The sequence below is a fragment of the Antedon bifida genome, chromosome 4, assembly GCF_963402885.1.
Source record: "Antedon bifida chromosome 4, ecAntBifi1.1, whole genome shotgun sequence".
NCBI lineage: Eukaryota > Metazoa > Echinodermata > Crinoidea > Comatulida > Antedonidae > Antedon > Antedon bifida.
This window is the reverse complement of record NC_136229.1, coordinates 31,954,378-32,006,912: the sequence shown is the minus strand read 5'-3', so window position 1 is coordinate 32,006,912 and position 52,535 is coordinate 31,954,378. Positions and strand designations below refer to the sequence as shown.

General features: G+C 33.8%; 2 protein-coding genes across 4 annotated transcripts in view; both read left to right on the top strand.

Annotated features, from left to right (window-relative positions):
• LOC144840868 (sodium-independent sulfate anion transporter-like) overlaps window positions 1–11,882 on the top strand; it is a 19,414-nt gene extending 7,532 nt beyond the window's left edge. Inside the window, exons 6-16 of the mRNA XM_078696936.1 lie at window positions 124–220; window positions 882–1,033; window positions 1,212–1,284; window positions 1,546–1,596; window positions 1,940–2,000; window positions 2,219–2,415; window positions 2,955–3,220; window positions 5,927–6,094; window positions 6,522–6,653; window positions 7,276–7,372; window positions 9,632–11,882. Coding sequence (XP_078553062.1) covers window positions 124–220; window positions 882–1,033; window positions 1,212–1,284; window positions 1,546–1,596; window positions 1,940–2,000; window positions 2,219–2,415; window positions 2,955–3,220; window positions 5,927–6,094; window positions 6,522–6,653; window positions 7,276–7,372; window positions 9,632–9,639 — 1,302 coding nt within the window. The 3' untranslated portion in view covers window positions 9,640–11,882. The remainder of the gene's footprint in view (window positions 1–123; window positions 221–881; window positions 1,034–1,211; window positions 1,285–1,545; window positions 1,597–1,939; window positions 2,001–2,218; window positions 2,416–2,954; window positions 3,221–5,926; window positions 6,095–6,521; window positions 6,654–7,275; window positions 7,373–9,631) is intronic.
• Window positions 11,883–17,158: 5,276 nt separating this feature from the next.
• Window positions 17,159–50,872, top strand: LOC144840890 (uncharacterized). Of its 3 annotated transcripts, XM_078696971.1 has the most exons (3): window positions 17,159–17,420; window positions 24,604–24,755; window positions 49,359–50,872. In XM_078696971.1, the coding sequence occupies exons 2-3, from the start codon at window positions 24,678–24,680 to the stop codon at window positions 50,007–50,009; spliced, it is 729 nt and encodes a 242-aa protein (XP_078553097.1). In that variant the 5' UTR covers window positions 17,159–17,420; window positions 24,604–24,677; the 3' UTR covers window positions 50,010–50,872. The 3 variants fall into 3 exon arrangements, with proteins under 3 accessions (XP_078553097.1, XP_078553098.1, XP_078553099.1); XM_078696972.1 differs by lacking the exons at window positions 17,159–17,420; window positions 24,604–24,755 and adding an exon at window positions 28,826–29,099; XM_078696973.1 differs by lacking the exons at window positions 17,159–17,420; window positions 24,604–24,755 and adding an exon at window positions 38,767–38,876.
• The last annotated feature ends 1,663 nt before the right edge of the window (window positions 50,873–52,535 follow it).

Genomic DNA, 52,535 nt, shown 5'->3' with positions numbered 1-52,535 from the left:
GTTCTGTGAACAGAAGCAGTTGCGAGCATGACGTGATCTCTCCCTCACAACAAGACGACTATGAGGTGTTGCCAACAATTCTTTCACACTTATTTTCCAATGGCTTATATTTTATTTTTGCAGATTTTAAAAGATGCCTCAATGAAGTGGGAGGAAAGGGACCCTGATGCCCCAACAAGTTATATAGTTTTATACAAGTCTTTATGGCTACTTGGTACAGGTCAGTATAATTGGTATAAATTAACACAAAGCAATCTAAAGCTCGGTCTACACTATCACACTTTATGTGACAACAAAATATGATGTGCCCATATATGGACATATGGTCATATCACTACCATTTTTGGGCACATCACACTTTTTTTGTCAAACTAGTTTGATAGTGTAGACAGAGGTTGAATAACTCATTAACCATAACTTGCAAAACCTGATAATTCACATAACATGTGTTGCTTGTTATATTTGCTACAAGGAAAAGTTCTTTTTTAACTCATTGGGACATAGGGACCCTTTGGTTTCTGTATCAAAGTGATTCAACTGGTAGGTAGTTATTTCAATGCAACGACATGAGATGAAAGCTACCGGAACATGGAGTAACCCATATGATGCAAACAAGCCAGATCTGTACATTGGACTTCCAGTTTTAAGTCTTTATCCAAGAAGACTTGTTGTACCACCAGAATTATGATCGAAGAACCTGATGATATGTAATTTACATCACCCTGTTTTAACCTTTCCAACTCGACTATTGAATAAAATGACATTAACACATATAGCAAAGGAATGTTTTGAAATATTATTGATTGACATTGGCCCTGTTCTGTACTGCATCTTTTTGAAACTGAAAATTAGATGAATATTCTTTATGTATTGTTTTGTAGCAAGAAATGCTGTTGTTGTAATTGCATCATCCCTAGTAGCTGTGATATTAGAGTCAACAGGACATGAGAATGAACTTACACTGACAGGAGAAGTACCAGCAGGCCTACCAAGTCCTAGCCCACCAGACTTTACTCTTCCAGGCTTAATGGATGTAAGTATGGATGTAGGCATCATTATGAGTAAAAGAATGGAAGCATTACGTGGCGTGGAGGCTGGGAATTTAAAATGTCATGCCTAAGATAACATTGAGTACCAACAACCTACCTACCCAACAGCCTTGTTTTTATTATCTGTGTTTTGAACATTTCTTTTCTTTTATGTCTCAATAGATATTAGGTGTTGGAATTGCTATTGTTCCACTAATAGGATTCCTGGAAGCCATAGCCATAGGGAAGGGTTTCGGTAAGTGTACAAAGCTCTGTCTACACTATCAAACTTGATGTGACAAAAAATGTGTTCATATGGACATGATGATGTCATATCACTACCATATTTGGGTATATCACTACCATATTTGGGGACATCACAACTAGTTTGATAGTGTAGACACAGCTTTAAAAAAAGTTTTAACACAGAAATCACAGCCCTTGCAGGCATCTCGTCGTCATCGTCTATGTACAAATATATATTTTCTATAATACTTATTAAATATGTTATTTTCAGGTCGGCAAAATGGTTACAAAGTTGAGCCAAATCAAGAATTAATTGCATTAGGTGAGAAAAAAATATTTTCTATATCAATGTCCAGTAAATTAGTGATGTCTGTTGCAATCCAATTTGACATTTATTTCTGGTTAGTGTTGACTCCATTGAATTGTTCTTGTTTCAGGAAAGAAGTTCAAAGTAATTAATATGTGTATAATATTAAATTATTATATACTAATATTATACTATAATGTGTTTTAGTGGTCTAGTGGTACAATACTACAGTACTACCCTGTAATATGGAGATTGTGTGTTCAAATCATATTGCTTTATATGATTAACATCTGCTGTCCAAAACAAGAACACATTGCTTTTTGTTATTATTATTATTTTTGTACTTTTTCATTTTTAGGTAGTTGCAATGTTTTGGGTTCCTTCTTTTCATCTTATCCTGTAACTGGAAGTTTTTCTAGGTAAGAAAAAGTCGTTTTTATTTAATTTGTAAAAAAAGTTAGCAAATACAAATTTCAAGAATATAAAATAATTCGGTTTGTGAAAGTTTGTTTTCTTGTGGCATATATTAGCACATATCATATATACATTTCTATCATAGTATCATTTCAATTTCTGAAAATACCACCTTATTTAAACTTTAAAAAAAAATTCACTAGAATGTTCCTTACATTTACAGAACATCAATCAATAATCAGTCAGGCGTGAAAACGCAAGCAGGAAACTTAGTAACAGGTACTCTCGTTATAATGTCACTGCTCTTCATCACTCCTGCGTTCCAGTACATTCCAAAAGCAGCGTTAGCGGCCGTCATCATCAGCGCAGTCTTCAATATGATGAACTTTCGTATTTTTCTTCAATTATGGAAATTAAACAGTACGTTCTTTTGATAGTAATTTGTTGATTATAGAACTGATGATGTCAATATTAAAGTGTGATAGATCAAAAAGTATATATAATAGTATATATTCTATAGCCTGAGTGAAATCTTAGAGATATATTGTCTCCCTGAAAAAATACTTTTATTTTTTTGTTGAATATGCTATTTTAATGTCACATAATAGTTATGTACTTTGACCAAAAATTGGGAAAAAAAAAATTATTTACCTGCGGAAACTGTAATTTAAAGCCAAAAATAGTCAAATTCTCTCTCAGACAATGAATTTTTGGTTAAATTGTTTTTGCTGTCTTATAAGTGAAACCATATTTTTTTTTTCGTTTTTTTCCTATGGAATACTGGCCTATTTAAAGTCTGATTTTATAAATCTTTATTTTCATGATTTTGGGGGACAATACATCTTTAAGTAACTTTCCTAAATCAGATAATATCAGTATATACTACATTAAATTATGCCATATGATTTTTTTAATAGGCAGACATTGTTACAAACCATGCGCTTTTTTTTAAATTACAGAACTGGACTTGTTACCTCTGTCTGCCACATTCATCAGTTCTTTGTTCTTGGGTGTAGCATATGGTACATTGATCGGGATCGGTATTGATCTTCTAATAATGCTCTATCCGAGTGCGCGTCCACAGATAAAGGTAGAATTTCTGGGTAACTCTTTCACCCCGACTGCACGTTTAAACCCCACGGGTCGGCATAGAGGTTATGGAACGGTGGTGCCGGTTGGAGGTGATTCGGTTCCTGATGATGGGTTACTTTTTGGCAATAGGAAGGTATGGTTCTAATGCATGCTGTATAGTATTAACTTACTGCATGTTCTTTTTCATTTGATCTTTCTAGATTTGCATGTGATAGATTATGTTGTGCATGTGAGAGATTATGTTGTGCATGTGATTGATTATGATGTGCATGTGATAGATTATGCTGTGCATGTGATAATCTATGCTTTGCATGTGATAATCTATGCTGTGCATGTGATAATCTATGCTGTGCATCTGATAATCTATGTTGTGCATGTGATAATCTATGCTGTGCATGTTATCTATGTTGTGCATGTGATAGATTTATGTTATGCAGGCGATAGCTTATGTTGTGCATGTGATTATTTTTGTTGTGCATGTGATAATTTTTGTTGTGCATGTGATAAAACTGAAAGTGCATGTGATTAGCGTGTCTTGTTCAGTGATATACATGCACGTGTCCAGGTGTTTACCATGTGATATGTGTGTTTTATACAGTAGAAATCTGTCTAATTTGCATCCTACAGTCATTCTTGTCATGTAGTGACGTGGGTAGTGCATGCTTTTTATACGACTTTCTGGGCATAAACTTTATTTCTGTTCTTTAGTGTCAATTAAGTGTTGTAAACTTGATTCACTTGTATCCAGGTGAACTTTGTTTTGACACAAATTACCATTTTCTATTCCTATGATGCTGTTATATCCACATTTTGTGAATAATTAAGTGGGTTTACTGTCGGTGTATATCAACATGGATGCTTTTTAGTTTAGAGTTTACCATGTACACGACCAAATGCCCATTCCCACCAAATTTAAACTCTACTTTTTATTTTCTGAAACCTGTGTGGTATATCATACTTTTGATAAAGTACATCTGTACGCTGTATTGCTACAATCATGTATGTTTTATTTTATGAAAAAAAAGTTTGTTTATTTAATCATTTGAACTTTTTAATTGGAATGTGATATCTTAATGTTGTGATAAATAAAACACATACTTGATTTCCTGTCACAACATTTTAACAAGAGGTCATAGTATCATATCAATAATATAGATATATGCCAAGTTAAACACAAGTACCCCCTTTAAAATGATGAGAAGAGGGACACCAACTCTCCTGTTTAAACACCATCCACTTTCTTTTATTCATCCAAAAAATACAGATACAAGCATTTAAAAAACATTAATATAACATTGAAAGAATCGATAAAAAGGAAGGAGAAAAAATGCATCTACATGCCTATCGAGCTCAACTTCCAAAATAAAATGACATAAATATCAAACATAATTATGTGAGAATTAATTAATATCAAAATATGTATTATAATATGATAAACCAACCAGGAGCTTAGATAGAATCACATGTTATATTGTGATACAGACATTTACTTTATAAAAATTGTCCCAAATATTATAGGCTGCAGTTGTTTTTTAAAGCTGGTTGTGCGTTTGACTCTTACAGTAAATTGTTCTACTGTATTTTCTTGTGTGTAGCTAATTCAAAAGTTACTAGAATCACGTAATAATAATAATACATTTATATAGCGCCTTTTCTATAAAACTGTTCAAAGTGCTTTACAATACATAGCTAGCATAATAAAAATCACAATATTAACATATATTTAAATAATTTTTATACATTGCCTAGCATAAGAATTAAAACAATTTACATTCCAATATAATTATATCAATTCCACATTTACCCCTTTTTGCTTAACACACTGTATTAAGTAGCACAAGTTCAATCCTTAAGTATCCATACTTACCTGTACGCAAGTCAACAGATATTAATGATTCATTTGTAATGTCATTAGTTAGTTTTCTTACAATACAACTATTTTTCTTCCATAAATTCTGTATTCATTTAGTGCATTAATTGACAAGATATAGAAATGACTGTTATGTTTCTGTTTTAGGAGATGTGTGTTCGTGAAACAACATTTATTGAACATAAATCTGCATTAAAGTTTATCAATAAGTTTAGTTTTGCAATATATCAAGATATAATTATTATATTGTATTCAAGATTGTATTTATATATCAACAACAAAGAATGTCTGGCTTCTAAAGAAATTGAAAAATATAATGTATTCAAAGAATAACAGAATTAAATTTTTAGTATCATATTTTTCAACTTGATGATGTCCGAATTGAATGCACTAAAGCATAACTAATGAGCAGTTTTCTGAGAATTTGTTGAGGTTTTTCCACCTGCAGTAGTAATTATTATACAGTACTACAATGGTTGGATAATGTGTTTGGTATGAATATAATGATAATTAACTTTCAATCTGTAATGTATTTGTATTTAAAATAGTCATTATAGTATATTGTTTGAAATTGAAATATTCAATGGATCTTTTTCACAAGTTTGTTGTGGCTCTTAATTTACAATACCTGTTACAAACTTTAAATTAATCAAATTAAAAAAAATATAGATATCTTTCAAAGGGAGATGGCGTAATGATAAGGGATCGGAGAGGCATGGGTTCAAGCCTGACTGCCATATTGTGTCCTTGGGAAAGGTGCTTTATTCTTGTTGCCTCATCCTTCGGATGTGGTGTAAAGCTGTTGGTCCTGTGTGTATACAGTGCACGTAAAGAAATTTGTACATTATTTGAAAAATATTAGGAATATCCCATGTGTTGATCTTGGAGGCGCTGACACTGCACTGCTGGCTTCCGTTGGTCCGTAGAGGGCATAATCCTAATTTCATTTACATTTTCTTTACATTTCAGTTTGACTTGGGAACTATTACAGTAGTTCATCTATTACAAGGACTGTTTTATCCATCTTCTGAGTTTATTCAAGAAAAACTCACGAGTGAGGTTGTTATGAACCCTAAGGTTGAGGGCGCCATAATAGATTTTGATCGGATAACAAACTTGGACTATTCAATTATTGTAGTAAGTTTTTTTTTTTCGGTAAAACATTAATAATAATATTAATACAGTCAACTTTGCTAATACTGGACACCTTTGGACTGGTTTTCAAGAAACTCTGGTATTTAAAATGTGTTTTGTAATGGTAAAAATGAATTTGTGACATTTTGGACATCAAGAAAAGTCAGTGGTTTTGGGAGAGTTTCCGGTTTTCAAAGAGTACAGTATTGAGAGTGTTGACTAGTTCAGGCCAGAATTTGTACCGTACATATGATTATTTTACACCAAACATCAAGTTAGAGTATAACCAACTAGTATGTCTATAAAAGGGAGGAAGAAAACCTTGCAATGATAAAATTATGAGTAAAAGGATATCAAGGGATGCTTACTCTGTTCCCTTGATCTCTTTAGTACACTGATAGCATATAGTGTGTAATTTCTTCTTTTTTAGGCTTTAAAAGACTTTGTTGCAGCTTTTCAGAAAAGTCGTGGCAGCATTGACATCGCGTCCGTAAAGGGCGGCCCAAGTGATAATCTAGTTGCCCGTCAAGTGCCCGTTATAATTGTTTTTACTGGAATGAATGTAGGTATTTCTATTTTCACTCTAAATACATTTATATACAACCATAACTATAGAACCGAGTATAGTCCCAGTGGGCCTAGGTATAGCATTTGGAGAACATTTTGGGATTGTATTAACAATATAATAGGATTTGCCATCAAATCGTGTGTCTGAATTAGGGGGTGGGATTATACTTGAGCATTAACAATAGGATTTGCCATCAAATCTTGTGTCTTAATTAGGGGGTGGGATTATACTCGAGCATTAACAATAGGATTTGCCACCTAGTCTTGTGACTGAATTAGAGGGGTGGGATTATACTCGAGCATGTGACTAAACTCGGTCAAATTGATTAATTACTTTTAGTTTACTTTATATATTTTTATTTTTCGTTTGTACTGTTATTTTGCTCACTGTACCATGAAAATTATATAATAATATACAGAAAGAATAAATAAATAAATTTGCTAAGTAAGTATGCGCTCTACATACTGCAAATTAGTTACATCAGCATCTATGGCTAAATTCTGATAATGAAAACCAAACAAACATCCGGTCATCTCTGCTTGTAAATGTTAATGTCAAATGTAATGTACACAGACCATTGGGAATTGTGACACAGTTTGTGATTGCCTTTTTACAGGAGACGATTGAGAACCAGCTGAAACAGGCGGAGTTTGGTGACGCTGTGGCATTCTGTGCTGACATGAACACTGCCCTCAGTAGTTTGGCTTCTAGTTGTAAGTATTTGTTTTAGTTGACGGCTTCATTTGATTTCAAACTAATATAAAATTAAATCATCCTCTGGTAAATATGTTTTAAAGTGGCATTGTATCTTGGTGGTTAACAAGCTTGCTTACCAATCCCAGAGTGTTGGGTTCACGTCATTTGCAAGTTTATATTTCATGTTTGTGAAATGTACACGGACATAATTCAATTATGTTGTCGATTTTTTTTGGAGAAAGAACCTAGTGTTAGATACAGATACAAAATAAAATATATATTCAATTTTAAAAATGTTATGATAATGAACAACGAATATATTCTCAAAATAAAAAAAAAATATTTAAAATGCGCGTATGTACACATTCTTTAAAGAGAAGATGACAAATACTATTATTATATTTCCAGTTTATTTAACTTTGCTTTAGTGATCGTATGTTGTGGCAAAACACGAACATCGCGTTCACGTTCATTGGCCACATCATGGTCGTAGAAATGCGCATATACTCATTTTATACACCCCGAAACACGTCCCTGGCGCTGATAAATGATCAGGTCGAGTTTGGACATTAGGGCTAAGATGTACAAGTAGAGAATTAATACCAACCGGAATGGATAATAGTAATTGTTGGGAAGTGTTTTGGAGATATGAGCAAATATACTAGATATACAATGATAAGCTGTCTAGTATTAGTAGATAAAACATCGTATGTGTTTTAGATAAAGGTTAACATAGATAAAACATACCTTGTATTCATTCAGTTAAAAATCTATATTTTCTGATGGCCTTTCTTGATGTAATTTTAAAATGAATTTATTATCAAAAATACAAATATAAATCAATACGAAATATTATATATATTAGTATTTTGGTTGTTGAAATAATGAACCTCTGGCCCCACAGGGATCTGGTTGATTATATTTTGATGTAATAAATCCTATAAAGCAAACAGCAACTAATTTATGTTGATGATCAAAAACAAACTCGTACTCCTACACTATGCAATAAATAAATGAAGCGCATTATTGTTGATGGTTCCTAGAGGGCGCCGATATCAAATGTAAGCTATTGAAAGACAAATGAACATGTTTGCGCAAAGCATGTTATTTAATTTACTGTGTAGCGCTCATTAATATTGTATTTATTACAAATTACAGAAATATTGTATAGTGTATCTCGCATTCATTAAAATATCTCCAATTAAAGATGACCGAATATAATCACAAAGCTCAAACATAGTTTGTAGTGTATATGAGTTTAATCCTACACCCAAATTTAGCCTAAATTTGGACACAATCTTTTGGCAAATTCCATTTTTGTCAAACCAAAGCACCTTAGGACTATACTTGGTCATATGTTGTTTTAATTTAACATCTTATACCTGTTGTGACAGATGTAATAGATCGAAATGAAACAATGAAACAACAGACGTGGATTCTATGTACTGACTGCCGCCGCAGAGGCAGTAACCATTGGCTTTTATTCAGTCAATTCCTAATTAGCATACATAGTTACATGTGTGTGTGTCTAATCACTACAGCAGAAGAACTATGTTCTCGTACCTCGCATCTATTTTGTGATTCAGTCAATTCCTAATTAGCATACATAGTTACATGTGTGTGTGTCTAATCACTACAGCAGAAGAACTAAGTTCTCATACCTCATGCCTATTTTGTGATTCAGTCAATTCCTAATTAGCATACATAGTTACATGTGTGTGTATAATCACTACAGCAGAAAAACTATGTTCTCGTACCTCATGCCTATTTTGTGATTCAGTCAATTCCCAATTAGCATACATAGTTACATGTGTGTGTATAATCACTACAGCAGAAAAACTATGTTCTCGTACCTCATGCCTATTTTGTGATTCAGTCAATTCCTAATTAGTATACATAGTTACATGTGTGTGTGTCTAATCACTACAGCAGAAGAACTATGTTCTCGTACCTCATGCCTATTTTGTGATTCGCCTTCAACTTCAACAACTCATTACTCATTGTTGATAGAATCTCACTTTATATCTGTTAAATAATTTAATAAACATGATTTAGTTTTTATATAGAGCTCTGTTATATAGCTCAGATTTCAGTAAAAACCTAATTGGACAAATATTAAAAAACAAGATAGTTGTTGCATGGAAGTTGCATGTCTTTAAAGCTAAAGATTGGTGGGATGTAGCACTATTTCCCCACCCTCTCTCTCTCCCTCTCCCTCCACCGCCCCTTCCCCTGAACCAATATTAATCGTTTTGTTTTTTTAAATTTAATTTCAGATGACTAAAACATTAAGAGGAACTTTATTTGAACTTGATTCTGTATTGAGGAAAATCTGTTGATAATGTTGCTAATGATTAATGTAACCCGTCAGCAGTGATTTCATTGAATGGTTTATTTTATCAATAAGTGTAAAACATTTCCTCTTGTTCTATGCCCTATATAATGTGTTTATCTGCTGGCCAGGGTGTGTTCTGTATGCAACAACTTGACACAGATTGCGATGTGCGATGTTCTAGTGGTATCGGTGCCAAATGCTTGACTTTAAATCCCAGGGTGTTGGCTTCAACTCTTGCTTGCATTGTGATATGTCCTATGTTTTGATAAGGGCAAGGTGTGTTTTGTATGACAGAACTTCATTATCAAACTTTATGTGACAAAAAAATGTGATGTGCCCATATATGGTTATATGATGTCATATCAGTACCGTATTTGGGCATATCACTGTCATATTTGTGTACATCATACTTTTTTTTTTTCGAACTAGTTTGATAGTGTAGACAGAGCTTCACTGTATTTATCATTGGCATTGACCAGTGGTAAATGCTCTGGTTCAAATCCTGGGAAAATCGTTTCAAATCTTGCATGTTTTGTTCTGTTTAATCAAATCCCAGTGGAAGTCAACATCAACACCCTGGTCACCCAAAAAACCACCCCTCTGAATCATACATTGTATTGTTACATACAGTAGTATAGAATGTTAATGATTTGAGAACCTTTATTTACAATACAGTACTATCACCAAATGCCATGGCTATACAAGACCAAAAAAAAACATTTTATATACATTATTATTATTTTTTTATTAAAAGCTAGAATGAAATAATGATTTTTATAGTATACAAGTGTAAACAGAAAAATCAGAAATCTTAATGGTGAATTATTTATATATACGTTAGTAATACTCTGGTTTATTCACAAAGTCGTTAAATTAGTAAGAATAGTTATAGAGCTATTTATCTCTTTTGTAGAGATGACTTGTTTAATACTCTACAGTTAAGTGTGTGCTAAATAAATATATATGTTTTAATTGTAAAAGAGGAAAAAACTCTATTTTTAGACCCTACTTGCGAATCCGCTTAAAGATGAAGGCGTTTTGATTTGATCAGTCTGTTGTTGCTACGTGTATGTCCTACCCCTAGAACTACAGTAAACTCCTATTAAGACCAAACAAAAAAGAAGAAGAAAAAAGGGGGTGTTTCTTGAATAGGGGTTAGCCATAGTGTTAAAACAATATTTACATTTGACAGTGAAGTGTCCTCTTAATTGGCGATTGTCCCTAGAATAGCGGTGTCCATAGAATAGGGGTGTCCCTAGATTAGGGGTGTCCCTAGATTAGGGGTATTCCTAGAATAGGAGTGTCCATAGAATAGGAGTGTCCCTAGAATAGGGGTGTCCATAGAATAAGAGTGTCCATAGAATAGGAGTGTCCATAGAATAGGAGTGTCCATAGAATAGGGGTGTCCTTATAATAGGGATGTCCCTAGAATAGGGGTGTCCCTAGATTAGGGGTGTGCATAGAATAGAGGTATCCCATAGAAGGGGTATCTACTGGACTCCACACCGTACACGCCGAAGATTAAAAGATCGATAGGGCATACGGTAGGGCGTCTACGTAGCAGCTAACACACGAATCTTCGTCTTTGTCTTTACAGTGTGAAATGTATTTATCAATCAATCAATCAATTAATTAATCTATTAATCAATCAATCTATTAATTGATCTATTAATCAATCAATCTATTAATTGATCTATCAATCAATCAATCTATTAATCGATCAATCCATCAATCAATTGTTTCATGTGTATGGTACCATTCCAACGATCATTGCCTATGGCGTTAATTACTGGGCAGTTTAAGATCTTCTATCTTTTGCTCTTAAAATTTTAAACGAATACAAACAACCAGGTTATGTATATAAATAATTCAAATTGTAGGAAATGTTTTAATTTAAATTATTGATTTTAAAATGTGTAGCTATTTTACTTATTTGATGCTTTAATCTGGGCGAATAATAATAATATATACTTTTGGACTTTTATTCGTAGGATTGAGAAGCAATATTCATTTTATATGCATGAACAATGTTAAGGATTTATACAAAAACATAAAATAAAATATATTTTTTTAATTTAAAATTAATTAATACTATAAAGGGCTTTCCATTTTAAGTAAAATAAGCGAATGTATAATTGAGCAATAATTACTAGTTGTTGGAAGGAATATTTGAAAAATATAATTTATCAAGGGAGAAATAGTCATATTTTTGTTTCTGTACAGTTACTATTCTATTGTGTCTATATTATGATAAACTACCCCTAGTCAGTCCTAAAATATGTACGCGCGCGCGAGTCAGACAACATTATTGTGACGCCCTCGCACTCACGCTACTACTACTTCAGCCGATTTTGCACTAGGCGATTTTTTTTCTCGCGCGAATCGAAAGCGTCAGCTTCCAAATCCTTCTCTACGCATGCGTATAAGCTGACACGTTCGATTCGCGCGAACGATTTCGCCTAGTGGAAAATCGGATTTACAAGCCAAAATATCCATGCAATTCAGAAAAGCCTTTTTTAAGGGATTTCTTTAAATATAGTAATCCGGTGACGCCAGAAAATCGGACTAAATTGCTTATAATTACGGCATGAAATGAGTGGCCACGTATAAGTGTCACACACACGATTAACAGATTAGGACAGAGTACATAACTAAACGTTATTACTGAGTCTGTTTATGTTGTCATCTTACATTTTGTAATGAAGTTTGAAGTTTAAATTCACACGAATTGTAGATTACATTAAAGTACGATCCGAGTGAGAAGTTATTAGCTACCAAACATTAAACACCTAAACAAAAACGTTTTTCCAACAATGTTTACTACCGTAGAAACACATCTATTGTGTAGGCGACACTTTTTTGACGGTTTTATATCACTGTTTCGAAATCATCATCATTTCATCGTCGTAATATCCTTTTTCGTTATTTCCTTGGCGGGTGCGTTTACCCAGTACGTTGGTTTCTACACACCAAAGTTAGCCGGGTTAATGGATAGATAATGGATAAACATTATCATTATTAATACGCTACAATTGTCATTTTCATGATCATCATCACTATGCCTCCAGTTCAAGCTCTGTCTACACTATCAAACTTTATGTGACAAAAAATGTGATGTGCCCATATATGGAGATGATGATGTCATATCATTACCTTATTTAAACATATTACTACCATATTTGGGCACATCACACTTATCAAACGAGTTTGTTTTGATAGTGTAGACAGCGCTTTAGATTCTAAAGTTGTTTTCCCACTTGTTTCTCCCTTGACGCGCAGAGTCAAGTTCGTTAGCGCACCGCCAAATAATTTGACCAATCACGACGAGGTGGTTCATCCGAATTGTCACTTGTGATTGGTCAAATCACTTACATTGCGCCTACGTCATTGTGAAGGGAACCAAGCGTGAATATGAATATTTATGTTGCGTTAACGCACACATATAACTTCGATCATAATGTTTCACTTTCGTGAATTTGGAACACGACGTCACTAAAATGTACTACTATTTTCCAAACGCATTTCACGACCCAATTACGTTCTGAAGGTCACGTGGCTTACTCGGAACATTGGGTAAGGTCATCCTTATGACAGCTTGGCGTTATTTATTATTTTAATGTATTGGAAGGGGATGAAGGGGGTAAGCCTTTATAGTTCGTTCACCTTATTTAGATTGCCGTTATTGGTACACGCGGCTTTGACATTTATCGTTTGAAAAATAAAAAAATTTAAAATGAACTATGTTATACATAAACCTCTATAAAGCAGTGACTGTTTTCATTGTATGTCCAAACAAATCATGTTACAAAAACCAGATTTAATTTTCCATTAGGCCGCCATTTTGTTACATTTCGTGTTCTTTTAAAGTGTTAATTATAATAAGAAGTAAAATGGGATTTCCGAACGCATTTCATGACCTAATTGCTTTGATTTTAATTTAATGTGGTGTTTTTCTACATCGGTTAAGGTCATCCTATCCCGGAATGATACTCTGACGCCTCCTCGCAATTATTATTATATCATATTTTAATCGGTGTTAAGCTTCAGTATTTCATTGGTCGTACATTACTTTTCTCCAAATTTTATTTCTGGTATGTATCTGAAAAATATTTGACGTGGTAGGCATGGATTGGAAAGTACGGTTTAAAATAAATTATTCCTAAGATTGATATAAACATTATAGAACACATTGATGAGCCCAGATAATGGTAGTGACATAGTGTCCATATATGGGCACATCACATTATTTTGTCACATAAAGTTTGATAGTGTGGCTCTTCTATCGGAGTTGAATACAATTCGACTTTTAAACGCGTATGGTAACGTGGCACCGGCTGTATCTGGAAACTATCGGATCGGAGGTAAATCGGAGTTCACGGCACGAGTTATACAGCTTAACCGATAACACGAGCACCTATGTCGGATGTACAACTATGATAATTATGATTCCGATAGTCTTAAGATATATCTACACTATATATGGGCATGATGATGTCATATCACTACCATATTTGGGCATATCACTACCATATTTGGGCACATTACACTTTTTTTTGTCAAACTAGTTTGATAGTATAGACATAGCTTTAGAAGAAGCGCGAGTGAATATATTCAGGAGGAAAAAATGTCAGTGATTGCATCCCATGGAAAAATCGTGAAGTGACAACAAATCGTGATTTCCGGAGCTAGCCACCCATCTTTTTATAACATGGATACATGACTGTTTATCGTATTAATTCGATAAAACACCATAAATCAACATAGTGTCAGCATTTGTTTTAACCTTGACTTTGACAATTAACTTCGTCGAAGCGCCTCATCACTCATGTCAGAATCAAATTTATAACGTGTTTATTAACTCATAATAGAGCAGACTTAACAACACGATTAAACAGCAGGATAAATGTCATTTACCAAATTGACAGCTTGTATAAAGCGTGGTGTTTTAAACGCGCGATATTCTCATGTTTTGTATAGTGTCGTTTTGCCGTCGTGGTACGATCCCATAAAGTTCAAAGTTTTTTTATTAAATGGGGAGCGGACTAAACAGTGGCGTAACGAAGAGGCCTGAGGCCCCTGGTTTAGGAACTCTAATTGGCCCGGCCTCGGGCGTTTTTAGCATTTTTCATCATATTTCAATTCCTGTTTTTTTTTTCTCTGGGCACTGCTCAGTGGCCCCGATAAGCTCCGGGGCCCCTGGGTTTTAGCCAGTGAGCTCATAGCCGTTACGCCACTGGGACTAAACCCATGGTAGTGTGACACTCAAAAATCCCAAACATTTTATTTTAGCTAATTGCAGACATAGTTAAAACATTAAATGTATCTAAAGTATTTGTTAAATTAAATTATTTAAATATTTAAATTAGTAGGTTAGTGATACAATGTTATCTTCTCATCATTTTAAATTTGTTTAGGCCTATAGATTGGGTAACCACACAAAAAAAAGAAAAAAAAAGAAGCCGATTACAATGTTAGCAAACTGTAGACCTGTTATATAATAGATGCTAAAATAGGAACTTATAATGCTAATTAGTTTTATTTATTTTGAATACCGGTACATCAAACACACTCTCAAGGGAGCGGATGTTGATTATAGTCTGCTTTTATGTACAAAAGAGCGCACTAATGCGCGCCCAGACTTTGTAACATTCCGACTCTTAAATGTCAATTCTATTATTGACATACTTTTAAGTTATGAACTTATGCAGTTTCGCTTAGATTTTTTTCAAAACATTGTATTTTATTATTTATTGTATACGTGCTTGCTCGTGGACGGCCTCTCATGACCGTTCTCCATCTCATTGACGGTATCAACAATTAAATTACCCCCAGTTCATTAGAAGAATCGCTGTTCGAAGTAACCAAGTTCGAGCCAGGGGGTTTTGGGGTTAGAAAGAGCCCCCTTTTCTGGAAGTTCCCCTTTCTTGAAGTGCACAACGAGTGAAAGTGCTTGTAATAGGCCTTTAGCTAATGAAAAATGTTCGGCCATTCCTACCCCCAGAAAGGAAACTTCATCTAGTACAAGGCTAGGCCTAAAACAATCATTACCCCCACCCCTTAGCCTATCTTAGGCTAGCACTTTTTACGGATACAAGGCCCCTGTTATCCTTGCTCTGGGCTTGGTAACCGTTTAACAGAAATTATCCAATTTGTTTGTTTTCGATAAAATCTGTTTTTTGTCGAATGTCGCATCCAGGTATATTGTCAGGATGATTGGCATGTTGAAGTGTTTCACGTACTGTATACAATCACAGGGTCACGAACTTTATGCAGGCACTGCGTTACATTTCTTTGACCGTTGACCCACACATGACGTTTCTTGACCTCTGACCTCATCCCAGGTGTTCAAATTGTTACCACCTGGTGTAGAACAGGTATTGTCGGTCTTCGATTGTCATGGAGGTATACCTCCATGAATCTATCATAGTCATACAGATAAGTAGAACCATTACGTCATACATTGTTTGATGTTGTTATCCAACAAACGTTACTACTAGCTGTAACATAATGATATAAAGATGATAATATTTTTAAAGATTGGGAAAGTCAAAAGTTTAATTTTAACAATACCGAAAAAACCCCGAAAACATCTTTATCAAAGTTTTCATTTAATAGTCTGACTTATTATGCAAGGGGGTAAGGGGTCAAGGACAAGGTCACTTAATTTGCATACAATTGACGTTTTGTGTTTCAGACAAGAGGAAACGGGAATAATAGATTGAAGATGATGTATTACATACGGTGATTATTGTGACCCTTTCCAAAATCCATTTTCCGTACTCAAATACATTTATTTGAGGGTTGAATTTGCGACGATTATCGAGTAAACGTGTTGCTGTTGAGGTGGGTAAATACGCGTTGGTGTGGCACGCACACTGGGCCTACAGGTAACACTGCCTCGCGTGTGAACACGCTTGTAATATTCACTTGACAATCGAAGACCAGAAATAAAATAAAAAAAGAGACTTCACGCGAGTATTCAGCATGCGAGTATTATGCATGATATTCGCGAGTATTATGCGTGTTATAGGCCTGTAAATAATTCAATTTAACATTATTGTATAGTGACTTTAAAGTCATTAAGTTTCATCAAAATCATTCAAATAGTTTAAAAAAATATAATACATTTGAAAATTATGAGCGTATAGTAGTGCGGCGGTCAATATGGCACACCCATAGCGTATAGTCTAGTAGCGCGGTGGTCAACATGGCACTCCCATCGCGAATAGTAGCGCGGCGGTCAATCTGGCACTCCCATCGCGTATAGTAGCGCGGCGGTCAATATGTTACTCCCATCGCGAATAGAAGCGCGGCGGTCAATATGGCACTCCCATCGCGTATAGCAGCGCGGCGATCAATCTGGCACTCCCATCGCGTGAAACGTTTGGACGGCGGAAACTGTGATTATCCATCCTCCTCGCCGCCAGTCATTTTGAGTAGAATGATTTTGTTGGTTAAACGTTCTGCTAGATACAGTATACTCTTCACGCCGTGAACTTCACAACTTATCGTCTGCTAGCAATTAATGCTATAGGCATTTATGTATTCGATTGTTTAACTGTGAACAGTTGCTCGGTATCATTTCTGCTCCAGACTTTATTGAGCGGGAGGTGTTACACACAAGTTCTTGGTCAAGTTGCCTGCAATTTTTGGTTAACGCTCGATTGAAATATTTAAGGAACACCTTCATAGACTACCTTACTTCGCCCTTGGAAGCAGGAAGTACACCAGTAAGTACGGTATAATCTTGTATAATTATTTTACCGGTGAAAAACACGTGTGGGATATATTAAGATATTAATTTTTTATTATGTCTTTATAGACCTATGGTTAGTGTATCCATGGGGCTGTGATGTATCGTTGTACCACCACGCTTCAGACCTTACCCCCTCTCAATGTAGTTTTGTAGACACCAAGATCAGAACCCATAAAGTCAACTATACTTTTTTCACTTAGATACATAAATAAATGAGCATTTCCAAGGATTGCCAATGTTTAATTTCATCACATTCAAGACAGTAATAGCTGCCTACATCGATTGGTTTTTATAATTTTCCCAGACTTGTAGGCCTAGCTCCTTTCTTGTCAATTTTCCAACATTTCTAAATGTGAGGTTGTTTGTGAATTGTGAATTGTTTTAGGCATAGGCCTATATTTAAATTTGCCGCCAGTTTTCGTGTTCTAATGTTATAAATGAATTTTAAGATCTTATATTAGGCCTATAATTATTTACACTTTATTACGATATAGGATATTTGAATTTCTTATATTTTTATCTCCATGTGCTGCAGTGGGTAAGAGGGGAACACGTAGGCTCTCAGCGATACAGTTCCCATTTTGTTTCCCTGCCAACTTAGTCCGGAATTTATTTTGTATTGGCAATAGGCCTAAAGTATAGAATAAGATTAGATATTTTAGAATGGTTCTGTTTCGATTTTCTTTGGATTTTTTAATAAACGTTTTGTTGTTTATAAATAATATTTATTTTTAGCGTGTAGGCCTATATCAACTACATACGTAATCAGAACTATGTTTATATTGTTTTGAAATCGACAGCACTTTGCAAGTTCTAGTTTATATAGCAATAATATTCGGTGGTAGCCTACAATGCTGAATTGTATTCTGATAATACAACAGCAGTAGGAGTGGAAATAACTGACCAAAATACGGTGCGATTACCCTATGGCTCTCCCCCATATCCGTTTACACTGTAATCAATTAATCCATGATATCCTATTATAACGTTATCATAGAATATCCACACATCGACCGACGACACACCCTCGTGCTGCTAAGATCCAAAGATAGCAAATAACGTCTCTATGGGCCTATTGGTCGGTGCCAGTTTAAGGCAGAAACAAAAAGTAGTCCTATAGCTACTAAAGTAAAAATTAGGACTAAAAGAAAACAATATTATTTGGAAAATCATACAAAGTCATAACATTACATAAACTACTAAAATTACATTAAAATAGATTTATAGAAGATAAACCAAAATACCTTTTTATTTATTATGCAAGAAGAAGAACGGTGGTGATCTTTAAAGATCAGGTAAGACACCGAAAAAGCTGATTGGAACTAGAAACAAATTGGTTTAGAGAAATGGAGACTTAGAATGGAGTACTTATTCTTTACTCCATAGGTAGGCCTACTTATTCTTTACTCCATAGGTAGGCCTACTGGTTTTTACGAAAAGTTAAATTTAGTAGCCTAAACCTAAATCACTGCAAACTGTACAATCTAACAATAGATTAAAAAAAAAACATTCGAAGGCAAGGAAACCAAAAATGCAAACCGAAATGAATTAGATAGGCCTAAAATGCTATATTTTTTTTGTAATTTTTTGTTCTAGACTTTTCTATGTCTAATAAGTTAACTATGTTTAAATATATATATATATATATATATTATTTAGGCAGAAAGGAAGACATTTTATTTGATTCAGACAAAAACAAAATAAAATGTTGAAACAGAAAATGCTAAACTAAAACTAGGTGGAATTAAGGCGCATTGGCATTGCAGCACTCCTCTACAGTGCTTCCGTGTATTTTAACCCAAACAATAGTGGCTTATTCAGTTTGTTTCCTTTTAATACCTCACTGAAGTAAGGGAGTGGTTCAGATCTTATCTGACAGTAGGCAATTTATTCTTTGGTTTTCCTCACTGTCATCCTTTTTATGATTATGATTAGATTCTTTCAATTGATTTTTTAATTTCATAACATAATCTCTTTCCAGATATATGTCTAATCCATAACTCCTTTTTATTTGTTTTATTTTTTTCAAACGCATAATTGAGAATTTGCTATAAAGCGCTTTATCAAATATGACTAGACCTACACTTACATAAGTGAAATTTGATTTTCATGAAGTGCCGCTATGAGTACGCATTTGATGAGTCGAAAAGTCATTCCGAGCATGCACAGAAACATAGTATCTTTAGAAAAAAAATTACGTAAACGGCGTTTCATAAAATAGCTTAGCCCATTGTATATAAGGCATATATAGTAAAATGTTTGTAATTTACAATGTGACCCACAAACGTCACAGAAAAATGAACGTCATTTGTTTCATTTTTGGATGTATTAAATGTAATTTTCTAGACTCTTGGGAACAGTCGTAACCGCAGATTGGCGCCTCATAATTAGTGAGTACTGCGTACATCATTATTGTGCAGCACATTACGCCTTTGTACACAAAATGATCAACGGATAAAATGCCCTGTCAGAAGGGCAAAGGTATCAAGTATCTGCTTTATGATACAACAACTACATTAGATCGAAACAGCTCTAAAAAGTTGTTTTTATCGTTTATATTTGATATGAAATCGTCATACAGTATAGAACGCAAAAACAACTTGATGGGACATCATTAAGATTTCAAACGATGGCTAACCATTGACCTCCATATAATGTTTAATTATAACATACACATTAATTTGATTTGCGCATGCGTAATAAAAGGTTTTTATTTTATTGATTATATTATATAAACATTCTTGTAAATGATTGTAATAGGAAACGTTCTTCATTCTACCTACAGCACGCCCTCAATTTGACTATTGACTATGATTTGACAAAAGGTAGCAACAAAGTAGATCTGCGAACAAGTAGCTCATTTCTAGGAAACTCATTGAACAGATGAATGTTATATGCATTTGTGAGTTTCCAGGCAGCAAAACAGGTCATATAGTTGACCTTTCACCTGTGACTTGCTCTTGACTGACAACATGGATTGACAACTGTCATGGATGTCTAAATGTACTACAAAATGCACCACTAAATTAAACTTTCTTGGTTTTTCACAAGGCACATCCAATGCTTTAATATGGTCACCTGGTATCGTTAACTTATCTGTTGAGAGTTTAATTGAGATAACATTTTATTTAGTTATGGGTGTATTTTGGTGTTTTTCCCCGAAAACCAGCTACATTTATTCTCTATTATAGTCTTTGAAAAACACAATAAATCTAAAAATGGCAAAACACAAACAGAAAAATCAAAAAGACAGAAATCTAAATTCGATAGAAAACTTTAGTTTGGCAAAAAAAAGTTTGCCATTGTGGAACTTCAGCAAACTGGAGAAACCTAGTTTTTAGAATTTAGGCTGTGTACTTTGACAAAAGTAATTTGCCGAGGAATTGCAATAAGATTGGGTGAACTCAGTGAATAAATAATTGTGTTTGTGGTCATGTGATCATGCAAATGACATGAGAGCTTCCAGTAACTTGTAGTGTCAAACTACACATCATCTTTCTAAAAGTTCCTTAACTTCCCACGAATGCAGAAAGTGGATACACTACCTTCATAATAAGTGTCTTGCCCCATTGTTACGTCGCATCATTGTTACGTCGTACTTCTGTACGCAATGACTGAACAACAGTAATAATTAGAATGCTACCTACTTTGGAAGCGGTTGAGCGTAAATGAAAAGTTTTGTTATCCTATAAATTGATACGTCATCCCGAGGCAAGACTCGGATTGTTGTTCCATTTCGTTGTCATTACTTCAGTTATATAATAGACTAGTCCAGATAGTCGTATTTCCACTCTAATAAGATGCTGTAGGCATTTCGTGTTAAAAGCGAAAAAATATGTGTATTAGAGTAATTTTGGGGTGCTGAATTCAAATCTGCTGTTTACCCGGCTCAATTTTTAGATCTTCACCCTTAAAATGTGAAAAACAAAATGGCCGCCATTTCAGACTTATTTTGGCTTATAACTTGACTTTTAAGTGACGTAGCAAGTTAAAAATGGTGTCTATACCCATGTTTGTGATACTGAGGATTCCAAATATATTGTTATTAAAGTTGTAAATATTCTATTTCAGCCGCCATGTTGAAATCTAAGATGGCTGCCATTTTAAACGTATTTTGGCTTATAACTTGACTTTTAAGTGACGTAGCAAGTTAAAAATGGTGTCTATACCTATGTTTGTGATAGTGAAGATTCCAAATATATTGTTATTAAAGTTGTAAATATTCTATTTCAGCCGCCATGTTCAAATCCAAGATGGCCGCCATTTTAAACGTATTTTGGCTTATAACTTGACTTTTAAGTGACGTAGCAAGTTAAAAATGGTTTCTATACCTATGTTTGTGATACTGAGGATTCCAAATATATTGTTATTAAAGTTGTAAATATTCTTTTTCGGCTGCCATGTTGAAATCCAAATTGTTAAATGACACTGTGTAGTAGAGCGTTTCTTTGATTGAATAATGTTGTTTGTATTATAACACAAGTTTATTTTGGATTTTCAGTAAATTACCAATGGTTTATTTATACTGTAACTAATCCCTCACTATTCAATCAAAATGTTATTATTAGGCCTATACTACTATATTGTTGAAAAATGGATTGCGTGGTATGAAAATGGATTGATAGTAAAACGTAATAAAGATACGTTCTTGTCTGGTTATTATGTATTCATGTTCTGATGAAGCAGAGGATTATTTTTGTAGCGTTCCATTTAAAATACATTTTACTACAAAGAAATATTTTGGTTGTGAAGGTCGTTTTAACAATTAGGCTAATATCAAAACATTCAAAAATGATAAAAAGAAACATAAGTGTGCCAAATGTGAGCACGTACCATTCAGCGGTTTCGGAGGAGATACGTAAAATTACTCGACAAATTTAGTAGCAGCAATATATATATATCCACCAGTATACAGTAGGCACAGCTATGTACAGATACATTCAGCCATACCCCACCGAGAGTCTGTCCAATCGAATTGGAACAATACAATGAAAGCCCCAGTGGTCTAATGGTTAGAACATCTGCATATCAAGCAGAAGGTTCCGGGTTCGAATCTCAGTTAGGGCTTTCTCTCATTCTCACAGGTTTCGTCATTTTTATTGTTTCTAATTAATTAAATTTCATTATATCACCGGGCGGATTAGAATTTATTCTGTGCCTGTGATGTTTATATACTGTATATATACAGTATATAAATCCAAAGGCAAATTACTGAAAAAATGACAATGCTGTGGGTATCATGTAGCTGGATCTCAATGGAGATACAAAAAAAACCCGAAAAACTAAATCAAAACGATAAAGTAAAACAGCCAGAAAAGTTAGCAGAGCTTTCGGGCAACACTAGCCCTTCATCTGTATATATATATATATATATAAACACAAGAGGCAAAGAACATTAATTCTAAACCACCCGGTGATATACTGAAATTTAATTAATTAATTTGAAACGATAAAGATGAGGAAATCTGTGAGAATGAGAAACCAACCGAGACTCGAACTCGGACCGTCTGCTTGATATGCAGTTGCCCTAACCATTAGACCACTGGGGCTTTCATGGTATTGTTCAAACTCGATTGGATAGCGACTCTTTAACATTCTCGGCGTGGTACGGCGGAACAGCACTAGTCCTCAGTTGTACGCACGCGCAACAGAGATCAAATTGATACGCCCTCATCTTTCAGTATTTTTATTCACGAGGCGGGATCTCCGAAGAGATACCTTTATATATATAAACACAAGAGGCAAAGAACATTAATTAATTAATTTATATATATATATAAATCAATGATGTTGCGTAGCACTGTGTGAGAGAATGTATCTGGTGGGTGAAAATCTGTGATAATACCATACATGGCTCTGTGGTCTAGTGGTATGATACTCGCCCTGTAAGCGAGAGGTTGCAGGTTCGAATCCCGCCAGAGACATTTTTTCATACAACTAAAAAATACGGAACTTTCGCCAATGAGCTATGCTCGACGCGATTATGAGATCATGTTCCGAATATGAGCACTGTTTCTATAATTTACAGTATGATTTATATATATATATATATATGTGTGTGTGTGTGTTTAAAATAGGCGTCATATTGGATTTCAACATGGCGGCTGTTTACAACTTTAATAACAATATATTTGGAATCCTCAGTCTCACAAACATAGACATCGTTTTTAACTTATAATAGTTATAAGCCAAAATACGTTTTAAATGGCGGCCATCTTGGATTTCAAACATGGCGGCTGAAATAGAATATTTACAACTTTAATAACAGTATATTTGGAATCTTCATATCACAAACATAGGTTTAGACACCATTTTTAACTTGCTACGTCACTTAGAAGTCAAGTTATAAGCCAAAATAAGTCTGAAATGGCGGCCATTTTGTTTTTCACATTTTAAGGGTGAAGATCTAAAAATTGAGCAGGGTAAACAGCAGATTTGAATTCAGCACCCCGAAATTACCCTAAAACACATGTTTTTTTGCTTTTAATACGAAATGCCTACAGCATTTCATTTTTCTCAAATCTGGACTAGTCTATAAATATGTATATGCAGAATAAAGAAATACTATAAATAACAAAGAATAAATCATACATGTTTAATCGGTCCTGTAATTCATGATCGATTTATAGAGCGCTGTATTTCGGTACTATTCCCAAAGTATCAGGAATATTTGGTAATCAAATGTATTTTACATGAATCTAGTAGTAACCTCTTACATGATACAGACATCACATGTTATATGATTGTTGATTGCTGTATACCAAATATTCCTCAGAAATAGATAATATGTGGAGATACAGCACTGGGAATCGATCGTATTATGTTTGTAATCTTAAAAAAGCTTCTTTAAGTTATTTTTTACAGCTGATTTTCACGATCCTTCAATTTACTGGGGCATATAATGCGTAGTGTTAGCCCACACGAGGAGTGTGCATGGCGTGTAATTTTATTAATTGTCTGGAAAATTGTTTCGCACAAATATAATAAAAAATTATGGTTCGCAGGTAACGTTGTCTAAATATAAGTATTTTGCCGGTGTTATATTATGTAGCGTTTCCTAATGTAAACAGAAATAGAGTATCTTGGTATCTAGACCTACCCCATTCATACACCCCCACATTTTCTCACATACCTAGCCTGTGTATTCTGTTTTGCAGGTTGGGATTGAGACGCACATGCGCAGGCAAGTCTTGTTAAAGTTGGGTGGTATCCATATAACTTCATTTTACTTATGATTGGTGCTGGTTATTATAGAGATATGATGGATAACAGACGTTTTGATATGATGAATTACCACACACTACAACAGGTAAGAGTATTTTTATGTAAACAATCACAGTACACCTGTATATTATAAATGTTTGTAACTATTTTATTTTTTTCACTGCTTGTCTTGAGCCCTCGGATCATGACAAGAAAGCCCTTTTGGTGGGCTTCATTTTTTTTTTTTTTGTCCGGTTATATTGGCTTATAACAAAACGTTATACTCATAATATCTCCAAGATGAGCTATATTTACATAATTGGTATAATAATTCGTGTTGTTTGGTTTGCATGCTTTGCCCACGGTCTCTGGAACACTTGTGACGTCATCTATACGCGATTTTCTCACCTTTTTTTTATGCGTGGCGTATTATCGCAAAATTGAAACCAGCAATTAAGAATTGTTGACGATGGTTCATATGAACTGCCGCTTAATTGGCTAACTTACTTACTTGCGTTACGCCCACGTTGTTGCGTTACGTCCAACAGTGGGAATCAAGCTAACGAATGGCTGTAGTTTGGTTGAGAGTACGTTGATGTTTGGTGATTATGGAAGAAATACAGAACACGACAACATAGAAACACATGCATAGATATGCCTAAACACATAGAATAAGAAAATGCATAGATTGTGTGACATAGCTACTCAGTTGAATGCTAACTATTCTTTGACATTTAGTTAGGAATGCTATCCAGACATATTATTTACAGTGAGGAACTACTGAAGATCAGATCATTTACTTATTCATCTATTTTCAGTATGAAATCATTTAACGAAAAAATGATATTCATGTCACGATAGGGGCGCTGTGTGTGTTGCATAATGTAAAACCTCGAAAAGAAGCCCCCTCTGCATTGATTTGCAAAAGTAATTTCGAAAATATGCTCATTTGTGAAAATCTAAGCGGCCCGTTTTTCCTCGCGTGTGTTTTCGAGTAAACGTGACTTGACCATTTATATTAGGCCAGTGTTCAGTGTAGAAGACTTTCATTTGACAGATTCTCTCCTAAGAGCATTCTTCTTGTCCCTGAATTAGTCTGAATTGTGTTTTGTTATTTTTCTGTTGTTAAATGAGCCGTGAGTTAATTGACTAACATCATCCATTTATACGTACGCAGAGTAATTATGCTAGGAGGTAAAATATGACTTAAATTTCGTTCACTCGAACGAAAATACTTTGTTCGAACACTTTCCAAAAATAGTTGAGCTCTAACTATCTCTTTGTTACGTTTAAGGCGTAGGAAGGCGTAGGTTTATGGGATAAAGATATGTGTTGTATTTGATTGGTTGAGTTTGTATCGTGGTTCGTCGTGTTGTTATTTTGTTCCATTCAACAGTTGAAGTATAATGGTACCAATCAACGGCTATTTTGTAAACATTTTGAGATTATGTGCTATGCGATAGAAATATATGGCCGAAACACATTCATTAGCATGCTATGGCGGTAATTTATAATAGGCTTGTAACTAAATATTTTGTTTATTATAAAAAGGCATGTGAATTGTATCAAGAAAATGATGTTTTAGTGGAGTATTGTATTTATAGGCCTACCTAGTAGTTTTCATTCATTTGTTTTCAGACATAAATAGATATTCACACAAACAATATTATAAAATCCCACTGATCAATCTTTAAACAGTTGAAAAACGAGAAGCAGACATTATTAATAATTAATCGTCTGCTAACCAATGCGCATGCGCAGATAGAAATTAGATAGTCTGTCCCGCGTTTAGCGCATATCACTTTCATCTGTCATCACTGATAGTGCCATTAAAATTGAGTTGATTTCAACGCTGTAATAATTCTATCAGCCTTTGCTATATCCACTGGGATTATCGGTTAATCAAACTGAATTATATGTTAACATAACGCCATCAAAAGTAAGAACATTTGAAAGATTTGAAATCCAGGATTCAGCGGGATACGAACATCCATTAGTTAATACAATAAATTAAAACCAATTTATGTCAACGATTTGTAAAGATTATACTTGATATGAAAACAAAACTCAGCCAGCCTCCTATTAAAACGTCAATTCTCCAGTTTGCCAACGGTTTGTGAAGATTGTACTACAATTGTGATAAACAAAGCTCAGCTAGCTTCCTAATATAACGTCAATTCTCCAGTTCGTCAACGGTTTGTTGAGATATACTTCGATAAACAAAGCTCAGCTAGAGTTCCATAATTAAATGAGAATTCAGTAATAAACAAGCTAAAATTTCTCTTTCGCAGGGAATACACTCGTTTTTTCTTCCAACTATGCAACGTACTGTATTAGTTTGGCATATTTTTCTCTTTTTAGAAAAAAGAATTTTTGTAATATTTTACATCTTCCTGGTCACACATTTCTTTTTTTTCTTTGTTTCATTTCTTACATAAATCTAATTTGTCCTTTGAAGAGATATTGTTGCAATTATCTCCAACACCAATGTACCATTTCCATTACCGTATCTTATACATTTGTACTCGTGACATGTTTTTCGCCCACTTCCGGAAGCTTTATCGGATTGAATATTGGTCGTGCGACGGACTAGCTCTAGTGTAATGTTAATTTAAGTGGATATTACAAAGCCAATGTTTACATTCCATTATGATTTAATTGTATTACAAAGCTTGATTCCACTAGGACGCAACAACGCAAGTCATTTGACCAATGACAGGATCTTCCGCCGAACGGTCGCTTATGATTGGTTAAGTCCATTCTCGTAGTATTTCTTGAAATCATAAATTACAGTAGCCCTGCTTAAATATAATTAATGCTTTCGTGTGAAACGCGAGTAATGTTTGCGTGACATGCGTGGACGAGATACAACACTAAAGATTATTTTGTACTAATCGACTTACAGCAACGAGACGTACGTTCCAATTATGACTTTCATCTATTAGACAGCGACCTCTATTATTGGAACACTCTCGTTCATTGTAAATTCGTTCTTCTTATCGGATTTATTTCGACAAGTGTCAACATAGATAATTATCTTTGTAGGGAATAAAGGTAGGCGTCGGCCCCCGCTCGCCTACGACGCCCGCTTCTTGTATCAAATTAGCGAAACAAGAATATATTATTGTGTAAGTTGACAAAGGCCGATTAAGTGGCAAACAACTTTACAACGTAATCAATTTTCACTTGCTTTTATTTTCATATACATATTCATTAGGGGTTTGTTTCACGCGCGCGTATTTCTATATACATTAGCATACTGTACTGGACAATGATAACTTTGAATGATTACTTTCTAAATCCTGGGTTCAATTCCTTTATTGTGCTATTGTGTGCCGGCCTATAATATCACGATGAGTGAGAAATTGAACATATTTAATAAAATATAATACAGTATTAAGTTCTTTAGGAACATGGTAATACATCATTGGTATTACATCAAGTAGACCTTTTACGATCTTTAATTTACGATTATGAGGAACATGGTAACTACATTGGTATGTTTTTAGGTGTTCACTCACTCAAAATAATCTTCAAGATTCGAACCTGCAACTTTTTGTTGTTAAGTTTCAAAAAGATGTTTTCTTGATTAGGAATGCTTGATGGGCTAAACAACAACCTCGTATCTTTCAATCTTATGCTGGAAAAATTTACCGAATGATGTATAAAAATAGTGATTTCACAAAAATTAAGAATCTGTTTTTCATCGAGTAATGTTGCCGGGTATATGTTTACATTACGTTATTATCTCTGTATGCATTATTTAGTATTTCAACAATGACAAGTTACCACGAATGTATATTTTAACGCCGCACTAAATTACAAAACGCCGCGACGTGTTATTAAGAATATACTCATCTTCAGATGCTCTTGAGCTAATTAAGAAGCTGAATTTTAAATTGCCGAGTATTTATAAGTTTGTTATTACCAGCCTAGCGCCAGAGATGCTATCGCCACGCTCGGCTGAGAAAAGCCACTCAACGACACAGTCAAGCGTGAATAAGTGCGCTTCATCATGGTAATATTATTGAGTTCGCTGTTCTATTCATAATCGTCTGCTCTATGAATAGAGAACGCGATGATTATCACAATTGCTCATTCTGATTGGCTGTTAGTGTCTCAGTCAGTAATCACGTGTCCTTCATAACAGGCGGTACTATGCAGTATTTAGATCTTTCTAATGAATCCGTCCAAAGTAGATTTTTTTTACAATATATTTTTTGTCTGGATTCGTAAAGTGATTACTTCCGCTGTCGGTCGGATCGTCTGCTTGTGTCAGTGCATCAATCCTCTTCTGAGGCGTTTTTATCGAGCAATCAAATTACAACGATTGAACACCGATTGCAATTATATGACGGAATAGGCGCACCGTTACGGTCTTAGCTTTTTAGCAGAATTACCTGCTTTTTGGCGAACACAGAGATAACAGTACGTTTATAACCAATCAGACGTAAGTAATATAATAAAATAATTTTAATCGTTTATAATTTTAAAAAATATTGATATATATTTTATAGTATTATTATATATTATTTTTTTTATCTTGTTTTTTATGATCATAATTTGTATTGAATATATATTGGATATCGAGTCAAATGAAAATATATATGTATGCAATTTATTTTGATATATAATACATTACTGACATATACATTATATATATTAATTAGCAATTAAAATATCAGAATCAGACGTTTTGAAAATACTTAATGCAAAATTCAATGAATAAATTTAGCAGCAAGTAATTCACTTATAAAGATTGTCTATTTTTATCGATGGGATACGAATCAAATCTTTTCAAGTCTAATAATTTCCTACACCCACGTGATTATGAAAGTGTAAGCAAACCTGTGGTTATATTGAGGATAATGTTTATTATACATTTTTGTAAACCGTCATTAAGACGTCATTATTAAAGTAAATGGGAATTTCTCCCATTTCCCCATAGGGGAGTGTGCCACCGGAGGTGCTGCCCGGTCGTGGGCGACCCATATTTATTTAAAAAAATTATTATGTAGGCCTAAATATTTTTCACTTTTTTTTTCGTCGTCGTCTGATATGTGTGTACTGTATAGATGGTATCCAATATGACAAGCACCCGCTCTTTGTTACTATTGTACATTGTAATTTTATATATATGATGACGTCAGAATATTTTCTGACATCAGAATCATCTTAACTTTAAATTAAACTATTCAATACTAAAGTGTCTCATTTACTTCATTTGCGAAATTATGCGTGCCAATACGCAGTGCGCGCTGTACTGATTACCTATGGGATAGCGCGTTCAGCGTGATTTTACGCACTTCCGTTGTTTTAAATTGAGTCACATTTACATTATGTATTTAGTTCATAAAAGGACAATGTCTACATGTTTGTATGTTATCTACCATATATTCCATTTTGTAAATTCAAAGTATCCATGCATAATATAATGAGACCTAATCAAATGTAAATTACTCCAAACACATTAACGTTGTGTTCTGGGGTTTAAAATGTATTTTTATGAGCTGACAAATTAGAATGAATGTTAAAGGGACGTACTGTTAGAACTTTTAACCTGTACTTTCTGCTGCCTTTAGAGTGTGTTTAGTTACATATTTATATTACTTTACTATCATTTAAAAATTAATTAATTGTGGTGATCATATGGTTACGATTTGACATTTTCTTATTATGCCTGCTGTCAAGTTCATGGCAATGGATTGCAGATCTGAATAATATAACAGGTTGGTTAGTTATTTATTATTAGGATCTGCTACATCTATGGAGATTCAGGAGTTTAAATTATTCTCCAATTCATGTAACATGTTTAGTACCGCAGGTCTCCTGCAAACTGTAACTAAGAATAATGTTTTATATCCTTTATATTCGTTCCTCTGACCTCCTCGAAATTTAATCGAAAAAGACACGTATTCCTAATTTATGTTTTTTTTTATGTTTTCTAAAATTCTAAAGGTATAACCTTATAATCTTCATAAAATACAATCCTCTAAAAATATTTGAATTTTGAAATTTCTGATTTATCATTAATTGATGCAAATTATTGTACTGTATTGTCGTCTGCTTTTTAATACCGCCTGCTTGAATTGTCATGTAAACGCGGTAAAAAAAAATTCATTATTTAATATCGCTTAACGAGATAAATTACAAACCGTCTTTTTTGTAGTAGAGTGATTAAACTAATTTTAATGGGAATTTGTTTTCCATTTGGCTACGATTCCCAGTAGACCCGATATGATATAAATCGCCTTTGTACTGTCATTTTTTTGGTATAATATAATTACAATATATTTTAAATGATTGTTTTTATTTAACATGTTTGTTGACACTTTTTATTGTAGAATGATATTAATACAAACTTGAAAATTTGAATATTCAAATATTGTATTGACATGATAACTCTTCACCACCTTCATCATCATCATCATCATCATCATCATCAGTTGTCATCATTATCAACTCCATTAGTGCTATCACTGATATCATCACCACCATCATCATCATCTTCAGTAGTCATCATTGTCATCATTATCATCATCATCATCATCATCATCATCAATATTCATCAATAGTCATCATCATCATCATCAATAGTCATCATCATCAATAGTCATCATCAATAACATCGTCACCAATATCATCGTCATCATCATCAATAGTCATCATCATTATCATCATCATCATCATCATTAGTCATCATCATTATCATCATCATCAATAGTCATCATTGTCATCATTATCATCGTTATTATTGCTATCACTATTATCAACATAATTATCATGAACATCACAGCTAGTGTATAATAAATAATGGCATACGGAAGCTAATAAACCATCTATATAGCTACTTAATTTGCAATAAACAATTAACATTCAGAACACTCTCATATTTAATAACTTCACCTTACGTCCACACATTATCTACCGTCTAACGTAAACACATTATCTTGAAAGCATTTTCATCTTATGTACACATAAAGACATAAAGAAACATCAATGTAAATATTTGCCATTACCAGTTAATGGAAAATATTTCCAAGTTAATTTAATAATAATACATCGTTAACAACACTGTAAATTAATGCTGGTAATGTTTATACATGTTAATAGCCAATTACATTGCAAAGTTTTGATTTTCATGAATAAATAAATATAACGTGTTTGGTCACTGTCGTCATTGACGTAATTGTCATTGCCTTATTATATGGTAAATAATACATAACATTCTTAATATGCTTCATACATCATCATATTATTATCAACATCATCATCGTCGTCATCAACATCATCATCATCATCGTCATAATATCATCAACATCATCATCATCATCTTCATTATCATCATCACCATCATCATCATCATTATTAGTATCATTATCATCATTATCATCATCTTCATCATCATCATCATCATTATTAGTATCAACATCATCATCATCATCATTATTAGTATCATCATCATCATCATCATTATTAGTATCATCATCTTCATATCATCATCATCATCATCATCATCATCATCATCATCATCTTCATTATCATCACCATCATTATCATTATCATCACCATCATCATCAACATCATCATCGTCATATCATCATCATTGGTATCATCATCACCATCATCATCGTCATGAACATCATCATAGTCATCATTAGTATTATCATCATTGGTATCATCATCATCATCAGCATTAATATCGTCATTATCATCATCATCGTCGTCATCAGCATATGTTTGTACTCACCGGTCCATCTATATTTTTCTTTACCATTTCATCAAATTACTTTTATCATCATCATTGTTTATCAGACATCCCATCCTTACAATTATTTATTTCCATACATTATGCATAACCTCGTTTTCAAATTATTATCATAATCAGCTGATTGTCGTCATGTTATCAATGTATTTACGTCATAAGGAGTAAAATTAACTCTGTGACGTCACACCAGCTAATCATTATCAATATTGTCAACATCATTATCATTATCAAGTGAAACCCCATCTGTCTTTAACTGTACGCGCTTCAAGCCTCTGGGAAATCAGACCATCGCCCAATTTCAATTAAATTTAAAAATAATTTATTTCTAAAAAATACGGTAACTTAAATCGTCCATTGTAAGGACATTAATTGTGGGGTCCAAGGAACATAATAGCAGAAATATGATAAGATTAAAAAACAGAGAAAAATAATTTTTGTTTTGAATATTAAATTATTAAAAATAAAATGCAAAATGTAGAAATGTAAGCATCCAAAATAATTAATGTGTTCGTGTGTCGGTAATTTATTGAAGTGCATGCAACTAGGAAGTCGTTTCAGTTGTAATAGTAATTGTAAACATCAGTTTATTATTAATATTATTGTAATCCTATCTGTAAATATACATTTTCAAACCATTAACAAAAATACATTAATTTGTAAATGTGTCTATACTATATGAGGCACTTAACTATGTCAAGTCGACTTTGATGTTTGTTTTATTGTAATACAAAATGTATGCCAATTTGGTTCCTTCTCTAAGATCCGCCAATCCGTGCCCAGGTTACAATATGAGACTTTCATAGATACACTCGAAATAAAATATTCTTACTCAACGATATTTAAAGATGTATTGTCCCCCAAAAAAATTTTGGTCAAAGTGGATAATTATTAGGTGACATTAAAATAGCATTTTCAACAAAAAATGTGTAAGAATTTTTTTTCAGGGGGACAGTACATCTTTAATGGAATGGGGTTGTGCTTTGAAAGACTTGATTATGACTACATGATTCGAACCGTTGACTTGATGAGAATCTTGCCACAGCACTTCATTATCTCCATACTCACCGTGTCGTAGGCCATCATAACTCCCATGTTCATTCTACGTGTATACCAGTACCTTTGAATGGTATGGGTACATATCTTCACTACGAATGATTAACTATCAAATGTTAATGGCTGATCAAATAGTACGGAGATTTTTGTCAGGTCAATCGAAAGCTCCCTAGGCCTATGATAAATTACAAATAATAATGTACACACATTTACCTTTGTGAGGTTTGCCTCCTACTAGATAGTAAACCTTTTAGTGACTTGTATACCATCAAATACTACTTTAGGACTTTGTGTCAAACACGGTGAATATGGAAGGGTACGTACGATTATTGGTCCAAGTCAACGGTTCAAATCATGTACTTATCATCTTGATAAAGTAAACTTTTTTTTATTTTTTTTTATTTACATTTACATTTTCTGTTTCGGTTTCATCCCTGTTTGACATCATTATGGGGAAACCCCGTTTGCATCTTAATAGGGTTAACTTACATTTTAAAGCATTTTGGTAAGACAAACATTTAATATTCGATCTAAAGGAATACACGTTTGTAGATCAAAACACTTACGTCAAATCTTTTTATTGTAACAATTAGGATTAATAACTTGACATAATTATCAACATTAATGTGTTATTGAAAAAAACGACTTAAATGATCAATCGCAATATGTGTTAATTGTTTAAATAATCTCTTTTCCTTATATAATTTTCAACAACAAATTAAGTGCTTAAATGACAATAGTATGTCTTTTTATGACTGAATAAAGGTCATTTAATTTGTGACTTCTGGTTTTTGTTGTGTTAATCTACCATGTGTTGTGAAGTTGTTATTATATATTAGAGATTAACCTAAATTGATGTTTTATGTTGTTTGGCTTAAGCGCTTAATGATGACCAAAATGCTGAAAACTTTCCAAAACGAGTCACGATAGTATTTGATACAGTACAGATTTCATTATTCTAAATTGATGTTTACTATTTCATAAATAAGTCAAGGAGGGTTAAGCACACCGTAGGTCATAGTGCTCAGTATAGGCCTTAAGTATAGTAATAACTGAATTCAGTTGAGGAAAAGCATAGTAGACTTTGTGAGATCAGATAAAAATAATCCTTATAAAAGAAATGGTGCTTATTCGGTTGAAACATGTTTGTAATTCTGGATGAGAGATATTCGAATCTTTCATTTTTTTTAATTGCTGGACCTAATTTATCTTTCTGTTTAATAAGTTCAACGCGCACTTCCCCCACCCACTAAAACTAAGCAAAAAGAGATCTTTCCTCCTGTGGTCTTTAGTTAGAGAAAGAGAAGTGATATAGCTTTATCATCTACTTCTAACACAATTGTTTATAAATACTGTTGAATCCGTTCATTTGGACCGGTCACCGGCACTTTCGACTAGCCGCTTTAGGTAATTTTTGTTGGTATTTAACAAAAACAAAATTATGCCATAGGCCCGTCGAATATACAAGCCTCGGAACAAGCAGACATTGACTCCTTCTTATGCATTTTGAGCCGAATTATGGAGAATAAGGTGCTACGAAAAGATACAGTAGGCTACGAAAACGTAGTCGCAGACACTCGTCCAAATTTGGACAAGTAAAAGTAGCCTAACTATGGAAATCTAACTGCCGGCACTCCTTTCCACTTTGGCCATTCAATGAATAGCCTAATTATGGATACCTAGCTGAAATCGGAAATCCTTCTTAACCTCACCCGTATAATATATGTTTTTAAATGCAGATTCCTCTTTAGCATTCTTTGAAAGAATTTAATAACTTCCTGGTTATTATATGTTTTTTTTACCGACCAGGTATTATTCATTAATCGCAAATTAATTTGTCCAAACGGCAACATTTAATTTAAGATGACACGACTATTAAATGTTAGTGCATAAGCAGCCTACAGGTAAAGATATACCCATGTTTAAAAATACTGTTTCAATCACGTGACGTCTAATATAGTCTGCTTAATGAGAAACATCCGTCTGCTGTCTGTGAGTTTCTATCGTTTAAAGTATGTATTCTATCATGGAGTAACATGAATAACATCATGTAGACACTTTTTGTAATGTTTTTGTTTTGAGTTCGTGTTGTGTCCGTTGGATATTGTGCTTCGCCAACAGAGCAAACAGAATTTCTATGTAAATGACAATAAATGATACTTGACTATAATAATACAAATAATGATAATAATATTCTTTACTCCGTGATTCTATACAAGCCTATAGGCCTATATAATAAGCATAATAGGCCTATTCAATATTACTATTTTTATCACACCTTTATCGTGTTTGTAATAACCTTGACAATAAAGTAAATCAATAGATGTATTATTGTGTATGCACTAAAATCTAATTAATGAAATAGTACGGGGCGCATGCGTACGGGGCGCCGAGCATTGTGTTAATCATGAATAATCAATATCTTTTCAGCTGATCGGTATGATTTTCCTGAGAACTAGACAGATAGAGAATGACCTTTACAGATCAGTGACCTTGGCTATTATTAGTACATTTGCCTACATTATAATGTTAATATTTTCAATCAATAATTATATTTATAGCATTAATATTGATGTTATTTTATTGATGTTAATTTTATTATTGTTGATGTATTGTTTCCAGGACTGTTGTTCAATTCAATTTCAAAATATTCAGTTGATTTCAAAAGAGAGTTTAATGTCACACCGTTAATGTTAAAACGTAATTTGAATTGTTAAAACCTGCAATACGAAAATTATAAAACGATTTAGTCGGTTTTTATTTTGGGAGATTTTAACATTTTTAAAATTAATAAAATAGTTATTATGATGATTTCATGTTATCATTTTAAGTTTTACGTCGAAGAAGATACAGTTTTACCTATATATAAATCTAATATTTTGGATGTTTAAAAATGGCTTGTACTGATCTTACTGATGTAATATTACTTTAATAATTCTAGTATGCATACTATGCAGGTACTTTTTTGTATGCCTATATTAACATACAGGTGGCCATGTATATCGCACATAATATCAGTAACCTGAAACTGGATGATTACCTTATACACACGCATTAAAATGAATTGATTTCCGGAAATGACGTTGCTGCGTTAAATTATTCCTTCATTTGTAATTAAGCATTATGCTGATTTACTTTTGTACTTCTATGGAACGTCACAAAGGTCATTTATCGGCCCGTCTTTTCATCATAGGAGAAATTTGTTCCCCATTCTAGGAAAGAGGTGAGACCACCAACGCAAGAACGTACGCAGCGGAATTACGTAAGCACAACGCACGTCAATTGACCAATTACAATGGACAGCTAGTTAGGATGATCTAATTATCATTTTTTTAGACTTATATGAATAAAATTTGATAAATAAATTATGCGAAGATCATATTAAATCTAAATTAATTTTTCATAACACCGGTTGCACTGCCCACGTAACGTCAATATGGCTTAGCTTAATTGTATCGATTTCATCGCATTAACTTTTCATTACCAATTTTATATGTGATATTTTAATATCGATTCTTCCCAGAATGAAAATGAACTGTGAAAAAAGAGATTTATTGTATTTTGTCATATATTACGTACAGTAGTTTAAAGATTATCATTTACGGGTGTTTTTACTAAATGTTCGTCCCACATAATTTGAAAGTATCTCCCACAATTCAATTTGACCTATTTAGCGTATTTTCGCCATTCTAAATACCACCTTAAAACATGCAGGATGATTTAATTCCTCAATCCCATGCATTATGAAATGCTTTGAATGTCAGTCAATTTCCGTAAAACATTCAGAAATATTGTACAGTACTAAAATTATCTGATATCTAATAAAAACCATTGATGTGAAACAGATAATAGCTTAAACATACAACAACCGATATACGCCTCCACTGATGTGTAACCTGACAATGCATTGATGATGAGAGTATGAGATGACGTTTTTAGAACGACAATTAAGCGCGTACTGCGTAAATACCATGCATAAGCCACAGGCCTATACTTGCTATTTTTAGCAGCAGAGAACCAGGAATAAAATGTAACGTAATTGCGATTTTTATAATATACAACTTGTTGAGAGATTTGTTCTCGTCATTTCATTCATTATTAAGTCAAGCACGTACACATTGTCCCCAACCGCGTGCACATTGTCCCCAACCGCGTGCACATTGTCCCCAACCGCGTGCACATTGTCCCCAACCGCGTGCACATTGTCCCCAACCGCGTGCACATTGTCCCCAACTGCGTGCACATTGTCCCCAACCGCGTGCACATTGTCCCCAACCGCGTGCACATTGTCCCCAACCACGTGCACATTGTCCCCAACCACGTGCACATTGTCCCCAACCACGTGCACATTGTCCCGAACCGCGTGCACATTGTCCCGAACCACGTGTACACTTACCCCAACTACGTGCGCGTTGACCCCCCACATATACATCGACTCCAACAACGTCTATATTTGTCAGCCACTACTTTTGTCAATTTCTTTAAGTATGTACTTTAGAATTTGTTGTCAACGGTTTACGAAGAGCAAAAATAAGTCGTTCTGTTATAAACAAAGAGAAATTAACTATCGTACAAATAGCGTAGTAATGTAATAACTTGTCCTCGTTTGTTTCACGGGATAAGAGTGTCCCAGAGAAGGGAGTGTGTATTTGCATCTTTATATTATTTGTATTGATAAGACTTTTACTATTAGGCCTAATCATTTGGCAGTTCCGTTTAATTTCACCGAGGCCTTATTATAGTATACAATTCAAATAATAGATTAACAATTATTAATATATCTGTCTTAAATATGATTAGAGAAAGTGTTTAAGTAGTGTATATAAGTTCCTTAAAAACTGATTGAGTTAAGTAAATGCCTCTTAACTAATAATGTCGGTAGCATATGGTTGTACTACCTGACCCATCGGAATCGTCTGGCTCGAGAAAATCCTTGAGAAAGTCCGGTTATTGTGCGTAAAGTGGACCAATTACTCCACGTGTAATTGTTAAAGGGTCGAAACTCCGTCATTTTAGACAAACTGTTATTCTGTTGTGACCACAAAGACGATAGTAACTAAACGGCTTCATTGTATGTTATAGACTAGCCTAGGCCCTCCTCAAGTGTAAACTACATTATGTCAGTAGGCACTTGAGTGGATTACGGCAGGCGACTGGTTCGGTTCAAAGGCGTGTCTTTCTTCAACACAGGTGTAACGCTATTTCGTATGCCAGCTATTGTCTAGTCAATTTAGTCATTTTTAATTGCTGTTCAGATGTGCTAGCATGTAACACACCACAATGAAGGATATTTTACTTTTATCTGTGATAGCCATTTGAATCGTATGTATGCCTAACCTCGGAACATCTCACCAAAAATATAAAGCATCATTTTGAGCAGATTTTCTAAAACTACTTTAATTTTCAGTAAGTAATCATTTTTACACGTCTTCTTTTATCACCTAGACTTAATATTAAATAGTGAATGTTTGCTAGCTTTTCCCAATATTTACGAAAAATTTGACCCTTTTGTCGTTTTTGTAATATTATGGATTTTAATTAAAATTAGTCGTAGCCTGACCGATTGTAAACATTGTTATTTGAATGAATGAATTAGCATTATAGATTAGCCAATTGTATTTTGTAAAACCGATGTTCTTTTCCGTAAAGCAGAAGATACTGCCAGTAGGCGTAACTTCTATCCTCTTCATCTCACCATGATGTAGGCGAAACTTTAGTTTCTCATAAATGTATATTTATACCAATCACTAAAATGTGACAGTTAGATTCCAATGGTAATTTACAACAAACACTGCGAGTTCAAATACAAATCGATAGATCTGGGGCAGATGCCTACTTTCACACCATTGACCACCGTTGTGGTCACTGAAGTTTAATCATGGTAACATTTTCTCTTAAAAAAAAATATTTGACAAATTACAGTATAATAATTAATTAAGAGAAGCAGATCAGCCAACACTGTCGATCTTAAAATAATAAATTGAAATCGGCAATAATATTTGTTTTAAAGTTAAATATTTATTGCCATGATAAAAATCATATCAAAACTGCTATGTTGTTTGTACTCTATTATTTGTTTATTTCATTTTGTGAGGTTTTAACAACCGGGGAAGGATCGAATACGAACACGAACACTCCTATATCGTCAGACCTTGGTAGAAGGATGGTACATACACCTACGCGCCTCCTGAAGGTGCAGACGACAATATAAGCAGAAAGAAAAACGATAAATCGAGGCGTGCAAATATTAATATTAAACCATTATACGACAAAGAATGCGATCATACGGACGGATCGATCACCCCTTATTTGTGTTTGCTATAAAACACGAAAACACTATGGGAAAAAGATTTATATATTAAGCTGATTCATTATTTGCTTTAGATCTTACCATAATTCGTAAATCATATTTGTTGACGATTTCAGTGATAGCTGTATTCATATTCGTTAGGTTTTGTAATTAAACATTGTACTATTTCCCACGGGTAAGCTCACCGTTTGTATACTGATAATACAAAGTGTGATATTTCAAATTTTGTAGACAACACTCGGGATAAGTACGTATTTATCTAAGCAATCTATTTTTAATATCTTTCGCCTTAGGAGTCACCTTGTACAACCCGTTTGGCCATGTATCCTCAATCACACAGGATTGAAATACCCGTAGGAAGTTGTACTAAAAATAAAGGCGGAATTGCGCATGAGTTTACGTATTTTCACTTTGTAAAAGACAGATACCACCAACCAGAGTGTGGTACGCAGCAGTCAGTACTTGTTTATCAATGAATAAGTGTTGACAAAATAAGGTTTAAATGCAATAGCATCGGATCCCCGATCAAATTCATTTCTATATAACAAAAAATCATTTTTTGCAATTCTCTTGTTTAAGCTTATCTTGTTTGCGTTCTTGAAACTTGGTTTCCACTAGAGACGCTGCAACACATAGACGTAGGCCTACGTAAGCGCAACATAAGTGATTTGACCAATCACAAAGCGATGGATCTATCGCTATGGTGACTCGCTTGCGTTGCGTTTACGTTCTTTCGTTGCGTCAGTCGGAACCACGCATACTTTTTCGGTGGGCTTGATAATGATAGTTAGGCCTACCATTTAGTTTTCACGACTCGCCTATTGAGTGGAAAATCATTGCCCACGATATTTTAAATCGCCTAGTGGCGCCTCGTGATATTTAGGCCTATGGTATTTGTTGTGCAATTTCCACTTCCAGAACACGTTAAACTTTTCTTTCTTCTGCTATAGGCCTACTTTATATATTTACCCTACTTTTACCACCTACTTCCATTATTTCTAAATCCTATTATTAACCAATAATACCGCCATAATGTTGACATGTATGACACGTCCTACAAATTCCCTTGTCAAAGAATAGTCTGGCAAAGAAAACGCGCGTGAAACATTGAAACAAAAATTATACGTAGTCTAAAATCTTTCGGACTAGATTTTACAATCGACTATTAAGTCTTTAATGTCCCATCGGTGTCAAGTGAAATGATGAAAATACATTAAGGAGATAATGCGGTTATATATAGACACACACGAGGTCATTAAATCAGGCACTCAACGTACTGTAATATTTCCGATTCGATGCAATCTTCGGAAGTAGTCGTCTGCCCAGAGTTAACCTCATTATGAATGACATTGCTTTGTATGAGCAATAACATCGAATCGGTAAATGATCGGTAAAACTCGGTAAAACTCGGAAACTCTGACCTGTCCAACTTTCACAACATGCATTATGAATGAAATTGCTTTGTATTAGGCGTCCTAACAATAACATAACAATCGAATCGATAATAAAGATCGGTAAAAATCGGAAACTTTCGTCTGTCCAGTGTTGTGACGTCACATTATGAATACAATTATAACATAACAATAACATATTTTGTTATTATTTTGAAATAATACACACACAATAATTTTACATTTTAAAATGATAATGATCTCGTAAACTACATTGTGTAACATTATAACAGATTTATATTTAATTAATGCTGCGTAGGCGTGCCATATCAATACAATTGATTATTATGTAAATTGATTGATTATATTTAAAAAATAACCTTTAAAGACATAATCATTACATGTTTTCAGCATATTAATATTTCCAGACTTTTCGGTCGATTTGTCAGTCAGTCGGCTAGTCGATCATTTCAGCAGGTTTATTATACTCGCAAGCATTTTCTCTCTGTAGAAAGAAAAAACGTTTGCTAGAAAATATTTAAATTGTCATTCATTTGTTTCGAACATTATTAGTGTTTTAACGTAAGTTAGTTTACATATGTCTCATTCCTGATTTGATATTAAGATAACAATATTAAATCATAGTCAAAGGGACAGCATTAGTATCTAACGATACGTATAATAATTAGCAGAGTAATAAGTCCCTATTCTATTTTTCACGTACCACATTCGATTACTTCTAATTCGATTAGACCTCCTAGTTATTATTGGTATCATTATTCTTATCATCTATTTTTATCATAAAGAACACGCGTGCTTTACAATAGATACCACGTGACAGCAGCGTATCTATTACGTGAATAAATAACAATATAGATACGAAGCTGATAAGCAGACGTACGAGGCTATCATGAAAATGCAATTAATATTCTAATTAAAATATCCAAGTACAGATCTCTACTAATTGGAGTCAGGTCCATTTGACCGTTCAAATCGTGTCGTAAAACGGTTTCTGTAATTTTGACCTGTGTTATTACAAGGAAGATTTTCATTACGCTATCAATATTAGTATAATGGTTCACTGGTTTAAGAAATAAAGTGATTTTCTACTTTCGATGGTCTTAAAGGGTAGCTCCGGGCTTCAAATGCATATTGTTCATTATAATATTATGAATTATTTCACGACGTTCGTTCTGCCTTAAAAAAAGTGGGGTAATTATAATGTTTTTGCAAAGGTTTGTATTTTATGATAAATGATGTTCAACCCGGAGCTACTCTTTAAGCAATGATCTCAAGTAAGAGGGTGGGCGTGAGTGTTCGTGATAATGTTATAATGTTTAAAATAGTTTACAATAATGGCACACAAATACAGATTACATACAGTACTTGTGCATTTGGGTAAACCTACACACAAGTTAGGGAATTATCCATAGAAACCAGATATGAAATTATGATTTAATAAATGATCTTTCACGTTTCCCCTGGAACAGCATTGATAGTAAAATTACTATAGGAAATATTCTCTAATCTTCGTAGAGCTTCTAGTTCTAGTTGGCTACATTTCTGTCAAGACTATTGTTTCTGCAGTTGTGCTTTTTCGTTGTGTAAGTTAAAGATTGGATTTGTATCTATGGAACGCCTCGAGACATGATGATCCGAGGAGGAAACTAGGCCAAGTTGAAGTAGCCGTCTACAATATCCGTCTGAACTTTTCAATGTCCCTTAGCTTTTGGATATTAAAAAGATCAAGCGACCAAACGACCCAATTCAGCCCAAAAATCTTCACTCTTACCCTAAGGCTCGTAGGTTCGACAACAGGACCCTAGTTCCCTCTTTATATCGTCTGATTTAGTGTTAGTTTGTTATTTTATTGTCTGCGTGTCGCCAGATTTTGGATCATTGCGCCGTAGCGCGCGGAGTGGCAGACGATGATGAACGGGTGGTCAGATTTTCGAGCTTACCAAATGTTTTATAGGAATACTGGACCGTCTTCTAACCACCACCACTACCAGTGTGGTCAGTTCGTCTCGAATTTGCTAGATTCGCAGGTAGGCTTTCCTTTATCAACCTTTGACTTCCTAAATTATTATTATTATTTGTGTATTTTCTTGTAACTTATATAAAGTACTGAACTATCTGTTCATCCTTCAACGTTATTCCCACTGTCTGGGTACATGGATTAGGGTTTTTTTTCATAGAAAGTGTTTGTTTTCCTGATCTCCAGTTTCACATCATGTGGGGATTTCCCTTCTTCTATTTACGTCTTTCTGCAGATCTATTTTTTGAGTTTGTAGATTCTTTTATCTGTCGTTCAGATTTCACATCATTAAATAAAAAAAAATGATTTAGATTACCTCTATTTCGACGAAATCGTGTTACTATGGTAGTTAAGAACAAACTATAACATCATTGGAGATATATTTAACGTTCTTAAAAAAAGAAAAGAAAACTATTAGGTAAAGATAAAGAAAACAATGGGAATTTTTTATTTTATTTTAAATTTATAGTAGGGCCTAAAATTTTTTCCAAGAAAATCAGACATTTATAATGACCGAGTACAATCCGAATACACGATATAATGATCATTTCTCGTACATTATCGGTGCATTCGTCAATGTATTCATTAAAGGCTTATTTCTTGTTAAGGCGAAGCGTTTTCTATTTCTCTGTATCTAGGTTTATTTGTGGATGATCGTTCCTCATCAATTCATCGTTAAGTTTACTATCTTCCTTGCTGAGTGGGTGTCGTCGCTAAATGACTTCGTGGGTTTATTTTTCTTTGCCTATTTTGTCTAAAGTGTATGGGCGTCTTTCTTTCATTATTTTTTTAGAAGCAAATATTATATTTATACTTTGATATGATATATGATATTATTAATCACACGTGATATATTTAGTAACGGTACTGTAACTAATTTTAACATCTCATCGTCTATAGTAATCTTTCTATAAATTCCTCTTCTAATACATTGAGAGTCTTGATTAAAGATGTTTTATCCTCCTGAAAAATAATTTTTAACATTTTTTTGTTGAATATGCCATTTTAATGTCACATAATAGTTATCCACTTTGACCAAAAATTGGATCTAAAAAAAAATTATTTACCTGAAAAAACTGTAATTTAAAGCAAATATTTGTCAAATTGGCTGCTAGCCAATAGATTTTTTTATGTTATTTTATAAGTTTTTTAAAACTTTATTAAAACTACAAAATAACCTATTAAAAGTCTGATTTAAATAATCTTCATTTGTCATGTTTTTGGGGGACAATACATCTTTAATAATCACACTGTTATTTATGATTTTTTTATTATTTTAGTTTAAACAAAAAATCATAGTTGCGAATTATTGATAAATAGCTAGAGCATTCGCGTTGAATTACAATAGAATGGAACTTGTACGATTTCGGATGACCATCCAGCCTATAATTCACCATTACGCAGAATAGTAAACTGATCAGACTAGTCGTTTGAACTGTAATGCCGCGAGATAAATATCGTCTGCTTTAAGTGGATATGTTACAGAATGACATTTTAACTATGCCTACATCTGTCATTGTCTTTGCAATCTAAACAAGTGCTCTGTTAAATTAATGCTGAGAGAATATTAAAAAGACAATTTTCTATTTATATAAAGCTATTTAAACAGTAGTATAAACGATATAAATGATTAGTTTCGCCCGTGACGACGTCACGTGACGTATATCAACAACAACTGACTCGCTGTGTTGCTTTGCGTGTTAATAATATTTCGCGTAATGAAGTAGTGCGCAGACCATGACGTAACGTCATTAGGTCATCCGTGCGTCATTTCATAATTCAGTTGTTTTTCTCCTTCTCTAACATACATTGTATCGTAAGTAAAATGCTAAAAATTAAAAAAACAAACCCTCCACAAAACTTAAAGACCCGGATCAGAACAAGTTCTTAAATTGATTCTAAATTGAGACCATAACATTTATAAAACAGCGTATTCATGATGGAAAAATGATCACCGCCTCTCCCGAGCGCAAATGTCATCATCTTTCTATTCCACCGTTGCGTATATAATTTAAAATGGCGCTCGACCTTAAATATTGTCTTATTATACTTCAAGTTAGTGATGTTTTGGAACATGAGCATTTCCGTTGCCAATTCAAAGGCCATTAATATCAATTTTCCTCCTATGCCCCGCCCACATATATTTCCCAATATAATTAGCATTGATCTTGAATAATACGAATGAAGTGTATATTATTTATAAAAAATTAGCACAATATATTCTTCAGTCATTGACACGCATCCGCTCGAAACCGGAGCTTACTTTCAACGTGGGTTGTTCTAAGAAGAATCTATTTTCATTACAAATCGAATACTCTCACTCTCTCGAATACAATTAAAGAGATGGGTGATTAAATGTAATATATGAGAGATGATATTTTACGTCATTTATGACGTCATCCATTTCCGTTCGATAGCGAAAAATTGTGTGTGTTTACCATGTTTACAGAAAGTGAATATTATGCTGTGTAGCACAGTACATGTGTTGTTTGCAGTCCGCCGATCCTTTTAAATCATGTTTAACGTTAGCTGGAATATTCTACGAGTTAATTTATCAAGTGCGTACACTTTACGTCATGGTTTACTTGTAATTTCCATTCACAAAGTTGATGATGACATGGGCTTCCGGTTGAACGCGTACTTAAGCTTGGTTCCCACTCTAGGACGCAGCGCAAGGACCTAAGAAACTCCCGTAAGCAATTTGACCAATCACAACGTGATGGGTTATTCAGACTGTCGCCTGTGATTGGTCAATTCACTTACAACCAAGCTTTACGCGCGCGCAGAAACAAAACCTGACAACGACGGTGCAATAAGCGTGACGGACATGAATGGCGTTAAGCTCTGGTTTCCACTAGCGACGCAACGCAAGGACGTACCGCAACGTAAGTGATTTGACCAATTATAACAGTGGCTTGTCATTGATCAACTCGCTTGCGTTGTGCGTACGCCTTTCGTTGCGTCTCTAGTGGGAAACACTCTTTACGCCACCTTTTGCGAATGCGAATTCTGAAATTAGAGTCGTCGAGAAAGAACACAGGATCTAATTTGCATAAAATGGTCTCTATAAGACGCTCGATTGCTTTATTCGTTCATGCTATTAATAACAATTAAAAACAAACCACAGTTTTAGACCACTCCTTCCTTCCACACCTTAATTCATTTCAACAAACAAACGTAGTAATACTATCATGCTCTCAACTATAAAGTTGAGTATAGCTGTAATCTTTCAAAACATCTGGTGTGATTGTTACATAATAAATAATTGGCCGCAACTATACTATATCAGACACAATGTCCGGCCTGGAAATCCCCACTTTGAAGGCGAGTTCAAGTGTCTATGTTGTGTTTATTAAATGGGTCACTACATCCTATTGCATATAAATATGGTCATCTTCAATAAATAGTAATTAAATTTGATTTTAAAAAAATGTATAAATCCAGAAACATTGAGAAGGCACTGTGTATAAGCATAACAGAATTAGCGCCCCCGCCAGCGCAGTCGTAACGGCTATGAGTTCTCACGGGCTAAGCCCGGGGGCCCCGGAGCTTATGGGGCCCTGAGCAGTGCCCAGAGGAAAACACAGGCATTAAAATATGCCGAAAAAGGCACTGCCTAGCATTATGTTATGACTTATACCCATTTATATCGTGTGTATTTAAATAATTGTAATTAATGTAATTTTTTTAGTTCACTATGTCGGTCGGTCTGTCGGTCTGTCGGTCCGGTATCACTATGCATAGCACGCGACTTAATGGCTGTTGGCCTTGTTATATTTCTTTTACCGATTTGTGAAATTAAATTATTATTACACATTGAAAAGAAATTCGAAAAGTGGATATAATATCGAAAAGAGAGAATTAAAATAATGTAGCGTACAGAGTATAATCAATCTGTCGCAATCTCTCATCGGTGAGTCTTTATAATGGCCTGACAGATTACAGTTTGACTACTGTGTTTTATTATGTTGTGTATATAGCCTATGTAATGTATATAAATTATAATAAGTATATCTATGAACCGAAACATAGATTTAATAGGGAATGATCACTTATTAACAATAGCCGGAAAAAGTGGAATTCACAAAATAATATAGAAATTAATATGATATGTGAACCGCATTTTAAAACTTTCTGTCGTCGCTATAATCTGTCAATTTGCCCCTGGGATTGGAGACTAGACGAACACGGCGACTGCGAGCAAGTCTATAACTTTGCATATAATTAGGCGAAGAGGGTATCGATAGGTGGAAACAGTAGACAGATAATATTAAATTATGTTATTCTCGTCTTCAACTTTATTTTGTATTATTATTTAAAAAACAGTATGATTAATAATTGACAAAAGGTGATAGTTGTTAGTTTAAATATATGGAAAATAGGTTATTAGTCGAAATTTGGCCATTTTTCGAAAAAATCCCTGTACTATTAGTAGCCTACAGGGATTTTTTCAAAAAATGTCGAGAATGGAACAACAGTACATGATTCCTCCCAAGGCAACACATTTGTTGTTACGCAATTATCAATTTATCATTATTATCTTCCTCCACTTCACCTGCTCCTTAACCATAATCAACATCATTATTTTTATCATGATTATTATCATTGTTCTTTAACCGTCCCGTATTATGTCTCATCTCATCCGCCATTGTCGTCATTATCATCCGCATCATACCATTAGCTTTCGACTATTGATTATTACTATCATTAATATCTTCATCATCTATCATTGCCATCATTGCTCTGTACTATCATCGTCATTATCATCACATTCCCAGCGTTAAACTTTTCTAATTATCTGATAAAGTAAAAAAAAAAACATTTTTGAACCCGATTAATTTTTATTTCATTTTAGCATGAACGGCCGCCGTGCCGGCAACATCGTCGGTCATAAAGCAAAATGTTTTCATCATCATCATCCTCATAATGCCAATATATTGGATGCGATAATGACAGCATTAATATATGAATATTGACATACAAATACAAACACTATCTAATCCTAGGGTTTACGTGTTTAATGACGCAATTTGTACGCCATACACACTGACATTTCTATTGAGACGGTTCAATTTCGTACGGTCTTCATACGTCATTTCATATAGCACAGCGCTGATGACGTATAACGTAGTCAAATTATGTCATATAAGTATCAGAATTAGGATAAAACCATTATCGGAATGTTACTAATTGATTAAAATTATATATTTAATGTTTATTATTTTTTGATTATTATAATTTTCATTTATGTAATCAATATATTTGACGTCATAATCACTAAATCAATGTAATTTCAATCAATCAATACGTTAAAATGTAACAAATTTCTAGTGTAAACAAGTCTAGTTAGTCTGCCGTGACTTTACATTAGCAATTAAACAAAATGCCAGTAACTAATGTATCGCTCACTTATTCTTAGTTCTCCTTAAACGGTTGCTAAGGAAGCGATCGCTTTCGGGCAAAATACCCATCAAACAGTGACGTCACACATAATGGTTGCGATTCGCACTTACGTCATTCTGTTTTTTCATCACTTGTTTTTTATTTTAAAATCAGAATATTTTGATAAATACATGCTTCAATCGACAGGATTTCAACTAACTAACTGTTTAAATCTATCTGTCTATAGTATTAGTTGACAACGTTCGGTTTATTCAAAGTAGCTCTGTGATATATTCATATATCGTTGGTCTATGTTCAGCGTGTGCTAAGGCTATTTTGATTGTGCGCGTAGTGTAATCTAATGGGATTCCCATGAGAGCTATTATTTTCTACAGTCGAATATCTGAAAACGTATTTAGATACAAGTGCTCGTCTTATAATTATCACTACTTTTATCTGCTCACTCATTTTCTCAACCTCGTCAATTACCGCTGATGTACACGTAGTCACGCGTATCGACTATTGACGACGGATGAGCGCAGAGTGATCTGCGCATTTCGTCATTAACGTTAAGCTTTTTGACACAGGTTGATGATGCGATAGTGGTTCACAAATTAACATCACTTTATTTTATCACTGAGGTCGTCGGCGATACGTCGCACACGTCATTTTAACTGCTTTCGTGTATAAAGCCGGTTCGGCTTTTGTATTTAGTAAACAACTTTACTTTTGGATTTAAACGAATTCGTTTGTTTTTTGCTCTTCAGATAAATCCTACTGCTCCCGTGGACCATAACCAACTTGACAGAGAAGTAAATATGTCTTGGAAACCGTTTAATTTTGTGGAGGAATCAACCTCTGAACAACCGCCAACAACCAATCAGTACTGGTACAGGAATAACAATAATAATAACAGCACATCTGTTGTGGAAACTACAAGAGGAGGAAAAAGAACTTTAGATAGAACGAATTCAGTGGATGGTTCTAACGACGGTGAAGGATCATCGTGTAGTTCAAACGCTGGTGACGAGGATCCAGAAAGTATGTCACCGAAGAAATCCAAAAAGCATTCCCGTCGACGAAAAACATATAACGCACGTGAAAGGAATACCAGACGACTTGAAAGTAATGAGCGGGAACGACAACGTATGCATTCTCTAAATGACGCGTTCCAATGCCTCCGTAACGTTATTCCGCACGTTCACTGTCAACGAAAGCTGTCGAAAATTGAAACTTTAACGCTGGCGAAGAACTATATCGATGCACTGACAAACACAGTCGTCCGCTTGAAGACGGAACTGGATGAGATGAGTATGATATATGAGATTAATAATAATTTGGAAGGGGATATGCCAACCGATTTAGAGGACACTCGAGAGTTAGTGGAGGCGGCTCTTGGTACACTTGCCGAATCTTGAATCTATTCGTCTCGTTTTATGAAGATGTCCCTACTCCAAACTATAACAATGACTGCGTTGATCTGCAGGACTTGTGTTTTGTAGCGTTTTATCCAATTCTTCGTCTAAAAGTATATTGATAATAATCACCTTCCAGAAAGCTCTGCCTTTGTCCGCCGAAATGGACGCCATTGTTCTTTTGGAATTACAAACATTTAAAGGATCTTTATTTTCTTACCTACTGCTACATTAAGGACAATGAATTTAATGTATTTTTAGAACTTTTAAAACTTTCTGCAATATATTTTCCAAAAATTTGCATAAACATTTGAAAGAATGCTAAAGATTTTATGGTGAAGTGTATTTTTAAAGATGATTAGTTTACTTAAATTACCTAGCAACAAACAGACAGTTGCCCGTCATCAAAGTGGCGCCAAGATATAGCCTGACAATACTGACTAAAAGCAGACAGTCCAGGTGACTTGGACTTTATGTGCCTTGGATACTACTTTCTTCCTTTAATGGTAGGCTAGGACTATACTCCTCAATTTCAATCTTTTTTTATTGTTAGGAGGTATAAAATTAGAACATTATTTTTTCTATACACCAAATTTTTCCTGTTAATTACTACATTCCGAACATGAACAAGATTTAAATCCAGGTTTATCTGCGCATTGCACTACGCATCTTTTGATTTGCGCATGTGTATATGTATGCGTCGTATAATTCAGTACATTTCTTCAGAAAATATTTTAAACAATCTAAGTGTCTACTTACTTTAATGTGCCTAAAATTATTTGAAAAGATGTGCACTTACCCAAGACTAAATGCGGGCTAAAGTTTAAAAATAGAATTATAAATTTTATACAAGGCATTCCACTGAGTTATAGTAAACGAGAGAAAAACAAAACTGATGAAAATGACCGTTAGGTGTTAATTGAATTAATTTTTAAAAATAAATTAACGCATTCCAATAATGTACAGTTCGTTTATCTTAAAATTTAACAAAAACAAAAAAAGGTGAAAAATACTAAAAAAAGATATATATACATATAATGAATAAAATGGAGAAAAATAACAGTAAGACCAGTTGCTAGTGTAAGTGACACCAAAAATATCTGCTTTTTTTGACAAAAACAAAAAAAGTCACTGAAACTGGCAATTCGTTAAAAAAAATGAATTATGTATTCTATTAGTATTATATATATTATATTAATTATTGTACATGAACTGAAATATTGTTTATTTTCAATAATTATAATGGTGGCGCTCTACAAATGGAGAATGGATAAATACACATTTTTAGTGTGGAGGTGGAAATCATAAAGTTTCCATTATACGGTAAGGAATAAAAAACACCTTCTTTAGTTAGATCATGGTGAAATATGTCTCCATGGTTTGATCTATGTGATCTAAAAACTAGGGATTTTCTGGGTTGAACTTTGACCTATCGCTCCTATAATGTTAACCTTTGACCTTCCACTCTTCTCTGCTATAGCATATAGAAGGTACGTTTTATTCTTTACCTTATATGGTAAGTTGATAGTCTACTACATGGTACTATACATATTGTTACTTAAAGAAAGCCTTTATATTATAATTAATAAGTTACTGATGATTAAGAAAACTGTTTCCAATGTTTAGTTTAGGCATTCAAACGTGTGAACAATTGACAAGAATTGCGAATACAATATCATATTGTGCTTACACAAGTCGTGCTATTTTTTAAAATAGAACATAATTAGTATTAAATAATGCAAATTATGATACTATGTGCGTTGTGAGTTTAGATCTGACAAATTAAAAACATTGAATCAGTTGTATTTGTACAAAACAAAATAAATTACGCAACGCAAGGACGTAGGCTAAAGTAACGCTGGAAATGTGACCAATCACAAGCGACGGATTATGTGAACTTTCGATTGTGATTGGTCAAATTACTTAGCTTGTACATAGTCATTGCGTTGAAAAGGGGAAAGGAGAAAATAAAACCATTTAAATTATCTTATAAAAGGCTTCTTTACTTTAATAGTATGTATTGAGATTATTGAGTATTAACCGGAAGTTTCTTGCTCTAAGGACCAATTATCATTATTAATAATTATTATTGGTATTATTTGTAATTTAAAACATTGACTTCCATTTATTATATGGTGCAGGGTTTTAAATTTACCCATATCATAAAGGTATACTTTAAGGTTTGTGTAATAAACAGATAGCTTTGCGTACACACGTTTTTTTTTTCTCGAAAAATGGACAAAATATAAACTATGTTGAGGTAACATGTTCAGAACACACTATGTGATTCTGTGCATTTCAATTGTTATATAGTAACCAATTATGTTTTAAAAAAGTAAAAGGGTCGAAATTTGGCCAATTTTCGAAAATTTTCCTGTACTATAGTACAGAGATTTTTTCGACAAATGCCCAAAATATCCACTTTTTAAAATTCAATAATTATGCGATAATATTGCCATATATAGGCATATATTGTGTTATAAACATATTATAGAGCCATAGTAACTAGTTACGGCAAAAAATAAAATG

Bases quoted from the DNA above. Each gene is read 5' to 3' on its own strand.
- LOC144840890 (XM_078696971.1), top strand. From the start codon at position 24,678: ATGATTGGTGCTGGTTATTATAGAGATATGATGGATAACAGACGTTTT. The intron at 24,756-49,358 runs GTAAGAGTATTT...TTTGCTCTTCAG, and splicing joins ATTACCACACACTACAACAG to ATAAATCCTACTGCTCCCGT.